At 47.7% G+C, this 72,089-nt stretch overlaps 1 protein-coding gene across 1 annotated transcript; it reads right to left on the reverse strand.

The window, feature by feature from the left end:
* Nucleotides 1-20,278: 20,278 nt before the first annotated feature.
* Nucleotides 20,279-53,904, reverse strand: LOC149455316 (pepsin A-like). Its single transcript, XM_089686468.1, has 9 exons — nt 53,852-53,904; nt 52,198-52,297; nt 49,852-49,969; nt 48,579-48,697; nt 47,628-47,824; nt 33,286-33,396; nt 31,573-31,717; nt 27,742-27,840; nt 20,279-20,494 (listed from the first exon to the last, which is right to left on the reverse strand). The coding sequence occupies exons 1-9, from the start codon at nt 53,902-53,904 to the stop codon at nt 20,357-20,359; spliced, it is 1,080 nt and encodes a 359-aa protein (XP_089542594.1). The 3' UTR covers nt 20,279-20,356.
* Nucleotides 53,905-72,089: the final 18,185 nt, after the last annotated feature.

The following is a 72,089-nucleotide window of genomic DNA, read 5'->3' on the forward strand; positions in this document are numbered from 1 at the left end:
GGTGGGGGTGGAGAGAGTAGAGAGTTGAAGGTGGAGAAGAGTCAGCGAGGATTGGAGGAGAGGGCCTTGATGAGGGTCAGGAAGTAGGCTTGTTTGGCAGTATGGAGGGAGGAGGTGTAGGTGTGGAAGGCAGATTTGTATCGGGTGAAAGCTTGTTGGGATCTGGTTTTGCGCCATAGTCGCTCCAGGGCACGACTGCGTCGTTTGAGGGTTTTGGTGTGATCAGTCTGCCAGGGCTGGAGCGGTCGGGGTCTGATGTTGCGTGTGGTTAAAGGTGCTAGTGAGTCAAGGGCTGCTGACAGCGCATTGTTGTAGGCGGTCATAGCCAAGTCAGGGCAGGACAGGGGGAGGATGCGGTCATGGAGTTGATCCTGGAAATAGAGAAACTAAAATAGAGGATTATGGATAGAAGGCACTAATTTAACCAAACAGTCCTCCACAGACCCGGTAGATTGTCATCCTATAAGAGAAGGTATTTACACATCATGCCATTACATATCAAAAAATGAGTGGATTTGACCCCTGTGCTGTGCACATTGACTCACATTTTAAGCCCCACCCACTGTCCTGATTGGCGCATTGTACAGCATGCTGCCTCATTTTATTTTGCTGGCTGCCTGCAGGCTGGTTGGGCTCAGGCCCTTGCAGGTGGAGGGTCCTGTCCAGTAGTCTTTATGGGACCCCATGATTTCCAATGACATCTCTGTCTTGTGTGCTAGGCTGGAAATCGAATTCTGCCATCTCATTATTCCTGATAAATGTGATTACAGGCTGACAATTGTTCTGGATTTATATCAGCAAGAAAAGACTGGAAGGTCGGAAGTTACTTTATCCAATAAAAAGAAGTTTTAGTTTTAGACAATCATTCTTGTAGTTGTCTATTCCCTGATGAGAACGCGGTCAGAGCGAGCCGAGCCGAGCCGAGGATTCTTCATACTCACATTAGAAGTGAAATAAGAAATCTGTACATTTGTGTTGAGGGATTCCCTGGAGATGATAATTCATTATTCTTTTCTTGACTGGATATCCCCTCATACAGGCTCTAAGGGCGAGGTGCCTTCAACTTCAAAGAAGGTTTCCAAGTTTAATAAAAGATTAATAGTCTGGAGGAGCTGAAATAAAATCCCTGAGGAGGAAGTGTTATATCACAGTCAGACCACACACAATAGAAGGTATAGGGGATGAGAGGTATGTATAGGGGATGAGAGGTATGTATAGGGGATGAGAGGTATGTATAGGGCAATAGAGGTATGTATAGGGGAAGAGAGGTATGTATAGGGGATGAGAGGTATGTATAGGGGATGAGAGGTATGTATAGAGGATGAGAGGTATGTATAGGGGAATAGAGGTATGTATAGGGGAATAGAGGTATGTATAGGGGAATAGAGGTATGTATAGAGGATGACAGGTGTGTATAGGGGAAGAGAGGTATGTATAGGGGAAGAGAGGTATGTATAGAGGATGAGAGGTATGTATAGAGGATGACAGGTATGTATAGGGGATGAGAGGTATGTATAGGGGATGAGAGGTATGTATAGAGGATGAGAGGTATGTATAGAGGATGACAGGTATGTATAGGGGAATAGAGGTATGTATAGGGGAAGAGAGGTATGTATAGGGGAAGAGAGGTATGTATAGGGGAATAGAGGTATGTATAGGGGAATATAGGTATGTATAGGGGAAGAGAGGTATGTATAGAGGGTGACAGGTGTGTATAAGGGAATAGAGGTATGTATAGGGGATGAGAGGTATGTATAGAGGATGACAGGTGTATATAGGGGAATAGAGGTATGTATAGGGGAAGAGAGGTATGTATAGAGGATGACAGGTGTGTATAGGGGAATAGAGGTATGTATAGGGGTGAGAGGTATGTATAGAGGATGACAGGTGTGTATAGGGGAATAGAGGTATGTATAGGGGAAGAGAGGTATGTAGAGGGGAATAGAGGTATGTATAGGGGAATAGAGGTATGTATATAGGATGAAAGGTATGTATAGGGGAAGAGAGGTATGTATAGGGAAATAGAGGTATGTATAGGGGAAGAGAGGTATGTATAGGGGAATAAAGGTATGTATATGGGAAGAGAGGTATGTATAGAGGATGAGGGGTATTATAGGGGACGAGAGGTATGTATAGGGGATGAGAGGTATGTATAGGGGAATAGAGGTATGTATAGGGGAATAGAGGTATGTATAGGGAAGAGAGGTATGTATAAGGGATGAGAGGTATGTATAGGGGAATGGAGGTATGTATAGGGGAAGAGAGGTATGTATAGAGGATGACGGGTGTGTATAGGGGAATAGAGGTATGTATAGGGGAATAGAGGTATGTATAGGGAAGAGAGGTATGTATAAGGGATGAGAGGTATGTATAGGGGAATAGAGGTATGTATAGAGGATGAGAGGTATGTATAGAGGATGACAGGTGTGTATAGGGGAATAGAGGTATGTATAGGGGAATAGAGGTATGTATAGGGGAAGAGAGGTATGTATAAGGGATGAGAGGTATGTATAGGGGAATGGAGGTGTATAAGGGAAGAGAGGTATGTATAGAGGATGACAGGTGTGTATAGGGGAATAGAGGTATGTATAGGGGAAGAAGTGGTATGTTATAGAGGATGACGGGTGTGTATAGGGGATAGAGGTATGTATAGGGGAAGAGAGGTATGTATAGAGGATGACAGGTGTGTTTAGGGGAATAGAGGTATGTATAGGGGATGAGAGGTATGTATAGAGGATGACAGTGTGTATAGGGGAATAGAGGTATGTATAGAGGATGAAAGGTATGTATATGGGAAGAGAGGTATGTATAGAGGATGAAAGGTATGTATAGGGGAAGAGAGGTATGTATAGGGGATGAGAGAAATGTACAGGGGAAGAGAGGTATTTATAGGGGAAGAGAGGTATGTATAGGGGAATAGAGGTATGTATAGAGGATGAAAGGTATGTATAGGGGAAGGGAGGTATGTATAGGGATGAGAGGTATGTATAGGGGATAAGAGGTATGTATAGGGGAATAAAATTATGTATAGAGGATAAGAGATATGTATAGGGGAAGAGAGGTATGTATAGGGAAAGAGAGGTATGTATAAAGGAGGAGAGGTATGTATAGGAAAGAGAGGTATGTATAGGGGATGAGAGGTATGTATAGGGGATGAGAGGTATGTATAGAGGATGAAAGGTATGTATAGGGGAAGGGAGGTATGTATAGGGGATGGGAGGTATTATAGGGGACGAGAGGTATGTATAAAGGAGAAGAGGTATGTATAGGGAAAAGATATGTAGAGGAAAAGAGAGGTATGTATAGGGGATGAGAGGATATGTTTATACGGAAGAGAGATATGTATAGGGGAAGAGAGGTTATGTATAGGGAAAGAGAGGTATGTATAGAGGGTGACAGGTGTGTATAGGGGAATAGAGGTATGTATAGGGGAATAGAGGTATGTATAGAGGATGACAGGTGTATATAGGGGAATAGAGGTATGTATAGGGGGATGAGAGGTATGTATAGAGGATGACAGGTGTATATGCCCGCCTCCAGGACTTCTCCAGGGTGTCACCCATCCTCTGGAACCTCCCTGCCCCAACCCCATCAGATTATCACCTACTCTCCTCTCCTTTAGGCGCACCCTGAAAACCCATCTCTTCAGGGAAGCCTACCCCACCCCCTGCTAACTTGCCGACCTCCTCCACTCTTCCTACCACTCCATCCCCCACAGCTATCTCCTCCTGTGCCACCACCCCCTCCCTCCTAGATTGTCAGCTCCCAGGAATCAGGGCCCTCGATCTCCTCATGTATCACATTGTATTGGTATTGTTCTGTCACATGTTCTGTCCCCCTCTGTAATGTACAGCGCTGAGCCAACTATTGGCGCTTTATAAATACTGTATAATAATAATAATATAATAATAGGGGAATAGAGGTATGTATAGGGGAAGAGAGGTATTGTATAGAGGATGACAGGTGTGTATAGGGGAAGAGAGGTATGTATAGGGGTGAGAGGTATGTATAGAGAAGGATAGGGAAAGAGTATGTATATAGGGATAAGGTATGTATAGGATGAAAGGAATGTATAGGGGAAGAGAGGTATGTGAAGAGGGGAAAGAGAGGTATGTATAGGGGAAGAGAGGTATGTATAGGGGAAGAGAGGTATGTATAGGGGAATAGAGGTATGTATATGGGAGGAGTAAGGGAGGGTATTATAGGGACGAGAGGTATGTATAGGGGATGAGAGGTATGTATAGGGGAAAGAGGTATGTATAGAGGATGACAGGTGTGTATAGGGAATAGAGGTATGTATAGGGAATAGAGGTATGTATAGGGGATTACAGGTATGTATATGGGATTAAAGGAATGATTATAGGGGATGAGAGGTATGTATAGGGGATGAGAGGTAGTATAGAGATGACAGGGTGTATAGGGGAATAGAGGTATGTATAGGGGAAGAGGGATGTATAGGGAATAGAGGTTGTATAGGGGAAGAGAGGTATGTATGGGGGAATAAAGGTATGTATATGGGAAGAGAGGTATGTATAGAGGATGAGGGGTATTATAGGGGACTAGAGGTATGTATAGGGGATGAGAGGTATGTATAGGGGAATAGAGGTATGTATAGAGGATGACAGGTGTGTATAGGGGAATAGAGGTATGTATAGGGGATGAGAGGTATGTATAGGGGAATAGAGGTATGTATAGGGGAATAGAGGTATGTATAGGGGATGAGAGGTATGTATAGGGATGAGAGGTATGTATAGAGGATGACAGGTGTGTATAGGGGAATAGAGGTATGTATAGGGGAAGAGAGGTATGTATAGGGGAATAGAGGTATGTATAGGGGAAGAGAGGTATGTATAGGGGATGAGAGGTATGTATAGGGAATGGAGGTATGTATAGGGGAAGAGAGGTATGTATAGAGGATGACGGGTGTGTATAGGGGAATAGAGGTATGTATAGGGGAAGAGAGGTATGTATAGAGGATGACAGGTGTGTATAGGGGAATAGAGGTATGTATAGGGGAATAGAGGTATGTATAGGGGAATAGAGATATGTATAGGGGATGAGAGGTATGTATAGAGGATGACAGGTGTGTATAGGGGAATAGAGGTATGTATAGGGGATGACAGGTGTGTATAGGGAATAGAGGTATGTAGAGGGGAAGAGAGGTATGTAGAGGGGAATAGAGGTATGTATAGAGGATGAAAGGTATGTATATGGGAAGAGAGGTATGTATAGAGGATGAAAGGTATGTATAGGGGAAGAGAGGTATGTATAGGGGATGAGAGATATGTACAGGGGAAGAGAGGTATTTATAGGAGAAGAGAGGTATGTATAGAGGATGAGAGGTATGTATACGGGATGAGAGGTATGTATAGGGGATGAGAGGTATGTATAGGGGAATAAAATTAATGTATAGAGGATAAGAGATATGTATAGGGGAAGAGAGGTATGGTAGTGGGAAAGAGAGGTATGTATAAAGGAGGAGAGGTATGTATAGGGAAAGAGAGGTATGTATAGGGGATGAGAGGTATGTATAGAGGATGAGAGGTATGTATAGGGGAAGGGAGGTATGTATAGGGGATGAGAGGTATTATAGGGACGAGAGGTATGTATAAAGGAGAAGAGGTATGTATAGGGAAAAAGATATGTAGAGGAAAAGAGAGGTATGTATAGGGGATGAGAGGTATGTATAGGGGAAGAGAGATATGTATAGGGGAAGAGAGGTATGTATAGGGAAAGAGAGATATGTACAGGGGATAAGGAAATGTATAGGGAATGGTATGTAGGGAATAAGGTATGTATAGGGGATGAGAAGTATGTATAGGGGATGAGAGGTATGTATAGGGGATGAGAGATATGTATAGGGGATGAGGGGTATTATAGGGGACGAGAGGTATGTATAGAGGAGAGAGGTATGTATAGGGGATGAGAAGTATGTATAGGGGATGAGAAGTATGTATAGGGAAGAGAAGTATGTATAGGGGATGAGGGGTATTATAAGGGACGAGAGGTATGTATAAAGGAGAAAGAGGTATGTATAGGGAAAGAAAGATATGTACAGGGGATAAGGAAATGTATAGGGAATGGTATGTAGGGAATAAGGTATGTATAGGGGATGAGAGGTATGTATAGGGGATGAGGGGTATTATAGGGGACGAGAGGTATGTATAGAGGATGAGAGGTATGTATAGGGAAAGAGAGATATGTACAGGGGATAAGGAAATGTATAGGGAATGGTATGTAGGGAATAAGGTATGTATAGGGGATGAGAGGTATGTATAGAGGGTGAGGGGTATGTATAGGGGATGAGAGGTATGTATAGAGGGTGAGGGGTATGTATAGGGGATGAGAGGTATGTATAGAGGGTGAGGGGTATGTATAGGGGATGAGAGGTATGTATAGAGGGTGAGGGGTATGTATAGGGGATGAGAGGTATGTATAGAGGGTGAGGGGTATGTATAGGGGATGAGAGGTATGTATAAAGGGAGAAGAGGTATGTATAGGGAAAAAGATATGTAGAGGGAAAGAGGGGTATGTATAGGGGATGAGAGATATGTATAGGGAAAGATAAATATGTATAGGGGATAAGGGAATGTATAGGGCAGCGGTTCTCAACCTGGGGGTCGCGACCCCTTTGGGGGTCGAACGACCATTTCCCAGGGGTCGCCTAAGACCATCGGAAAACACATATTTCCGATGGTCTTAGGAACCGAGACGCCGCTCCTCCGTCTCAGGCGATGTGTGGGCGGGATGATACGCTGCTCCTGTCACCTGGCCACACCTCCGGGATCGCTCAGCAGCTCCGCCTCCTCGCCGCTGATTGGCCACCGGAACTGTAGCTCAGGAGAGGCACCCAGGCGGCCAATCACCGGCGAGGAGGTGGAGCTTGGAGAGGAGGAGCCGAGCGGCAGCGCGCGGAGATCTAAGAAGATCGAGGGAGCTGCCGGAGCGAGTGAAGAGGAGAGCGGCCAGAGAAGGAAGACAGCTGACAGGTAAGTGAGAGAGCGAGCCCAGGCTGGAGCAGGGGTCAGCAAGGTAAGTAACATTGGTGTCAGTGGGAGGAATAGTGCCCCATCATTTGTGTCACTAATACCAACGATGGGGCACTATTCCTCCCCCCACTGACACCAACGATGGGGCACTATTCCTCCCCCCACTGACACCAACGATGGGGCACTATTCCTCCCCCCACTGACACCAACGATGGGGCACTATTCCTCCCCCCACTGACACCAACGATGGGGCACGATTCCTCCCCCCACTGACACCAACGATGGGGCACTATTCCTCCCCCCACTGACACCAACGATGGGGCACTATTCCTCCCCCCACTGACACCAACGATGGGGCACTATTTCCCCCCCCCCTGACCCCAATGATGGGGCACTATTCTCCCCTCCACCACACTGACATCAATGATGGGGCACTATTCCTCCCACTGACACCAATGATGGGGCACTATTCCTCCCCCCACTGACACCAACGATGGACACTATTTCCCCCCCCCCCGACCCCAATGATGGGGCACTATTCTCCCCTCCACCACACTGACATCAATGATGGGGCACTATTCCTCCCACTGACACCAATGCTGTGGCACTATTCCTCCCACTGACACCAGTGATGGGGCACTATTCCTCCCACTGATACCAACGATGGGGCACTATTCCTCCCACTGATACCAACGATGGGGCACTATTCCTCCCACTGATACCAACGATGGGGCACTATTCCTCCCACTGAAACCAACGATGGGGCACTATTCCTCCCACTGACACCAACGATGGGGCACTATTCCTCCCACTGACACCAGTGATGGGGCACTATTCTTCCCACTGACACCAGTGATGGGGCACTATTCCTCCCACTGACACCAGTGATGGGGCACTATTCCTCCCACTGACACCAGTGATGGGGCACTATTCCTCCCACTGACACCAGTGATGGGGCACTATTCCTCCCACTGACACCAGTGATGGGGCACTATTCCTCCCTCTGACACCAGTGATGGGGCACTATTCATCCCACTGACATCAGTGATGAGGCACTATTCCTCCCACTGATACCAACGATGGGGCACTATGCATCCCACTGACATCAGTGATGGGGCACTATTCCTCCCACTGATACCAACGATGGGGCACTATTCCTCCCACTGACACCAATGATGGGGCACTATTCCTCCCACTGATACCAACGATGGGGCACTATTCCTCCCACTGATACCAATGATGGGGCACTATTCATCCCACTGACATCAGTGATGGGGCACTATTCCTCCCACTGACATCAGTGATGGGGCACTATTCCTCCCACTGACACCAATGATGGGGCACTATTCCTCCCACTGATACCAATGATGGGGCACTATTCCTCCCACTGACACCGATGATGGGGCACTATTCCTCCCACTGATACCAATGATGGGGCACTATTCATCCCACTGACATCAGTGATGGGGCACTATTCCTCCCACTGACACCAATGATGTGGGCACTACTCCTCCCACTGCAAAATTACAGTTATGAAGTAGCAACGAAAATAATTTTATGGTTGGGGGTCACCACAACATGAGGAACTGTATTAAGGGGTCGCGGCATTAGAAAGGTTGAGAACCACTGGTATAGGGAAAGAGAGATATGTATAGGGGATAAGGGAATGTATAGGGGATGAGAGATATGTATAGGGAAAGAGAGATATGTATAGGGGATGAGAGGTATGTATAGGGGATGAGAGGTATGTATAGGGCAAGAGAAGTATGTATAGGGGATGAGAGGTATGTATAGGGGATGAGAGATATGTATAGGGATGAGAGGTATGTATAGGGGATGAGAGGTATGTATAGGGGATGAGAGATATGTATAGGGCAAGAGAAGTATGTATAGGGGATGAGAGATATGTATAGGGCAAGAGAAGTATGTATAGGGGATGAGAGATATGTATAGGGCAAGAGAAGTATGTATAGGGGATGAGAGATATGTATAGGGCAAGAGAAGTATGTATAGGGGATGAGAGGTATGTATAGGGGATGAGAGATATGTATAGGGGATGAGAGGTATGTATAGGGGATGAGAGATATGTATAGGGGATGAGAGGTATGTATAGGGGATGAGAGGTATGTATAGGGGATGAGAGGTATGTATAGGAAAGATAAATATGTATAGGGGATAAGGGAATGTATATGGGATGAGAGATACAGTGGGGCAAAAAAGTATTTAGTCCCCACCAATTGTGTAAGTTCCCCCACTTACAGAGATGAGAGAGGCCTGTAATTGGCATCATAGGGAGACCTCAACTATGAGAGACTATGTGTGATTTAGTGCAGTAACCAGCAATCCTCCCAGAGGAACAGCAGCTCTGGAGATCTGCCACTGAGAACTCTGCGGTGTATGGACTCTCTGTGCTGGTGTGCTGGGGCAGCCAAGTTAGGAATTAGTTTAGGGAAAAGTCTTTGTTATGGAACTCTTACACTAAGAATTTCCAGTAAAGCTTTTGAAACTTTATCATGCCTGAAGTTACTGAAAGGGGCTCAAGGTGGTAATGGCGTATGGAAGAACAGGGCCTGTAATGCACAGTGGTGACATTCCATTGCTAGGGGCAACAAGTACAAGAGAAGGATGATATGACAGTCAGATGGCGGGAGACATGTTTTAGCAGTGGTGACGGGTCTCATGTATAGTGAGGGGAGAGGTTCATAGCCTACCTCCTGAGCGGTCAGTGCCCCAGCAACCGGGAATGGACTCACATGGTGGAGACTCTAGGGACCGAGCCGCATGATACGGAAGAGAAAAGAGTTAATTATGCACGTGCAGGGGGTCCACTCTGGTGTCTGGAGGGACCCCGTACTATCACTGGGAGATGGGTGGCAGAGTCAAGCTGGACTGAAGGACACGGCTCCTTGGTGTCTCCTCCACAATGTCACATCCTGACCAGGTGTATATATCATGGGACCGGAAGGCACCTGTATACAGCACCAGGTTATGATACAGAAACACCAGGATGTACGGTTTGTTTCTAATTTAGGGTATTGCCATAATGTTGATGTCACAAGAACGTGGCCCCGCCTGGTCCCGGGCATTAGTGAGCGCTAACACTGAAGAGTCGGGAGGAAGAAGAAAAGTGAGAGAGAACAAAGGGCCCCATGAGCACCGGGCAAGTCGGTCCTGTCCACAATCAAATGTCTTGTATATTGAGACCCCTAGTATTAACAGATTCCTGGTATAACCAAATCCCCAGTATGATGAGATCCCTTGTATGATGAGATCCCTGGTATAACCAGATCCCCAGTATGATGAGACCCCTGGTATAACCTGATCCCTTGTATGATGAGACACCTTGTATGATCAAATCTCTGATATGATTAGATCCCTTTCATGACCAGATCTCTAGTATTGTGAAATCTCTTTTATTATGAGATCCCTGGTAAACCTAGATCCCTTGTATGATGAGATCCCTGATATAACCAGATCCCTTGTATGATGAGATCCCTTGTATGATCAAATCTCTGCTATGATTAGATCCCTTTTATGACCAGATCTCCAGTATGATGAGATCCCTTATATGATGAGATCCCTGATATAACCAGATCCCTTGTATGATGAGATCCCTAGTATAACCAGATCCCTTGTATGATCAAATCTTTGGTATGATTATTATTATTATACAGTATTTATAAAGCGCCAATAGTTGGCTCAGCGCTGTACATTACAGAGGGGGACAGAACATGTGACAGAACAATACCAATACAATGTGATACATGAGGGGATCGAGGGCCCTGATCCTGGGAGCTGACAATCTAGGAGGGAGGGGATGGTGGCACAGGAGGAGATAGCTGTGGGGGATGGAGTGGTAGGAAGAGTGGAGGAGATCGGTAATTAGCAGGGGGTGGGGTAGGCTTCCCTGAAGAGGTGGGTTTTCAGGGTGCGCCTAAAGGAGAGGAGAGTAGGTGATAATCTGATGGGTTTGGGCAGGGAGTTCCAGAGGATGGGTGACACCCTGAAGAAGTACTGGAGGCGGGCATGGGAGGAGGAGATCAGGGAACTAGAGAGAAGGAGGTCTTGTGAGGAGCGGAGTGTGCGTGCTGGGTGGTACTTGGATATTAGGTCGGTGATGATTAGATTCCTTTCATGGCCAGATCTCCATTATTGTCAAATCTCTGGTATGATGAGATCCCTGGTATAACCAGATCCCTTGTACGATAAGATCCCTGGTGTCACACCACGCCCACAGCGACTAGCTAACCGAGGTGCACACGTGTGCCCGTGACTTGGGGTAAGAGGGAATAAAGGGGAACTAACTCTGAATATATAAAACCGTATATAAGATCAGCCGTGATATCCTTCCACAGCCCGCACTACCTCTGCCCACCACCGGGGGGAGACTCCACTCCAATCCAGATGGCTGACCACACACTGGCAGATACAAATCTTACAGACAATCTGGTGCCCTGATTAGAGTTGAGGACCAGCTTAGTAATCACACCCTTCTAGATTCCCTCCAGCTACCTACAGCTTGAACCCCGGTGTTATCACTCTTCCACTGTCCACACACCCCCCACACCAGACACACCACAAATGGTAGCCTGCCACCACCCAGCAGTTTATCCGCAGAACGGTCACCCCACACACACAGATCTCCGTCTGGCCGATCTATTACCTTTACTATCTGCATGCAATCTGCCCACACACAGTGCAATTGCATACAGATTGCCAATGAGCTTGACCGAGCATTTAAAGGCACTAAAATACAATCCAATCTAATCCAATCTAACCTCTCTAATAAATATGAGCCCGAGCTTAAATACACAGAAGTCACTAATTCATTTTAAGATTTAATTTCCGGAAAGTGGGCGGTGCATAAAATATGTACAAAATATAAAAAGTTACAGAAATACTAAAAATACAAGAAGACACACAAATAACTATTCACTATAAAATAAAAGGGAATAAAACAGAATAAAACTTTTACCGAGATCTATCCTGCGACTGGAGCAAGCCAGAGCGTCAGCAATCCGTCAGTCAAATAGAACCGGCTCCATACAAATTACCATGTCCCAATGTCCAGGTCCTCAATTTATGAGGATATGGAGGTAGGCGGGACATTAGTCCTTGGCCAATTGACCCTGGGGGGTGTTCCTGTACCCGCCCACAGGATGTTCTGGGTGCTGACCTGCCCAAGTTCAATCGGATCAAGACCGGCTTGAATCACCCAGTCAGGGATTGGATTTCCGACACCAGCGCATCAGTCCGATCGCGGCAGTACCAATCACTGTTTGACTGTCGCAATCCAGCGCCACCTAACCATTTCCTGCATTTTCCTGACCTTCTACCTAAGCCACAAATATGGTTTTTATATGTCGATGTGACCCACAGAGTGCCCTATCAGAGGGAAGTATTTTCATCTCTCTGCAACTAATATTTTAGCTTTTATGAGAGATGAAACATTTCCTTTGATGTATGTATTTCTTTTAGAGCTCTCTAGACAGATCAGAGACCCCCTGGTGTCATGAAGCCGAAACATCTGCGTTTCTCTTTTCAGCTTCAGGAAGGTGGCCAAGTCTGATTACGTATAGGTGACAAAATCTTATTAGCACTCAGGTGTCACTTCCAGCCTGAGGAAGCTGCTCTGTCTCTTTTCAGATGTTAATTGGTGACCATCTGTCTGAGTACCTATGACTGAATATTTCTTTAATGACACGGAATGAACTAGATTTACATTGTTATATTCTCTACAGGTCATATCTTATCTACTCAAATCTGTACATTCATGTCACATGTGTGTCACACCTGGTATAACAAGATCCCTTGTAATGATGAGATCCCTGGTATAACCAGATCCCCTGTATGATGAGATCCCTGGTATAACCAGATCCCTTGTACGATGAGATCCCTGGTATAACCAGATCCCTTGAATGATGAGATCCCTGGTATAACCAGATCCCTTGAACGATGAGATCCCTGGTATAACCAGATCCCTTGTACGATGAGATCCCTGGTATAACCAGATCCCTTGTACGGTGAGATCCCTGGTATAACCAGATCCCTTGTACGGTGAGATCCCTGGTATAACCAGATCCCTTGTACGGTGAGATCCCTGGTATAACCAGATCCCTTGTACGATGAGATCCCTGGTATAACCAGATCCCTTGTACGGTGAGATCCCTGGTATAAACAGATCCCTTGTACGATGAGATCCCTGGTATAACCAGATCCCTTGTACGATGAGATCCCTGGTATAACCAGATCCCTTGTACGATGAGATCCCTGGTATAACCAGATCCCTTGTACGATGAGATCCCTGGTATAACCAGATCCATTGTACGATGAGATCCCTGGTATAACCAGATCCCTTGTACGATGAGATCCCTGGTATAACCAGATCCCTTGTACGATGAGATCCCTGGTATAACCAGATCCCTTGTACGATGAGATCCGTGGTATAACCAGATCCCTTGTACGATGAGATCCCTGGTATAACCAGATCCCTTGTACGATGAGATCCCTGGTATAACCAGATCCCTTGTACGATGAGATCCGTGGTATAACCAGATCCCTTGTACGATGAGATCCCTGGTATAACCAGATCCCTTGTACGATGAGATCCCTGGTATAACCAGATCCCTTGTACGATGAGATCCCTGGTATAACCAGATCCCTTGTACGATGAGATCCCTGGTATAACCAGATCCCTTGTACGATGAGATCCCTGGTATAACCAGATCCCTTGTACGATGAGATCCCTGGTATAACCAGATCCCTTGTACGATGAGATCCGTGGTATAACCAGATCCCTTGTACGATGAGATCCCTGGTATAACCAGATCCATTGTACGATGAGATCCCTGGTATAACCAGATCCCTTGTACGATGAGATCCGTGGTATAACCAGATCCCTTGTACGATGAGATCCGTGGTATAACCAGATCCCTTGTACGATGAGATCCCTGGTATAACCAGATCCCTTGTACGATGAGATCCCTGGTATAACCAGATCCTTTGTAGATGAGATCCCTGGTATAGTGAGGACCCCATCAGCTGTGTGAACGTTGCAGCACTTGTATCTGCACAGAATACTCCGGTTCATGAAGTGACGGCTGAGTTCCATTACGGCAGGAGACGTTCAGATTTCACTCCATGGAAGGATTATTGGGTCATCTGGAAGCTCTGAGATCCTAAAACTATTATCTCGGCTTGTCATAACACATCACAATCATTATACACTGGAAGGTTGGAAAGCTTCAATCCAGGCTGGACTCCGGCCCGATTCCTCCCCAAGGCTGCTCTAGGCAGACATTGTAACTGGAGAGGAAGGTGGAGAGCCGAGCTGGAGCTACGAAGAGTGGAAGAAACAGTCCGATTAGATATTAGAGGATGGGGAGAAGATGGAGAAATCGGGGGGAATCAGATATTAGAGGACGGGGAGAAGACAGAGATATGGGGGGGGGGGATCAGATATTAGGGGATGGGGAGAAGACAGAGATATGGGGGGGGATCAGATATTAGAGGATGGGGAGAAGACAGAGAAATCGGGGGGGGGATCAGATATTAGAGGACGGGGAGAATACAGAGATATGGGGGGGGGGGATCAGATATTAGGGGATGGGGAGAAGACAGAGATATGGGGGGGGATCAGATATTAGAGGATGGGGAGAAGACAGATATCGGGGGGAATCAGATATTAGAGGACGGGGAGAAGACAGAGATATGGGGGGGGGGGGATCAGATATTAGGGGATGGGGAGAAGACAGAGATATGGGGGGGGATCAGATATTAGGGGACGTGGAGAATACAGAGATGGGGTGGGGGGGGGGGGGGGCAGATCAGATATTAGAGGACAGGGAGAGTAAGAGAAGGAGATGGGGTGGGGGGGGGAGATATTAGAGGACGGGGAGAGTCAGAGAAGGAGATGGGGGGGGGCAGATCAGATATTAGAGGATGGGGAGAGTCAGAGTAGGAGATGGGGGGGGGGGCAGATCAGATATTAGAGGACGGGGAGAGTCAGAGAAGGAGATGGGGTGGGGCAGATCAGATATTAGAGGACGGGGAGAGTCAAAGAAGGAGATGGGGGGGGCAGATCAGGTATTAGATGACGGGGAGAGTCAAAGAAGGAGATGCGGTGGGGGGCAGATCAGATATTAGAGGACGGGGAGAGTCAAAGAAGGAGATGAGGTGGGGGGGGGGCAGATCAGATATTAGAGGACGGGGAGAGTCAGAGAAGGATATGGGGGGGGCAGATCAGATATTAGAGGACAGGGAGAGTCAGAGAAGGAGATGGGGGGGGGCAGATCAGATATTAGAGGACGGGGAGAGTCAGAAAAGGAGATGGGGGGGGGGGGCGCAGATCAGATATTAGAGGATGGGGAGAGTCAGAGAAGGAGATGGGGGGGGGCAGATCAGATATTAGAGGTCGGGGAGAGTCAGAGAAGGAGATGGGGGGGGGCAGATCAGATATTAGAGGATCTGTCCAACACAAGGATCATGGCCGAAGTCGGGACCACCAAGTCATTTCATGTGGCCCTCATCGTACCCAAAGTAGTTTTTCAGCCAAAACATGATGGAAAGTCATTCTGCCACCTCCGGCTCTCACCCTCCACTCCCCGCTCACCACTGCCACTCCTTGTCCATGATCAGCCGCCACTGATCCTCCTCTCCTCCTCTTCCATGTTCAGCCCCCACTGATCTTCCTCTCCTCCTCGTCCATGATCAGTCCCCACTGATCCTCCTCTCCTCCTCGTCCATGATTAGCCCCCACTGATCCTCCTCTCCTCCTCGTCCATGATCAGCCCCCGCTGATCCTCCTCTCCTCCTCGTCCATGATTAGATCCCACTGATCCTCCTCTCCTCCTTGTCCATGATCAGCCTCCACTGATACTCCTCTCCTCCTTATCCATTTTCAGCCTCCCACTGATCCTCCTCTCCTCCTTGTCCATGTTCAGCCTCTCACTGATCCTCCTCTCCTCCTCGTCCATGATCAGCCCCCACTGATCCTCCTCTCCTCCTCGTCCATGATCAGCCCCCACTGATCCTCCTCTCCTCCTCGTCCATTCACTACCAGAACCTCCATCACCGTTGCCATGTCATCCGCTTCCTGGCTGGTTGGATCAGCCCCCATTATGTATTTTCTTTTCTCTAAATTGTCGCACAGTATTTGCTCTCTTTTGGATTTGATAAAAAAAAAGATAATGAGTAAAGAGATCCCAAACATGTCACGCTTTACAATTGTGCATTGTTACCATTCAGAGGCGGCACTTTTACAGGTAACCAGAGTTACAGAGGAGGTCTTGTGCTGGAATCACTGTCCATGATTGGATGATGGATGATCAGATGATGGATGACGGATGATTGGATGATGGATGATCAGATGATGGATGACGGATGATTGGATGACGGATGATTGGATGATGGATGATCAGATGATGGATGACGGATGATTGGATGATGGATGATCAGACGATGGATACCTCCCTCTTAAAGGTCTCCTGGTCCCAGGTCAGGGGAATGTCTGGGTCAGGTGGGGGGACACTCACCGAGTCCATGCGGGAGGAAGGTCCCGTGGTGGTTTCGTCTGCCGGAGGACCTTGACCTGCTTGGCTCCGGGTCACCGCCTCGACGTACTTGCATCGCAGCTCCCCTAGGTCATTTCCGAGCAGAACATCCGCTGGGAGGCCGGCCATGATGCCGATCTGGCACTGTTGCTCCCCGAATCCATAGTCGAGGCGTACGGATGCCCTGGGAATATGATGTCTGGCTCCTCCTGCCAGCTCGATGGCGAATCCAGGGCCAGGGTGGATGGCTTCCGGCCGGATCACTCGAGGGTCGGCGATGGTCAAGAAGGCCCCCGTATCTCGAAACCTGGTGGCGGGGTGCCCGTCCACCCGCACGGCCTGCAGGTGGCGTTGCTTCTGGGTGGGGTATGTAGCCCCCGGGGGGTGGATACTGCAGACTCCTTGAAGGTGGTTGGCCTCTGGAGGGTCCATCCATTCGCTGGGGGGCGGGGGAAGGGGTTCTTCTGCGGGATGTAGCTCCAGGTAGTGGACCGGACGGGTGAATCGGCGGCTTCAGGAGGTTGGGCAGTTGGCTTGGAAGTGCCCTAGCTGGTTGCACCCATATCAGCGACGGTCCATGGGTAGCCCTGTGAACTGGGCTCTGGGTGGCGGGCCCGCAGGGTTGGCAGTGGTAGGTGGGGGGGCCGTTTTGACAGAGGTGGTGGCAGGATAGAGGGGTGGCCGGACAGGGGGTGGGGCCCTTGGTGGCTCAGGGGCCCGCCGTTTCCAATGTGGCTTGATGGCCAGGATCTCATCAGCCAGGGCCTTCGCGAGGGTGGTAGGGGCTCTTTCTCTTACCCATCCGCACACCTCCGCCGGGCATTGGTTGTAGAATTTCTCCTTCAGGAAGGCCTGAAGGATTTCTTCTGCGGTGCGGGCCTGTTCCCCCTCTAGCCACCTCCGACAGGACTGCGACATCTTGTGCGGATACATCCGATAGGACGGCTCCGCATGGCAGGGCAGATCACGGAAGCGCACCCGGTGCACTTCTGGGGTCACTGCATAATACTCCAACACAGTCTGTTTGACCCGGGTGTAATCCCGGCCATCCACATAATCCAGAGTGCGGTAGGCCGCAGCTGCACCCCCTTCTAGCAGACCCACGAGGTGCCGTATCCAATCCGTGCTTGGCACCTCCATGAGCTGGCACTGCTGCTCAAAGTCCTGAAAGAACCCCTCCACATCCCCGGTGGCTTCGTTGAAGGGTTTAAAGTCCTTGCGGCTGACCCGGGGAGGGGGGTAACCCGCGGCCCTGGGGCTGGAAGGGCAGCTTAGTTCATGGTGGCTTCCTTGGCTCTCTCTTTCATGCGCCCTCTGGATAGCCGTGGCGCCTGACCGCAGGAGGGCCATCTCTTCCTCCACCCGAGTCAGCCAGGGGCTCTTGGGCCCTGGGTCATGGCGTGCTGGGGTGGCTGGGGTTGTCCTGCTCTCCGCCCTTGCTGGGGCGTCCTGGGGATCAGCTTCCTCAATGGCTGCAATCAGATCCTCTTTGGCTAGGCCCCTCCAGGAAAGGGCCAGTTGCTCGGCCCTCTCCTGCAGATAGGCCACAGTCCACTTCCTGTATTCGCTGGGCCGGGCCTGTTCCCGCATCGGCTGGCTTTCACTGTCTGCCATCTCCTCAGTGTCCTGATCCCACCGCTGCCACCAGTGTGACGGAGGGTAAGCGGGACAGAACACACAAGGCAGATGGCAAACACTTAAAGCTTTATTAAAACAGACAACAGTCACTCAATGGGGAGCAGTGCAGGGAGAGAGAGTCCAAAATACTTGTAATCCATCCCTGGTGGGCAAAGTTAAAGGCTTCACAGCAATTTGTAATCCAAGAGGCAGTTCATAAGCAGTCAGATAGCACAAGGGGAGCATACACTCACGCAAAGCTGATGCGATAGTCTCAGGCAGAGCTGACAGCGTTCCAGGCAGGGCTGATGTAGCTTCTGGGATCCCCCTTCCTCCAATGGGGCTCAGGCAGAGCCGGGGGGCCACTAGAGTCCAGCTGGACCTCTCAGTGGTTGCCCAGCAGAATGGCACACCAAGAGAGACCAGCACTGGCCTCTTAAAACCCCCTGAGCAGGAAGAGAGGCAGAGGGGGGTCATTAGCAGGTGACAATGAAGAGAATGGAACTACAGTAATTTAATTTGTGGCTGTACACAGAAAGGACTGGTTGGACAGGATAAATAGTGGGGGAAATACATTAATACAAAAGTAAGGCACTATTTAGGGATGTATACACTAATTGAATTTGGGACCTTTTGTGGAGGGGCGAGTTAATTACAGCTAGGGGCCTTTGGCACACAGGAGTGAATACTAATTGGAGGAAGCTCTTCCTAAATTTGGGACCTTTTGTGGAGGGGCGAGGTAATTACAGCTAGGGGCCTTTGACACAGAGGAGTGAATACTAATTGAAGAAATCTCTTCCTATGGCCAGGAGGAATTAGGAACAAGGAACTAATATCTGGGATTGGCAGAGACCCATATCGTGACAGTAACATTATCAGCCAACTGACCAGAGATGAACGACTGGCATTTTCGGTCAGAATGCGGGATAACTGACAATACAGATTGGCTGAGAACACGGATACAAACATGTAAGCAGGCTCTTTTAGTGTTCAATGTGTTCTTCTCATGATTACCCTGGATCTGGTTATTTCACCTGGATATGTGTGTAAGAACCATCTGCTACATTGTAGGTTCTTTGCATTGTTGTCCTTGGTTGACCTGCTGGGCTGGTGGATCCTGAGAAGGAAGGGTTAACACTGCTGTTCTCAGTAGGTTACTGCCCCCTACAGGTCACACTATATAAATAGGGGCTCCCTAGTCCACCAGAAAGAGGGAGGAAGAGAGAGAGTTGAAGATGAAGCTGTTACTTGGTTGCACTGAGACCCTTTGTGGGAGCCATGTCAGACATCCAGGGGGTATAACTACCTCAGTGGTCACTACACCCGGGGTACTTTGGGAAATTTGTCAGGAATGAGGACTGCTTCTGTACTTCTTTCAACTATTTTAGTAAAAGAACTTGTTATTCAGTTCTACTGCCCAGTCTGAAGTCATTAAAGGGTGCATGCATGTACAGGGCCCATTGACGTGGAGGAGAGGATACAGTACATGGGTCTAATGAGCAGAGGAGCTGTCCTAAGGAGGTTATATTGTAGTTGCTAATGACTACCATACATCTGTCACATGCCTAAGCAACCAACCAGCCAGGAAGCGGGTGACATTGCAAGGGTGATGGAGGCTCTGGTAGTGAATGGGTGTCATGCTTGGCACCTTCCCATGTACTGGAACTCTGTCAAAGGGCATTGCAGGGGTCCTTTCTACCTGTCTAGAAGGTATTTGTGCTCCCTGGTGGTGTTCACTCTTCAGTGCACACAGATTGCTGGATAGTCAGTAAGTCGCTGTGACTAGCAGAAGTCTGGAGATATTCATGTTGTCTTTGTGGGTATCCCATGCCCCAGCCTTCTTTCCCAAGTTCCTAATAAATGCCTGAAATGTTTTAAAATGACAAACTCTAATTTCATCCACCCCAAGGAGGTCACCCTGAGAGTTGGAATGCTAGCCTACCGAGCCACTTGGGGGTCCTACACTACCCAGGGTACTACAAATGTACAGAAGGTTCACTGATGGTATGAACTCCAATGCATCCTTGAGTGTTGCTTGATCCCCAGAAGCACATGGCACTCAATACACTCACACTGCTGTCAATAAACGTGGGAGAGATTCAATGAGGGGAAGACAAAGCACAGAGTGAACTGCACCAACTTTATTCAGAAATCATGAACCGTAGTCTCACATATGAACCTTTTCGTGGAGAATACAAGTTATGACTTGATAGTAGGAGCAAATCCGACTCTGTTATTTCCCCGATCAAATGCCACAAAATATTCCCGGATGAAAATGTCACCAAGAATCCAAAGGCCAGAGGTGGACTGGAAGCCACTGCTGCAGGATCCAGAGAACTGCACACAATACAAAGAACGGTGTCAATACAGAACCTCCTACAATTCAGTGTGGAGATCATTGTGACTTTATTCATGAAAAGAACAAATACAATGTTTTATCAGTTAGATCCCAGGTGTGCCTTTGTCTTGGTTAGAATTGCTGCAACCCTGATGCCATGTAGTCATGTGTGATAGAAGGAGGATATGCAAACACAAGGATAGCCTTAGTCCTCCCCTGGAAGACCTTGGTGGAAAAGATTGACTGATGGGAGACTGAATCTGACATTTTATCTTCCATCTTTTGGGCGCCTGAATTTCCCTTTAGACTTCTGCAGACTGACACAGCCAGGAAGGTTCAGATAGATAACATTTGGTGGACTAGAACATTTATTAGAGTTTTGGGGAATTTTTCTTTAACTTCTAACCTGGAAGATTTCTACAGAGACCTCAGACATGATTAATGAAACCTGTGACCCTGATGACCACCATAGGCCAGACAGTGGTTCTTTGTTCCCAGTCTTAGCTGCATCTTTTCTAGAATCTTCTCTGTCCGGGTCACTAGCATCATCTACTGGCCATACAAACCCAATGCATGCATGTATCTGAGTTAGTGGTACAAAAATCTTAATTCAGAAGAAGATGGACAGCAGGAGAGCCATAGAATGGGAAATACAGATTAATAAAGAGGAAAAGGTTACAATCCACTTATAAAATATGGGGTGGGAGAGTTGAGTATCAGAGTACATTTATTCCAAAAGTCTTCTCAGCTAAAGAAATGCTCCTAATCATCCATGGGAAGAAGCTCTGGGTACTGCCATTAAGGACATTGGTCTGGCATACTGTGCTCCCAAATCTGGTTCACATTTCTGGGATGACTTCTCTTTCCTCACCCTGGACCTGCTGGATTGCCCTGTTGGACCCTATACACCTGGGGTAGCCCGGTAGATTCAGGCTGAGGAAAGGAAGTCATGCCCAAATGTGTCCCTGGGACCCTTGACAGAACTGGATGAAGGCAGGGTTGAGATCCTATTCACCAGCATAGCAGACCCTTTAGGCCTGGTAGGACTTTTAAGGGGAACCCTACCCCCCAATGGTGGAATCATGGGGTCCCCCCTAAAATCCTACCAGTCCCTTGATCGGAGCACAGACCTGGCAGGCCAGGAAAGGAGGGGAAAAGCATGCCGTAGGGGACAGGTGCCTCTTCCCCACAACCCTGGGCTGGAATCTCGAAGCCCCCTTTAACAAGATCCCACCCCCCTTGTGAATGAGTATGGGGTACAAAGTCCCACTACCCATCCACCAAAGAAGTGTAAACTCTGAATAAATACACGACAGTCTATGACAAGTCCTTTATTGGAAAAAAAGCCAAAAAAATGTTTCCATCGTTGTAATCCATCGTCAATCATGGCGTCCAGTGTTGTCACAACGACGAACGATTCACCGACATAAAAAAAATCCTGCTGACCCATCCGCACCCCTGAGCACTCACCGCAGATGTAAACAATTGGGCGGAGCTATTGGTGATATCACTGCTTGCCCCACCCAATTGTGCTGTGATTGGCCAAAGCATTGCACCTGACCCTAACCCATCAAACCATTGAAACCACAAAGATACTTCATCCCTCCCTTGTTATCTCTCACCGTGACCAATGACACCAATGACACCAATGACCTCTCCACAGGCGATCCCCTCCATCCATTCATCATGAATGAGGCTGCTAGGTTCATCCACCTTACCAACCCCTCAGCGTCCTCCACCCCTCTCTGCCAATCCCTCCATTGGCCTCCACTCAGTGTCCTCCACCCCTCTCTGCCAATCCCTCTACTGACCTCCACTCAGTGTCCTCCACCCCTCTCTGCCAATCCCTCCATTGGCCTCCACTCAGTTTCCTCCACCCCTCTCTGCTGATCCCTACACTGACCTCCATTCAGTGTCCTCCACCCCTCTCTGACAATCCCTCCACTGGCATCCATTCAGTGTCTTCCACCCCTCTCTGCCAATCCCTACACTGACCTCCATTCAGTGTTCTCCACCCCTCTCTGCCAATCCCTCCACTGGCCTCCATTCAGTGTCTTCCACCTCTCTCTGCCAATCACTCCACTGGCCTCCATTCAGTTTCCTCCACCCCTCTCTGCCAATCCCTCCACTGGTCTCCATTCAGTGTCTTCCACCCCTCTCTGCCAATCCCTACACTGGCCTCCATTCAGTGTCTTCCACCCCTCTCTGCCAATCCCTCCACTGGCTTCCATTCAGTGTCTTCCACCCCTCTCTGCCAATTCCTCCACTGGCCTCCATTCAGTGTCCTCCACTTCTCTCTGCTAATCCCTCCACTCACTGTCCTCCACCCCTCTATGCATATTCCTTCACTGGCCTCCACTCAGTGTCCTCCACCCCTCTCTGTCAATACCTCCAATGGCCTCCATTCAGTGTCCTTCACTCCTCTCTGCTAATCCCTCCACTGGCCTCAACTCAGTGTCCTCCACCCCTCTCTGCATATTCCTCCACTGGCCTCCACTCAGTGTCCTCCACCCCTCTCTGCCAATACCTCCAATGGCCTCCATTCAGTGTCCTCCACTCCTCTCTGCTAATCCCTCCACTGGCCTCCACTCAGTGTCCTCCACCCCTCTCTGCATATTCCTCCACTGGCCTCCACTCAGTGTCCTCCACCCCTCTCTGCCAATACCTCCAATGGCCTCCACTCATTGTCCTCCACCCCTCTCTGCCAATCCCTCCATTGGCTTCCCTTCAGTGTCCTCCACCCCTCTCTATAAATCCCTCCACTGGTCTCCATTCAGTGTCTTCTACCCCCTCTATCAATCCCTTCACTGGCTTCCCTTCAGTGTCCTCCACCCCTCTCTAGAAAATCCTGCCATTGGTCTTCGCTCAGTGTCCTCCATCCCTCTCTGCCAATACCTCCAATGGCCTCCATGGGGGGGGCACAGTCTCTATTGGGGGTGCTGCATTGTGTGAGTGCTGCGTTGATGGAGTGCTAAGAAGCAGTTGAACTAAAGCAGGAGAAGTCAAGCAGCAGGAAGACACAACAACAGCAAGAAACTCTCCTGCATGCTGGACAGACTGCAAGCAAACCCCCCCGGGAAACGTCTCTTACAAGTCTGAGTCCCACTCCGAGTACCTTTTTAATATGTCCCCTCTACTCCTCCTTTTCATATTACTTTCTTGCGTTCCCAAAATCTCATTTCTTTACCCCTCTGCTCCACCCCAAAACTTGTACATCCCCCACACTGCTACCATCTCCCTACTACTGCTCTCATCACCTCCTGCTGACCCAAACACCAGGACTGGAAGGCATGTGCGCTCGTGTACATCCCACTCCCATCTTACTTTCCTCACACTTCTTCTCCTAACCTCTGGGGATATCTCCCCAAACCCTGGTCCTCCAGCACCTCACTCACCCACTAGGCACCCTCCTACTCCAACAAACCGCCGCAACCCCCTCAACCTTATACCTGTCCCCCTCCTCCCCGCATCCACCCCTCCTCTCTCGGTTGCACTCCTGAACGCCCGATCGGTTTGCAAGAAGCTCACCGCCATCCATGACCTCTCTATCCCCCACTCCCTCAACCTCCTAGCAGTCACCGAAACCTGGATCCAAGCCACTGACTCCGCCTCCCCTGCGGCACTCTCCTATGGAGGTCTAGTCTGGTCCCATTCACCCAGACCGAGTGGCTGCAGAGGGGGTGGAGTCGGCGTGCTCTTGTCACCGCTGACCACCTTCCAGGTCCTCCCAAACCTCCCCTCCCTATCCTCCTGCTTCTAGGCCCACTGCATCCGACTCTTCTCCTCCACCCCTCTGAGGATTGAAGTAATCTATCGGCCTCCTGGACCCGTATCCCACTTCCTTGATGACTTTTCCGCCTATTTGCCCTTCTTCCTCTCCTCTGAGCTCCCCACCATCATCCTTCAATATCCCCATCAATATCAACAACCCGGCTACATCCCAACTCCTCCTCCTAACCTCTTCTTCTGCACTCACACAGTGCACACAGTCCTCCACCCACACCAATGGGAACACCCTGGACCTCGTCTTCTCCCATCTCTGCACCCCCCACAACCTCACACACACCCCTTTCCCCCTCTCTGACCACAACCTCATTACGTTCTCCATCTCCCCGTCCTATAACGCCTCCCCCCCAAACGTCCAACCATCACCAGCCATAACCTCCGCAACCTGAACCCGGCCCCCCTCCACTCTGCAGCTGATCGTCTGTACGACAGTATCCTTCCCCTGTCCTGCCCTGACCTGGCCACTACTGTGTACAACGACTCTGTCAGCTGCCTTAGACTCCCTGGCACCCCTAACCACACGTAGCATCAGACCCCGACCACTCCAACCCTGGCAGACTAACCACACTAAACATCAGACCCCGACCGCTCCAACCCTGGCAGACTGACCCCACTAAACATCAGACCCCGACCACTTCAACCCTGGCAGAATGACCACACTAAACATCAGACCCCGACCGCTCCAACCCTGGCAGACTGACCACACTAAACATCAGACCCCGACCACTTCAACCCTGGCAGAACGACCACACTAAACATCTTAAACAACGCAGTCGTGCGCTGGAACGATTATGGCGCAAAACCAGATCGCCTCGAGCGTTCTCCCTCTACAAATCCGCCTTCCTCACCTACTCCTCCTCCCTCCACGCCACCAAACAAGCCTACTTTGTAACCCTCATCAACACCTTCTCCACCTGTTCCCGCCGGCTCTTCTCCACCTTCAACTCTCTACTCTCCCCCCCCCACCCCCACCCAGTACCTCACTCACCGCTCCCCGCCCCCACCCAGTACCTCACTCACCGCCCACGAGATTGCCAATCACTTCCAAAATAAGATCGACGCAATCCGTAAGGACATCGCCAATGCTCAACCTACCTCCCCACCTAGCCTCCCTCCCACTACAACCCCTCCAACTCTCCCCTCCTCTGACCTCGCAACCGCCCTACCCCCACCACACCTAACGTCCCGGACACTATAACCTCCCCAACACTCCGCTCCTTCAGCCTTGCTACCACTGAGGAGGTCACTAAGGTCTTCTCAGAAGCCCATCTCACCACTTGCCCCCTTGACCCTGTCCCCACACAACTCCTCCGGTCACCCTCCTCCTCCATCCTATGCTCCCTCACCCACATCTTCAATCTCTCCCTCTCTACTAGTGCATTCCCCTCCCCCCTAAAGCACGCGCACATCACCCCCATACTCAAAAAACCCTCACTGGATCCCACCGACCTGAACCACCTTAGACCCATCTCCCTGCTGCCATTTACTTCCAAACTCCTTGAGCGCTTAGTCTACAATCGCCTGAGCTCCGACCTCACCGACAACAACCTCCTTGATCCACTACAGTCCGGTTTCTGTCCCCTACACTCCACTGAAATCGCCCTCCTCAAACTCTCCAACGACCTACTAACCGCCAAAGCTAATGGCCACTACTCAGTGCTCCTACTCCTTGACCTCTCTGCGGCCTTCGACACAGTCCACCACCCCCTCCTCCTTACTAAACTACACTCCCTTGGCATCAGAGACTCCGCTCTCTCCTGACTCTCCTCCTATCTATCCCAGCGCTCCTTCAGCGTTACCTATAACGCTGCCACCTCCCCCTTTCTCCCCCTCTCTGTTGGGGTCCCCCAAGGCTCTGTCCTCGGGCCCCTTCTCTTCTCCATCTACACCTCCTCCCTCGGCAAACTGATACACTCCCACGGCTTCAACTATCACCTCTATGCCGATGACACACAAATCTATCTCTCCACCACTCAACTCAACCCTTCAGTCTCCGCCCGAATCACACACCTACTGAATGACATATCAGACTGGATGTCACTCCACTTCCTCAAACTAAACCTTTCCAAAACCGAGCTCCTGATTTTCCCCCCAGCCCGTGCGCTCCCCCCACCCTCTCCATCACGACGAACAACGCCACCATCACTCCCACCCCACAAGCCAAAGTCCTAGGTGTCACTCTGGACTCAAACCTGTCCTTCCAACCCCATGTCCAATCGTTGGCAAACTCATGCAGGCTCCGCCTCTGCAACATCTCCAAAATACGTTTGTTCCTAACCCCAGACACTACTAAACTACTCGTTCACTCCCTCATCATCTCACGTCTGGACTACTGCAATTCCCTCATCACCGGCCTCCCTCATCACAGACTATCCCCGCTTCAGTCTATCCTGAACTCAGCGGCCAGACTCATCCACCTTATCAACCGCTCCACATCTGCCACCCCCTCTGTCATTCCCTCCACTGTCCTCCACCCCCCTCTGTCAATCCCTTCACTGGCCTCCACTCAGTGTCCTCCACCCCCCTCTGTCATTCCCTCTACTGGCCTCCACTCAGTGTCCTCCACCCCCCTCTGTCATTCCCTCCACTGGCCTCCACTCAGTGTCCTCCACCCCCCTCTGTCATTCCCTCCACTGGCTCCCGATTGCCCAACGCATTAAATTCAAACTCCTAACACTGACATACAAAGCCATTCATAACTCCGCCCCAAACTACCTCACCGACCTGATACCCAAATACCACCCAACCCATAATCTTTGCTCCTCACAAGACCTCCTACTTTCTAGCTCCCTGGTCTCCACCTCCCACGCCCGACTGAAGGACTTCTCCAGGACTTCCCCCATCCTCTGGAACTCACTACCCCAATCCATCAGACTGTCACCTTCCCTCCTCACCTTTAGGCGCACCCTGAAAACCCTTCTCTTCAGGGAAGCCTACCCCGCCCTCACCTAACAGCCGATCTCCTCCTCTCCTCCCACCACTCCATCCCCCACAGCCACTTCCTCCTGTACCACTCTCCCCTCCCTCCTAGATTGTAAACTGGAAAGAGCAGGGCCCTTGAATCCCTCGTGTTCTGTTTTGTTACTGTATTGTCTCATGTTCTGTCCCCACTATAATGTACAGCGCTGAGCAAACCTTCTGCCGCCATATAAATCCTGTATAATAATAATAATAATAATAATAATTCAGTGTCCTCCACTCCTCTCAGTCCACAATCAGCACCCCTCACCTCCCCTAAACTCTCCCAGTCCATAATCGGCACCCCCTCTGCTTCAGGTATTACCTTTTCTACCACCTGCCCCACCCTAATAGATTGTAAGATTTTGGGAGCAGGGCCCTCTTAGCCCTCTTGTATTTTAGCAGTACTGTCTCCCTGTATCTTGTAGAGCTCTGCGTAAACTACCTCTATAATAATCCTCATCTGACGGTGACACCATATGGACACGGTGTTGTCACTCACCTGGTTGATGTAGGCTCTGGCAGGCAGAGGGTAGTTCCTCCCATGAATGGATATGATAATGTCTGGAAGATGACTGATGGTGTCACAGTTCACATGATACTGAAGGAAAAGATTCAACATATTAGTGGCAATCCGTGCTGAATCCAGGAAAGTAATAAACATCTTCTCTGCACCATCCATGGTCATCTTCTCTGCCACCATCCATGGTCATCTTCTCTGCCACCATCCATGGTCATCTTCTCTGGTCCTGAGGAACTCCCTCTGTCTATTAATTCCTGTCATTATCCATAAATATCCCACTCTACCCCATTTAATACCCCCTCCCCTACTCTACCTCTATAGTATACCCCCTCCCCTACTCTACCCCCATTTAATACCCCCTCCCCTACTCTACCTCCATAGTATACCCCCTCCCCAACTCTACCCCCATTTAATACCCCCTCCCCCACTCTACCTTCTCTTTACACATCCCCCCACTACCCATGTCCATGATAAGCTCTCCCTGTCCTACCCCTAAATTCTTCCCTGGTCCATGATGAGCACCCCCTCTGCCTCTCCTTAATCCCCAGTCCTTAATCAATACCACCTTTGCCTCCCCTAAACCCCCAGTCCATAATTGGCACTGCCTCTGCCTCCCCTAAACCCCCAGCCCATGATCAGCACCCCTCACCTCCCCTAAACCCCCAGTCCATAATCAGCACCCCTCACTTCCCCTAAACCCCAGCCCATGATCAGCACCCCTCACCTCCCCTAAACCCCCAGTCCATAATTGGCACTGCCTCTGCCTCCCCTAAACCCCCAGCCCATGATCAGCACCCCTCACCTCCCCTAAACCCCAGTCCATGATCAGCACCCCTCACCTCCCCTAAACCCCAGTCCATGATCAGCACCCCTCACCTCCCCTAAACCCCAGCCCATGATCAACACCCCTCACCTCCCCTAAACCCCCAGTCCATAATTGGCACTGCCTTTGCCTCCCCTAAACCCCAGTCCATGATCAGCACCCCTCACCTCCCCTAAACCGCCAGTCCATAATCAGAACACTCTCTGCCTCCCCTAAACCCCCAGTACATAATTGGCACCGCCTCTGCCTTCCCTAAAACCCCAGTCCATGATCAACACCTCACACCTCCCCTAAAACCCCAGTCCATAATCAGCACCCCCTCTCCTCCCATCCATGATAAGCACCCCCTATGCTTCCCCTACACTATATCTCACAATACTTTCTCCCCATGGTCAACGTAGGGTTAGGGTTCAATCAGTTTCCTTTATGTCCACAACCGACCTCCATTTTACACCCTTTATACCCAAGGTAACTATTTCCTGCATGGGACAACACTAATAAAATACACTTAGTGGCCACCCTATCAGGTCCACCTGTCCAATGGCTTGGTAACACAAATGGCTAATCAGCCAATTACATGGCAGCAATCCAATGCATTTAGGCATCTAGATGTGGTGAAGATGACTTGCTGAAGTTCTGAATTGAGCATCAGAATGGGGAAGAAAGGGGATTTAAGTGACTTTGAACGTTGCATGGTTGTTGGTCCAGACGGGCTGGTCTGAGTATTTCTCTGGGCTGATCTCCTGGGATTTTCACACACAACCATCTCTAGAGTTTACAGAGAATGGTCCGAAAAAGAGAAAATATCCAGTGAGCGGCAGTTGTGTGGAGGAAAATTACTTGTTGAGGTCAGAGGTGAGAGGAGAATGGGCAGACTAGTTCCAGATGATAGAAAGGCAACAGTAACTCCAATAACTCCTCCTTACACCCAAGGTATGGAGAATACCATCTCTGAACGTACAACACATCTAACCTTGAAGCAGATGGGCTACAGCAGCAGAAGACCACACCGGGTGCCACTCTTGTCAGCTAAGAACAGCAAACGGAGGCTACAATTCACACAGGATCACCACAATTGGACAATAGAAGATTGGAAAAACGTTGCCTGGTCTGATGAGTCTGGATTTTAGCTGCGACATTCAGATGGTCGGGTCAGAATTTGGTGTAAACAACATGAAAGCATGGATCCATCCTGCCTTGTATCCACAGTTCAGGCTGGTGGTGGTGGTGTCATGGTGTGGTGGATCCATCCTGCCTTGTATCCACAGTTCAGGCTGGTGGTGGTGGTGTCATGGTGTGGTGGATCCATCCTGCCTTGTATCCACAGTTCAGGCTGGTGGTAGTGGTGTCATGGTGTGGTGGATCCATCCTGCCTTGTATCCACAGTTCAGGCTGGTGGTGGTGGTGTCATGGTGTGGTGGATCCATCCTGCCTTGTATCAATGGTTCAGGCTGGTGGTAGTGGTGTCATGGTGTGGTGGATCCATCCTGCCTTGTATCCACAGTTCAGGATGGTGGTGGTGGTGTCATGGTGTGGTGGATCCATCCTGCCTTGTATCAATGGTTCAGGCTGGTGGTGGTGTCATGGTGTGGGGGATCCATCCTGCCTTGTATCCACAGTTCAGGCTGGTGGTGGTGGTGTCATGGTGTGGTGGATCCATCCTGCCTTGTATCCACAGTTCAGGCTGGTGGTGGTGGTGTCATGGTGTCATGGTTTGGGGGAGATTTTCTGGGCACTAGCAAGGTGGACCTAATAAAGTGGCTGGTGAATGTATGTTGGACTGATGGTCCTGAGTGTTCATTCATGTAAGGAGAGATATGAGAAGGACGTTCATTCATGTAAGGAGAGATACGAGAAGAGTGTTCATTCATGTAAGGAGAGATAAGAGAAGGGTGTTCATTCATGTAAGGAGAGATACGAGGACGTTCATTCATGTAAGGAGAGATACGAGATGGGTGTTCATTCATGTAAGGAGAGATATGAGAAGGGTGTTCATTCACGTAAGTGGAGATACGAGAAGGGTGTTCATTCACGTAAGGAGAGATACGAGAAGGGTGTTCATTCACGTAAGGAGAGATACGAGAAGGGTGTTCATTCACGTAAGAAGAGTCACGAGAAGGGTGTTCATTCACGTAAGGAGAGATACGAGAAGGGTGTTCATTCACGTAAGGAGAGATACGAGAAGGGTGTTCATTCACGTAAGGAGAGATACGAGAAGGGTGTTCATTCACGTAAGGAGAGATACGAGAAGGGTGTTCATTCACGTAAAAGAGAGATACGAGAAGGGTGTTCATTCACGTAAGGAGAGATACGAGAAGGGTGTTCATTCACGTAAGGAGAGATACGAGAAGGGTGTTCATTCATGTAAGGAGAGATACGAGAAGGGTGTTCATTCACGTAAGGAGAGATACGAGAAGGGTGTTCATTCACGTAAGGAGAGATACCAGAAGGACATTCATTCATGTAAGGAGAGATACGAGAAGAGTGTTCATTCATGTAAGGAGAGATATGAGAAGGGTGTTCATTCATGTAGGGAGAGATACGAGAAGGGTGTTCATTCATGTAAGGAGAGATACGAGAAGGGTGTTCATTCATGTAAGGAGAGATACGAGAAGGGTGTTCATTCATGTAAGGAGAGATAAGAGAAGGGTGTTCATTCATGTAAGGAGAGATATGAGAAGGGTGTTCATTCATGTAAGGAGAGATACGAGAAGGGTGTTCATTCATGTAAGGAGAGATACGAGAAGGGTGTTCATTCATGTAAGGAGAGATAAGAGAAGGGTGTTCATTCATGTAAGGAGAGATATGAGAAGGGTGTTCATTCATGTAAGGAGAGATACGAGAAGGGTGTTCATTCATGTAAGGAGAGATACGAGAAGGGTGTTCATTCATGTAAGGAGAGATACGAGAAGGGTGTTCATTCATGTAAGGAGAGATATGAGAAGGGTGTTCATTCACGTAAGGAGAGATATATGAAGGTTAGTCACCAGTCCGTATGTGTCCGGAGTTGCTCCAATGGCTCTTTGGATCCCACTGATGGCGTCTGGATGACCAGCGATGACCGATGTCCCCGTATCCACTATAGATTGACATCCCTCTAGACAGGCCACCACCTGACCATTCATGGTAATCCTGAGAGAGAGGATTTATAGGGAGAGAAAACGGCTTATACTAATCTGTCATATCGGATCGGATTGGTTGGTACTGACCTCTGTCTATAGGAGATCGGATCGGATTGGTTGGTACTGACCTCTGTCTATAGGAGATCGGATTGGTGCGTACTGACCTCTGTCTATAGGAGATCGGATCGGATTGGTTCATACTGACCTCTGTCTATAGGAGATCGGATTGGATTGGTTTGTACTGACGTCTGTCTATAGGAGATCGGATTGGATTGGTTGGTACTGACCTCTGTCTATAGGAGATCGGATTGGTTGGTACTGACCTCTGTCTATAGGAGATCGGATTGGTTCGTACTGACCTCTGTCTATAGGAGATCGGATTGGTTCGTACTGACGTCTGTCTATAGGAGATCGGATTGGATTGGTGCGTACTGACCTCTGTCTATAGGAGATCGGATCGGATTGGTTCGTACTGACCTCTGTCTATAGGAGATCGGATTGGTTGGTACTGACCTCTGTCTATAGGAGATCGGATTGGTTCGTACTGACCTCTGTCTGTAGGAGATCGGATTGGTTTGTACTGACCTCTGTCTATAGGAGATCGGATTGGTTCGTACTGACCTCTGTCTATAGGAGATCGGATTGGTTCGTACTGACCTCTGTCTATAGGAGATCGGATCGGATTGGTTCGTACTGACCTCTGTCTACAGGAGATCGGATTGGTTCGTACTGACCTCTGTCTACAGGAGATCGGATTGGTTCGTACTGACCTCTGTCTACAGGAGATCGGATTGGTTGGTACTGACCTCTGTCTATAGGAGATCGGATTGGTTGGTACTGACCTCTGTCTATAGGAGATCGGATTGGTTCGTACTGACCTCTGTCTATAGGAGATCGGATTGGTTCGTACTGACCTCTGTCTATAGGAGATCGGATCGGATTGGTTCGTACTGACCTCTGTCTATAGGAGATCGGATTGGTTCGTACTGACCTCTGTCTACAGGAGATCGGATTGGTTCGTACTGACCTCTGTCTATAGGAGATCAGATTGGTTTGTACTGACCTCTGTCTACAGGAGATCGGATTGGTTTGTACTGACCTCTGTCTATAGGAGATCGGATTGGTTGGTACTGACCTCTGTCTATAGGAGATCGGATTGGTTCGTACTGACCTCTGTCTATAGGAGATCGGATTGGTTCGTACTGACCTCTGTCTATAGGAGATCGGATCGGATTGGTTCGTACTGACCTCTGTCTATAGGAGATCGGATCGGATTGGTTCGTACTGACCTCTGTCTACAGGAGATCGGATTGGTTTGTACTGACCTCTATCTATAGGAGATCGGATCAGATTGGTTCATACTGACCTCTGTCTATAGGAGATCGGATTGGTTCGTACTGACCTCTGTCTATAGGAGATCGGATTGGTTCGTACTGACCTCTGTCTATAGGAGATCGGATTGGTTCGTACTGACCTCTGTCTATAGGAGATCGGATTGGCTCGTATTGACCTGTCTATAGGAGATCGGATTGGCTCGTATTGACCTGTCTATTAGGGAAAGACTTGACTCAAGCTTACCTGTCTATTGTAATCTGCCAGTATTTCTGTTCTGTGACCGGCACCCAATGCAGATTTCCAGTGTACAGAGAATCATCAATTCCGCCAAATACCACAACACTTCCACTTCCACTGAAAAACAAAAAACCCAAAAGTCGTCCATTGCTTCATCATTCACTGGATGGGACTCATGGAATAATATGGGCGGAGCTAATGGAATAATATGGGCCAAGCTAATGGAATAATATGGGCGGAGTTTATGGGATAATTTGAATTGAGCTCATGGAATAATATGGGCGGAGTTTATGGGATAATTTGGATGGAGCTCATGGAATAATATGGGCGGAGTTTATGGGATAATTTGGATGGAGCTCATGAAATAATATGGGTGGAGTTTATGGGATAATTTGAATTGAGCTCATGGAATAATATGGGCGGAGTTTATGGGATAGTTTGGTTGGAGCTCATGAAATAATATGGGTGGAGTTTATGGGATAATTTGAATTGAGCTCATGGAATAATATGGGCGGAGTTTATGGGATAATTTGGCATCAGGGACACTGCTCTCTCCTGACTCTCCTCCTATCTATCCCAACGCTCCTTCATCGTTACCTATAATGCTACCACCTCCCCCTCACTCCCCCTCTCTGTTGGGGTCCCTCAAGGCTCTGTCCTCGGGCCCCTTCTCTTCTCCATCTACACCTCCTCCCTCTGCAAACTGATACACTCTCACGTCTTCAACTATCACCTCTATGCCGACGACACACAAATTTACCTCTCCACCCCCCACCTCACCCCCTCACTCTCCGCCCGTACCACCCATCTACTGAATGACATATCAGACTGGATGTCGCTCCATTTCCTCAAGTTAAACCTTTCCAAAACCGAGCTCCTAGTCTTCCCCCCCAGCCCGCGCTCCCCCCTCCACCCTCTCCATCACGACCAACAACGCCACCATCAGTCCCACCCCACAAGCCAAAGTCCTAGGTGTCACCCTGGACTCAAACCTGTCCTTCCAACCCCATGTCCAATCACTATCAAATTCATGCAGGCTCCACCTCCGCAACATCTTCAAGATACGTTCGTTCCTCACCCCAGACACCACTAAACAACTCGTTCACTCCCTTATTATCTCACGTCTGGACTACTGCAACTCCCTCCTCACCGGCCTACCCAAACAAATGCTATTCCCACTCCAGTCTATCCTGAACTCAGCGGCCAGACTCATCCACCTCACCAACCGCTCCGCTTCTGCCACCCCCTCTGTCAATCCTTTCACTGGCCTCCACTCAGTGTCCTCCACCCCCCTCTGCCAATCCTCCACTGGCCTCCATTCAGTGTCCTCCACCCCCCTCTGTCATTCCCTCCACTGGCCTCCACTCAGTGTCCTCCACCCCTCTCTGCCAATCCCTCCACTGGCCTCCACTCAGTGTCCTCCACCCCCCTCTGCCAATCCCCTCACTGGCCTCCACTCAGTGTCCTCCACCCCCCCTCTGTCATTCCCTCCACTGGCCTCCACTCAGTGTCCTCCACCCCCCTCTGTCATTCCCTCCACTGGCTCCCTATTGCCCAACGCATTAAATTCAAACTACTAACTCTGACATACAAAGCCATTCATAACTCCGCCCCAAACTACCTCACCGACCTGATACCCAAATACCACCCAACCCGTGCCCTTTGCTCCTCACAGGACCTCCTACTCTCCAGCTCCCTAGTCTCCTCCTCCCACACCCGACTGCAGGACTTCTCCAGGACTTCCCTCATCCTCTGGAACTCCCTACCCCAATCCATCAGACTGTCACCTACCCTCCTCACCTTCAGGCGCGCCCTAAAAACCCATCTCTTCAGGGAAGCCTACCCCACCCTCACCTAACAGCCGTTCTCCTCCTCTCCTCCCACCACTGCATCCCCCACAGCCACTTCCTCCTGTACCACTCTCCCCTCCCTCCTAGATTGTAAGCTCCAAGGATCAGGGCCCTCCCCCCCTCGTGTATTGTATTGTTACTGTATTGTCTCATGTTCTGTCCCCACTATAATGTACAGCGCTGAGCAAACCCCTTGGCGCTATATAAATTCTGTATAATAATAATAATCATTTGGATGGAGCTCATGGAATAAAATGGGCGGAGTTTATGGGATAATTTAGATACAGCTCATGGAATAATATGGGCGGAGTTTATGGGATAATTTAGATACAGCTCATGGAATAATATGGGCGGAGCTCATGAGATAATCTGGGTGGAGCTCATGAGATAATACTGATGGTACTGCACACTTTCACATTCTGTTCACTGTACTGGGCATTCTTTATTCCACTCTGACTTTTTTTGAGGGCTCAGTCAAATATGGTAAATTGTGCCCTGTCCCTCCACCCCGGGCACCCCCCCTCCCCCCGGGGTGTTACTGAAAAGACAAAAATGTCCCTGTGTTGATGATCACTGGACACACCACTGCTACAATGCTCCTCTCCCACCACCAGCCCCCAGTACAGAGGCCCCCCTCCTCCCACACACCCCTGTATAGAGCTTTTGGAGAGGTGCAGCATGGTGCGAAGACACAGAGTTTGGTTGCAATAAAACTCAGAACTTGTACTGAAGAGAATGCCAGACTACAAACACCCCAGCGGGAGAATGCCACCTGAGGAAAACACTTGCAATTCAGTTCAAAGGCAGAGATGCAGCAGAGAGGGGTGCACCGACAGAGTCTGTTTCAGAGAGTGATATGTGGCCTGGCCACTTTGGTCCCAGCAGGGGAGGCTTCCTTGAGGACAGTGAATCCTTAACCTGTCCCTACTCGTCAGGAGCTTTTCCTGGCCACTCAAGTCACTTTCTCTGTCATTTGGGATCTCTCGCCCTACTCTCCCTCAAGAGTTGGTTCTGGCCAGCTCAATGGATTGCTGTAGGAAAGGAGAGAAGTAGAAGCGCCTCTAAGTGCAGCAGACCACTTTAATAAATAATAAAAAGTAGGAACACTCACATGGTAGTAGAGTTATAAAAGCATGTAGGGTATTGTGGTGTAGACACACCATGTGGAACGGCTGTCACTGGTGCCCGTATCGTCCGCGTCTCAGTGGTAGGAGGTTCAGGAGGGAGACAGATGTGGAGCCGGGGGCCCCTGCTTGAGAAAGGAGCGCGCTTCCGCCAGTTGAAGCCAGCACATGCTCTGAAACGCGTCACATTGCATCTTGGTCACTGACGACATCACGCCTACACCGACGTTGCAGTTCAGCCGCTGTAAGGGACCGCCCGGCGGTACTACTAGCACTCCACTGAATAGGCGTCCCCAGCGCACGGAGTCTAAGTCCCAGGGTGCTTGTTCACCAGGGCCCCTGATGGTGGGGATGGACTTGGAGCTCCCTGAGACCAGGTCGTGACTACCGGGTGCGTCCGTCAGTGGTAGTAGTATGCGCAAGGGGCTCCCACGGGGAAGAGTCTGATGTGAGGAGGTCAGAAGACCCCACTGCACGGGATGGATGGATGGATGAGCAGGGTCAGACGGGCCGGGTCGGTAACAGAGAGGGCGGCAAGGTACAAGGCAGCGGGCATAGAATGGTCGGGTCACACGCCAGGTCAGCAACAGCAGGTCAAATCCAATAGGGGGCATTCAGGAGAGAGGTCAGGCAAAGCAAGGGTCAGAACAGGCGAAAACAGCAAGGTCAGGTACAATCCGGGTCAATAACTTACAGGGTACAGGTTCACAGGATTCAGAATGCAGGAAAGACCAGAAGGCACTGAATGACAGCTCAGGGTCGTTTAAATATCCCGCCCTGCGCTGCCATTGGTGCCCAGCGGGCGGCCGCGGCTTCTACTGCGCATGCGCGAACTCGAACGCCGCGGCCGGCCCGGAACCAGTGCTCGAGTCCCTGCGCCGGGCGGCATACTGCGCCTGCGCCGGGACCAACGCGGCGGGGATCGAGGGGATCCCTGACATTGCCCCCCCCCTACGGGCAACCTCCGGATGCCCACCCGATCTCTCCACCACGGGTGATCGCGAAAGAACCTCCGGACAAGTCTGGGTGCATGGACATTATGGGCTGGTTCCCAAGAATTGTCCTCAGGACCATAGCCCTTCCATTTGATAAGGAATTGGGTCTGGCCTCCCCTCCTTCGACACTTCAGGATTGTTTCAACCTCAAATTCTTCTTCTCCTTCGACCGTTACCGCTTCCGGGGGTCTAGATTCCCGGTCAGGGAAGGCATCTGGGACCACAGGCTTCAGAAGGGATACATGAAAGACCGGGTGGATCTTGAGCGTGTCAGGGAGGGCGAGTTCATAGGCTACTTCGTTAACCATCCGTTTAATGCAGAAGGGGCCTATGAATTTGGGTCCCAATTTCTTTGACGGGCAAAGCATCTTTAGATTGGACGTCGCCAGCCACACCTTCTCCCCAGGCCGCAATACCAGATCTCCTCTCCGTTTCCTGTTGAATGCTTTCCTGTAGTCTTCCTGAGCCCGACTGATGGCCACTTGAAGCTTCTTATTGTTCGCAGCGAAGAACGTTACCACATCTTGTGTTGCTGGTACTGGGCATTCCGACACCAAATCCGGGAGGAAGACTGGGTGAAAGCCATAGTTGGCGAAGAACGGGGACTGCCCTGTTGCTGAGTGGCAGGCGTTGTTATACGCAAATTCTGCTAAAGGAAGAAGTGGCAGCCAGTCATCTTGAGTAAACGAGGTATAGCATCTTAAATATTGCTCTAAGGTCTGATTGGTCCTTTCGGTTTGACCGTTAGTTTGAGGGTGGAACGCAGAAGAGAGAGATAATTTGATGTCCAGGGCTTTGCACAGTGCTCTCCAGAATCTGGACATGAACTGGACCCCTCGGTCCGAGACAATGTCTTCGGGGACCCCATGCAACCTGACTACCTCACGAATGAAGACTCGCGCGGTCTCGGCCGCCGAGGGGGTCTTCTTCAACGGGATGAAGTGGGCCATCTTGGACAAGCGATCCACGACTACCAGGATTGCCGTGTGGTCTCGGGATGGCAGAAGCTCGACTATAAAGTCCAGTGAGATCTTTTGCCAAGGCCGTTCAGGAATAGGTAAGGGTCGCAGCAGACCCCAAACCTTGTTTCTTGAGGGCTTGTTCTTCTGGCAGGTGACACAGGACCTGACATAGCCCTTACAATCTTTAGCCATGTCTGGCCACCAGAATGAGCGTCGGAGAAGTTCCAGGGTCTTTTCTGGGCCAAAGTGCCCCGCCATTGGGTGGTCGTGGCAATGCCCCAAGACCAGGGTTCGAGCTTCTTCCGGCACCACAATTCGATCTTCCCTCCATAGGAGTCCCCCCTTGTTCTGGAGCGGCCCTCCGCCTGGGGTAGAGAAGTTTGTGGATGCCTCCATTAGCCTGGAACGAAGGTCCGACTGAAGGACCAAGAAGTTACCCGAGGACAGGATGGTGTCAGGTACTGGGGTCTCCTTGGCGTCTTCGTACATCCGTGATAACGCATCCGGCTTAGTGTTCTTTGATCCCGGCCGGTACGTAATATGGAAGTTGAATCTTGAAAAGAATAGTGCCCATCTCGCCTGTCGCGGGCGTAGACGCTTGGCAGTTCTCAGATACTCTAAGTTCTTATGGTCAGTAAATATTAAGATGGGGTGCACCGCACCTTCCAGCAGGTACCTCCATTCCTCTAACGCCGTTTTGATCGCTAGTAGCTCACGGTCACCGATATCATAGTTCCTCTCCGCTGGGGTCAGCTTCCGTGAGAAGAACGCTACCGGGTGGAGGAGTTCCTGGTGCTGCCCGGCAATGACAGTGGTGATGGAGGGGGTTTCCTGGTTCACTACCCCCGATTTTATTCGGGAACCGTCGGCCAAATAAATATTGAACCCCTTCTGTTTCAATTGAAGGGGAATACCCTGCTGGTGAGCAAAATTAATATCCACGAAGCAGCTGCATGCCCCAGAGTCAATTATGGCCGATACTTCCACGGTCCTTTCTGGAAGCTGAAAGGAAAGGGGCACCACTAAGTATTGGGATGGACCAACATTGCCAAGGGATAAGGAAGAAGAGGTGCACTTACTCAGTTTCTGCGGGCAGGAACGCGCCATATGACCAGCTTCTCCACAATAGAGGCACAGGTTCTGGGATCGTCTGCGCAGATGTTCCTCTGGGGATAGTTTAGGCCGTGCCAGGCCGAGCTGCATGGGTTCGGGGTTGTCTCTAGGTGGCCGGTTTTGGATGACTGGCCTAGGTGTTTGACTGGGACCCTGAAATGATCCCCAGGGATTTCTGTGACCCTGGCCGGACCTCTCAAACCTGCGTTCCCGCAGTCTACGGTCAATTTTAATGGTCAGTGCTATTAGGTCCTCTAAAGTCTCAGGTACCTCCACCCGGGCGAGCTCGTCTTTCAGGCCGTCTGATAGGCCAACACGGAACTGATGCAGGAGTGCGAACTCGTTCCAGCGAGTATCCCCCATCCACCGCCTAAATTCAGATGCGTACTCCTCCGCCGCTCGGCGGCCTTGCCGGAGTGTGTACAGAGTAGCTTCAGCAGAAGCTGCCCGCTGCGGGTCATCATAAAGGATGGCCATAGCATCAAAAAAACTGTCAACCGAACCAAGGTGAGGGTCATTTTTTCCCCGTAATCGATGGGCCCAGTCTTGGGGTTCACCCTGCAGGAGGGATATGACGAACCCCACCTTCACGGATTCAGTCACGAAGGTTCGGGGTTGTAGCTCAAAATAGAGGAGGCAGGACTCGCGGAATGATCTGAACCGAGTGCGGTCCCCGTGGAAACGTTCTGGTAAGGGTACTCGGGGGTCGGCCGCCGGGAGTGGTGCGGATGCCCCAGACACCAGCACAGGGACTGCTACAGCTGGAGGTGTGGGGACCGCGGCCTGTGGGGCAGGAACGGATATAGTGCAGGCCTGGAATTGAGTTTCAATCTGCTGACATCTATCCTGCAGGGCCGATACGGCCTGTGTCAAATTGGATAGGTGCCTGCAGATCTCCTCCAGCGGCGAGGGACCTCCTCTAGACTCAGTCATGGCCTTCTGGTACTGTAAGGGACCGCCCGGCGGTACTACTAGCACTCCACTGAATAGGCGTCCCCAGCGCACGGAGTCTAAGTCCCAGGGTGCTTGTTCACCAGGGCCCCTGATGGTGGGGATGGACTTGGAGCTCCCTGAGACCAGGTCGTGACTACCGGGTGCGTCCGTCAGTGGTAGTAGTATGCGCAAGGGGCTCCCACGGGGAAGAGTCTGATGTGAGGAGGTCAGAAGACCCCACTGCACGGGATGGATGGATGGATGAGCAGGGTCAGACGGGCCGGGTCGGTAACAGAGAGGGCGGCAAGGTACAAGGCAGCGGGCATAGAATGGTCGGGTCACACGCCAGGTCAGCAACAGCAGGTCAAATCCAATAGGGGGCATTCAGGAGAGAGGTCAGGCAAAGCAAGGGTCAGAACAGGCGAAAACAGCAAGGTCAGGTTCAATCCGGGTCAATAACTTACAGGGTACAGGTTCACAGGATTCAGAATGCAGGAAAGACCAGAAGGCACTGAATGACAGCTCAGGGTCGTTTAAATATCCCGCCCTGCGCTGCCATTGGTGCCCAGCGGGTGGCCGCGGCTTCTACTGCGCATGCGCGAACTCGAACGCCGCGGCCGGCCCGGAACCAGTGCTCGAGTCCCTGCGCCGGGCGGCATACTGCGCCTGCGCCGGGACCAACGCGGCGGGGATCGAGGGGATCCCTGACAGCCGCCATCTTTAGGAGTACGTGCATGACGGCTGGCTCCACATCTGTCTCCCTCCTGAACCACGCTCCCTACCACTGAGACGTGGACGGTACAGGCACCAGTGACAGCCGTTCCACACGGTGTTTCTACACCACAATACCCTACATGCTTTTATTACTCTACTGCCATGTGAGTGTTCCTACTTTTATTATATATTAAAGTGGTCTGCTGCACTTAGAGGCGCTTCTTCTTCTCGCCTTTCCTACACAGAGTCTGCTACAGTACTGCATGGAGCTTGCCCTAAGTTCCACACGGACCCCCCTATCCAAGTCACCCGGACTACTAAATACTACTAGACTTTTCGGACTTTGGTCCAGATTTGCGCTGATTATCATTACTTCTGTTGCAAACCTTGATTTCTGTAGGAAAGTCCTGGTTTCTTTCTTGGATACACAGAATATAACTGGATAGAACATTTATAGGGAAAGTTGATCCAGGGAATATCCGATTATTGATCCAGGGAATATCCGATTGCCTCTCGGGGGATCAGGAAGGAATGTTTCCTCTGCAGGAGGAGATTGGAGCGCGCTTTGCTGGGTTTTTTGCCTTCGTCTGGATCAGCTGTGGGTGTAGGATTAGAACTTTTTTTCTATGATTGAACAGGATGGACTTTTGTCTTTTTTCAGCCAGACTAACTATGTAACTATGTGCCAAGTTTGCAAATGCGTGCCAAAACCCAGGGGCAGAGACTTATAAAGACCCTGATGACCCAGGATGGCCGCCAGGGGTCACAAGGATGCAGCATAGCCAACTGGCACTCGGCACCGCCCCATGACCGAGGAAGCCACAGAGAAACCACGTTTCCACTGCCTTCCTCTCCAGGCTGTGGTAGCACTCATATAAGCGCCACCTACAGTTTAATAAACAGAGTGCACTTGCCTACAAGCTCCTCTCCCACCCTCACTCCCCATCCCCCAGTACAAAGCCCCCCTCCTCCTACAACTCCCATTGTACAAAGGCTCCTCTCCCACCCTTATCTCCCAGTACAGAGCTCCCTCCTTCTCCTACAACCCCCCCCCCCCCACCTTGTACACAGCTACAAATCCAACCCCCCCCCCCCGTAGAGTGCTCCCTCCTCCTCCGAAAAAAAACCCCCTTGTACAGAGCTCCATTTCCACCCCACCCCCTAGTAGAGAGCTCCCTCCTCCTCTTACAACCCCCCCCCCACCTTGTACAGTGCTCCATTTCCACCCCCCCCAGTAAAGGGCTCCTCCCTCCTCCTACAACCCCCCCCCCCACACACACACACACATGCCCTGTGCAGAGCTCCTCTCTCCTCCCACATCCCCTCCCAGCACCAAGCTCCTCTCCCCCCCCATACCCTAGTCCAGAGCCCCCTAGAAAGTTCTGGAACATAGGGGTGGAGAAAGGCAAATGGGCAGCAAGAACATCTATGGTGCTGCCACGATTTCTTCAAGCCACACCCGAACACATGAGCAGGGCAGAGGAATACATTTTACCATGCAAAACAAATGGAGTACAAATCCACGTAAAACTGGTATATCATTTCTAAAAATTGTGCTGCACCAATGCGCCTGGAATTCTGATAGTATAAGATGTGACACAGGTGAATGGGTGCAAGAGAATGGTGTGCGGATGTAAAGGGTTGTCTGTGTTCGTGTACATTGCAGGAATGCACACAATATTGAGTACCACAAAAATGCCCCCTAAGGCAGGAGTAACAAATTATAATTGAAGGAGGTCCGCTTACTAAAACTTTCTTCCAGCCAAAGTCTCTCTAACATATCATAAAAATAGGCCAATCACATCCATAGATCAAGTAAAAAAGAATAACACCTCCTTACATCAGGTGTCCTCATCAGATTGGATGACCATATCCCCCCTGATGTATTATACATGGAGATCATATCCCCCCTTATGTATTATACATGGAGATCATATCCCCCCCTTATGTATTATACATGGAGATCATATCCCCCCTTATGTATTATACATGGAGATCATATCCCCCTTATGTATTATACATGGTGATCATATCCCCCCCTTATGTATTATACATGGAGATCATATCCCCCCCTTATATATTATACATGGAGATCATATCCCCCCTTATGTATTATACATGGAGATCATATCCCCCTTATGTATTATACATGGAGATCATATCCCCCTTATGTATTATACATGGAGATCATATCCCCCCTTATGTATTATACATGGAGATCATATCCCCCTTATGTATTATACATGGAGATCATATCCCCCCTTATGTATTATACATGGAGATCATATCCCCCCTTATGTATTATACATGGTGATCATATCCCCCCCTTATGTATTATACATGGAGATCATATCCCCCCCTTATGTATTATACATGGAGATCATATCCCCCCTTATGTATTATACATGGAGATCATATCCCCCCTTATGTATTATACATGGAGATCATATCCCCCCTTATGTATTATACATAGAGATCATATCCCCCCGTATGTATCATACATGGTGATCATATCCCCCCCTTATGTATTATACATGGAGATCATATCCCCCCTTATGTATTATACATGGAGATCATATCCCCCCTTATGTATTATACATGGAGATCATATCCCCCCTTATGTATTATACATGGAGATCATATCCCCCCTTATGTATTATACATGGAGATCATATCCCCCCTTATGTATTATACATGGAGATCATATCCCCCTTATGTATTATACATGGAGATCATATCCCCCCTTATGTATTATACATGGAGATCATATCCCCCCTTATGTATTATACATGGTGATCATATCCCCCCTTATGTATTATACATGGAGATCATATCCCCCCCTTATGTATTATACATGGTGATCATATCCCCCCCTTATGTATTATACATGGAGATCATATCCCCCCTTATGTATTATACATGGAGATCATATCCCCCCTTATGTATTATACATGGAGATCATATCCCCTCTTATGTATTATACATGGAGATCATATCCCCCCTTATGTATTATACATGGTGATCATATCCCCCCCTTATGTATTATACATGGAGATCATATCACCCCTTATGTATTATACATGGAGATCATATCCCCCTTATGTATTATACAAGGTGATCATATCCCCCTTATGTATTATACATGGAGATCATATCCCCCTTATGTATTATACATGGAGATCATATCCCCCTTATGTATTATACATGGAGATCATATCCCCCCTTATGTATTATACATGGAGATCATATCCCCCCTTATGTATTATACATGGAGATCATATCCCCCCTTATGTATTATACATGGAGATCATATCCCCCCTTATGTATTATACATGGAGATCATATCCCCCTTATGTATTATACATGGAGATCATATCCCCCCTTATGTATTATACATGGAGATCATATCCCCCCCTTATGTATTATACATGGAGATCATATCCCCACTTATGTATTATACATGGAGATCATATCCCCCTTATGTATTATACATGGAGATCATATCCCCCCCTTATGTATTATACATGGAGATCATATCCCCCCCTTATGTATTATACATGGAGATCATATCCCCCCCTTATGTATTATACATGGAGATCATATCCCCCCTTATGTATTATACATGGTGATCATATCCCCCCCTTATGTATTATACATGGAGATCATATCCCCCCCTTATGTATTATACATGGAGATCATATCCCCCGTTAATCTCCTCTTCTCAGTAGAGAATACATTCAGTTCCTCTAATCTTTCCTCATAGCTGATCTCCTCCATGCCTCGTATCAGTTTGGTTGCCCTTCTCTGTACTTTCTCCAGTTCCCCAATGTTCTTTTTGTGAATTGGAGTCCAAACCTTAACTGCATATTCCAGATGAGGTCTTACTAATGATTTGTACTGGGGGGGGGGGGTGTATCTCTCCCTCTGGAGTCTATACCTCGCCGTATACAAGAGAGGATTTTGCTCGCTTTAGAACCCGCAGCTTGGCATTGCATGCCATTATTAAGCTTGTGATCTACCAGATCCCCAGATCCTTCTCCACCCTTGACCCCCCCCCCCCAGTTGTACCCCCCCCCCCCAGTATGTATGATGCATGCATATTCTTAGCCCCCAAGTGCAGAACCTTACATTTGTCAATATTAAACTGATTGGCCCCATAGTTGTCCAATTAAGTGGAGAAGAGGGGTGAAGAAAAGACAACTTAAGAGAGAGGACCCAGAAGTCCTTTCTCCTCTTACATACCTGAGGGAACATTGGCCTATAGTCTCTCTTTTGGCATGTACTCTACTGAAGTCACTTTAATGGAGCTTTGCATGATAATTAGATCCACCAAAATCATCAATGCAATGGTAACCAGAACCAATATCTCCACACTGACCAGAATCACCACCACTATCTTGATGCTAACCAGAACCACCACCACCATCTCCTTTTTGAACAGAACCACAGAGCCATCTTGTTGTGGGCCTTTTGAATTATGTCTCAAAAACATGACTTTATCAAGACATAACATTATATGACAAGCAGCTCAGTATAGCCGGATGCTAAGAGTTAATTTTGTCTTGGTTGAACCCTCAAGGATTCTAGTTAAGAAATGGATAGAATGGGGGAAGTGAGACTTTTCCAAGACAATAAGACTGTTGGACTGTCAACAAGTACTATTTGTATATTGAGGTTGAGAAGAATGCATATACAAAAAAAGTCAAACAGATAGCCAGATAGGACTTCGACTTTCAAACATTTTAACAATAATGAGACGGGAACTCAACTGGTTGAAAGCTTACCCAAACCTTGCAGAGTGTGATGAACCAACAGACCTCTGAAACTATCACAATATACTATTGTCCACCAAGGGTGAAAGCATTAACAGTTGTTTACCATGATTCCAATACAAGAGCCAGGCAAACAGAGAGTTTTTCCCTACACATAGAAAATGTTGGTTCTAAAACAAAGAAGTGAAATTCAGGACATTTAAGTCTAAAAATTGACTGTATATAATTACAAAGATATACTACAAAAACATATTATAAATGAGATGTTATAGATTTTACACACCACTAAATATTCAGCAATGGGAACTATATATCACTAACTTGAGTATTGAGATGATGGGAAGTAAGATGTATTATAAACTAGCATTAGTTACATGTCTTATCAGGAAACAAACAGGATGGTATTTCAAGAAGGAATAACTGAATATACACCTATATTCCATGGTCCCTATTTAGAATATTATAGGTATGATCACTTATATCTGGAAAAAGACGTATATTTGATCCCTGAAATAACCTTAAGATTCCACCCGAGGTATGAGTCATCTCAAATACTCAAATTGTTCTATGATACATGACCGCCACCTGGCGGGCAGGTGAGAAATAGCTTATGTACACACATTTCTCAACTAGCCAATCAAGAAGCCTGGTGGGAAGGTATCTTAGAACAATGGATTAGTTGGTATAAAAGCCCTTGTACCTTTAAGAAAAAAAAAACCTCATCAAGAAAAAACTCATCAAAAGAAAAGACCTCAGCAAAAGAAAACCTGACTGAAGAAAGACCTGATTCTGAATAACTACTCTTCCATACTTTCAAACTTCCTAAAACTTTACTAAATTTCTAAACCTCTATCCTTATAACTTCCTACATTCTCCCATACTAAATATCTATCACTTGCCCTATAATATCATTTCTAAAGGCGTTCCACTGCCAGCTAAATCCACGGGAGAGTTGCCTAGTCTGAATGCCGGGTGCGGTGAGATTGTTTATTTGATTTTGTATCACCTATTTTCTCTGTTGTGTGGAATCATAAAATTACCTTAGTGTATCACAACAATATTGGGTAGTTAGATATATGTAGAGAGATCCTGTTTTACTGTTAAAAATTGTTTGTTGCCATATTATAATTTTTTTTTTTCCATATTTCATAATTTATTGAATATTAATAATCAGAGTATAATATATCAAGGGCTAGCTTCTTGCAATCCTATGGCCACGGCTTGTGAGAATATAACCTTTGAGATACTCGAAATTATTAATTATTAATAAATTTAATAAATAATCAGATCATTTAAAAATTGTGATATTGATGTAATTAGTTAGAAACCTTATTATTGTGTCTTACATTGGTAGGATATATTTTTGATTGTGTGTACCAATATTCATTTATCACCAGTCTTTTGCGTTTTGTGTTAATATATATATAATTTTTGTACATAAATAAATTTTTATATTTATCTATTATAAGGCAAATTTTGTGTGTATGGTACGAAATCATATTGGCTAAAAGAATTCAAGGTATAATAATAAGTGGTGATCAAATTATCAAGGTGTCCAAATTATTGGTTTACTAAATATTTGCCGTATTTTAACGGCTGGAGGCACTGTAATATTTCATCTAAGGGAAAGGGACACGCCCTTTATAAATAATATATATCCTTACATAAACCACCACAATCTGAACTCTGACCAGAACTACCACCATCTCCATGTTGATTTTGCCAGTCAGGCTAACACAATACTTGGAACAGATTCAGATTTTGGTTCATCAAAGGCCATGTGATTACTTTAAACATCTAATGGGTGAGTTTCACCCACTAAAAAAATTCATTGCCCAAAAGTCCTTTTTGGTTTTGAAGAACAGACTGTGACCCTTGCACTTACCTGCTGAGATAAACAGAGAAGATATCTTCTGGAATTAATTCTTCACTCCACATGTTATCGAACACAGGAGGTGTCCCAGACACTGAAAGACTGGGATACCCCAACCCCAAGATTCCATCAAAGTGGGAGTAGAAGAGGAAAATGGACTCTGTCTCAGTTAGAACCAGAGCTTGTTTCTGAACTGCAATATTTGCCACCTTGTAGAGGAGAGAAAGTGTTAGATGTGATATGTCAGAAATGGTAAAACACAGAATCTGGAACACTCACAGCAGATGACTGTGTATAAATAATACCCTGGTCAGAGGGACAAACAACCATCATGAAATGGTCCACCTAGAACTGGCCACACAACCAGACTTCACGTAACCCCCTAAGGCTGACCTTGCAACATTCACTACACCTGAATACTGAACAATAATGGTGCTGTCCTGTCCACATGCTTCACAAGAGGCAGAAGAACGTGGTGTCTGTATCTCACAGAGGGCTGAAGGGTTAGGATAAACTGTTTAAAATGCTGTTATCAGTTTCCAGAATTATAATGAGAGAGCCATTGCCATAGGGCATTGTCTGCTACAGGAAAAAGGAAAAAAGAGACTTCTCTAAATATCTCTTATAGTCTTCAATGTGCCCAGAGAAAGGGTACTAGACCCACACACCATCCTCCTTGTATGCTCAAGACCCCACCAACACACAGAGGGGTTCCTGGTACTGATACCAACAATAATACTCACTCTATTAATACAACAGACTTTGCCATGAAAATCTCTACCTGCAGATAATCATCTACTGATGATGCTTCATCTAGCACACACGGCAGGAAGCCTGGAGACCAAAATGGTCAAAGCATGGAAGAAGAAGGATCCCAAAGAGGACCTTTGCCCCTATTGCTTTATATCATTGTGAAGGTTCAGCGCTCATAACCCATAAAGTGTTACATTTAGATGCTCCTACCTGCACCGTGTCGTATGCCAGATCACCACTTATACTGCCTGTGCCATAGGAGATGGAGACTGTCTGACTGGAAGGTTGAAAGCTGGAGGAAATGTGAGGATTAAACCTATGATGATTTGCTGGAGGGAAAAAGACAAAACATTTATATACACAGCTTGTCATCAGCGCAATTTATTGCAGTATGACGGGTCACTTACCATAACAAATGACTTATTTTTAAAAAAGAACAATGGCTTTAGTTTAGCGAACTGAAACTTTTAGAAATATATATGTAGCTCCCTCCTAAAGTAGAGTAGGCTGCTAGGTAACTGTAGTTCAGCTCCTCTTTAATCAGTGGATTGCTTTGGTCTGCTCAGTGTCTCAAGGCTGATGCTCTTGATTGCTTCCCCTGTATTCTATAGGATTCTAGAATTATAGTGGGAGAAGGACAGAGGAGGCAGCCTGAATATTTATGGGTCTCCAGCCAATCTCTGGGGGGGGTGCCCAGAAGGTGGCGGAAAAGCTCATAAATAGACTGAGGCCTGGGGCAGAAGAGCAGAGTTCCAGGGTCCAGTCCTGCAGAAGGAGACTTCTTTGTAGGGGCTCTGCCCTGGGGAAAATGTCTGGAAGGATCTGTCCGGAAAACACTGAGGTAGGTTTAGCTGAGGTGGCTATTTGGAAGCTTATGTCCAGGGATCAAGTTGGGACTAGAGAGAGCCAGGAGGAGGTTGGTGGGAAGGAGTTCAGCTGTCCTTAGGTGGTGTGAGTCTACATCTCCCTCACTAGGAAGAGCCTGGAGGATATCTGCAGGTGACAACTAATGATCCTGTGGCTGAGTGGATAAGCAACCCCATTGCTAAGGAGTCAGTAACTGTGTGTAGCTTTTAGAGTCTGGATGAACTACTAGTCACTATCAACATAGGGATCCTGAGGGACTTTCACTCTTTTGTGTACTGTTCAGCTTAGGAGTCCTCTAGTTGTCCAGGTCTACAGTGTTTTGGGGGGTATCCCATCCTCTCCCTATTCCAGTTCATTGTTCTCAATATAAATCCTAAAAGAATGCCTAGACTATTTTTGAGCCAGTAGAAGAATGAAGATGCTGTGTACCTGGCTGTGTTTGCACTAAGTGGAGGAAATAGGACTGTATTCACCTACGGGGGTGCACTACATATAGTTTATACACATCACAGACTGACTGGCATGGCAAGCAGAAGAAGAAACCAGCAAATGTCCCCAGAAGATAAAGGAACCCCCCACCTACATTTCCATATCTGGTGTCACCAGACAGACTTACTGCAAGCTGCACTGGAGCAGGAGACAGAGGGCACCCACAGATTGGCAGATCCCGTGTCAAACACAACCGAGAAGTCTTGGGGTGGAGTTCCAATGGAAATGGTGCCAAAGTATTCATTCTGTTGATCAGAGAAAAAGAGAGAATGATACAAAGAATATCATGAGTCAAACATTGGATTATTTTCATGTCTGTTATCCTGTAAATCAGCGGTTCTCAACCTGGGGGTCGAACGACCATTTCCCAGGGGTCGCCTAAGACCATCTGAAAACACATATTTCCGATGGTCTTAGGAACCGAGACGCCGCTCCTCCGTCTCAGGCGATGTGTGGGCGGGATGATACGCTGCTCCTGTCACCTGGCCACACCTCCGGGATCGCTCAGCAGCTCCGCCTCCTCGCCGCTGATTGGCCACCGGAACTGTAGCTCAGGAGAGGCACCCAGGCGGCCAATCACCGGCGAGGAGGTGGAGCTTGGAGAGGAGGAGCCGAGCGGCAGCGCGCGGAGATCTAAGAAGATCGAGGGAGCTGCCGGAGCGAGTGAAGAGGAGAGCGGCCAGAGAAGGAAGACAGCTGACAGGTAAGTGAGAGAGCGAGCCCAGGCTGGAGCAGGGGTCAGCAAGGTAAGTATCATTGGTGTCAGTGGGAGGAATAGTGCCCCATCATTTGTGTCACTAATACCAACGATGGGGCACTATTCCTCCCCCCACTGACACCAACGATGGGGCACTATTCCTCCCCCCACTGACACCAACGATGGGGCACTATTCCTCCCCCCACTGACACCAACAATGGGGCACTATTCCTCCCCCCACTGACACCAACGATGGGGCACTATTCCTCCCCCCACTGACACCAACGATGGGGCACTATTCCTCCCCCCACTGACACCAACGATGGGGCACTATTCCTCCCCCCACTGACACCAACGATGGGGCACTATTTCCCCCCCCCTGACCCCAATGATGGGGCACTATTCTCCCCTCCACCACACTGACATCAATGATGGGGCACTATTCCTCCCACTGACACCAATGATGGGGCACTATTCATCCCCCCACTGACACCAACGATGGGACACTATTTCCCCCTCCCCCGACCCCAATGATGGGGCACTATTCTCCCCTCCACCACACTGACATCAATGATGGGGCACTATTCCTCCCACTGACACCAATGATGGGGCACTATTCCTCCCACTGACACCAATGATGTGGCACTATTCCTCCCACTGACATCAATGATGGGGCACTATTCCTCCCACTGACACCAACGATGGGGCACTATTCCTCCCACTGACACCAACGATGGGGCACTATTCCTCCCACTGACACCAACGATGGGGCACTATTCCTCCCACTGACACCAACGATGGGGCACTATTCCTCCCACTGACACCAACGATGGGGCACTATTCCTCCCACTGACACCAGTGATGGGGCACTATTCCTCCCACTGACACCAGTGATGGGGCACTATTCCTCCCACTGACACCAGTGATGGGGCACTATTCCTCCCACTGATACCAACGATGGGGCACTATGCATCCCACTGACATCAGTGATGGGGCACTATTCCTCCCACTGATACCAACGATGGGGCACTATTCCTCCCACTGACACCAATGATGGGGCACTATTCCCCCCACTGATACCAATGATGGGGCACTATTCCTCCCACTGACACCAATGATGGGACACTATTCCTCCCACTGACACCAATGATGGGGCACTATTCCTCCCACTGACACCAATGATGGGGCACTATTCCCCCCACTGATACCAATGATGGGGCACTATTCATCCCACTGACATCAGTGATGGGGCACTATTCCTCCCACTGACATCAGTGATGGGGCACTACTCCTTCCACTGACACCAATGATGTGGCACTATTCCTCCCACTGACACCGATGATGGGGCACTATTCCTCCCACTGATACCAATGATGGGGCACTATTCCTCCCACTGACACCGATGATGGGGCACTATTCCTCCCACTGACATCAATGATGGGGCACTACTCCTTCCACTGACACCAATGATGGGGCACTACTCCTCCCACTGACATCAATGATGGGGCACTACTCCTTCCACTGACACCAATGATGGGGCACTACTCCTCCCACTGCAAAATTACAGTTATGAAGTAGCAACGAAAATAATTTTATGGTTGGGGGTCACCACAACATGAGGAACTGTATTAAGGGGTCGCGGCATTAGAAAGGTTGAGAACCACTGCTGTAAATATGCGAATAATGGAGAATGGGTTGTCAGGTTCCTCATTGTCCTCCAGGAAACCTGTTATTAGTTCCAAATGGATGGACACAAAAGGTAAACCCACCACTCACATCCATATAGTTCACCAAAGGCTCCCTGGCTGCGAAATATTGGAGAAGTCCATGTTCCTGCAATGTCCTCCTGATGGATTTCATTCTGGTCAGAGGGACCCTGAAATGGAGAGAAGGAGATCCACTTCAAGAGAAAGCAGAGAGAACCAGATATTATTGTGTTAATGGTCTTTACAATGCCAACATTAGAGTGTAAGCTCCTCTGGCACAGAGACTGATGGGACTGTGGGGGAGGGGACATTAGAGTGTAAGCTCCTCTGGCACAGAGACTGATGGGACTGTGGGGGAGGGGACATTAGAGTGTAAGCTCCTCTGCTACAGAGACTGATGGGACTGTGGGGGAGGGGACATTAGAGTGTAAGCTCCTCTGGTACAGAGACTGATGGGACTGTGGGGGAGGGGACTTTAGAGCGTAAGCTCCTCTGGCACAGAGACTGATGGGACTGTGGGGGAGGGGACATTAGAGCGTAAGCTCCTCTGGCACAGAGACTGATGTGACTGTGGGGGAGGGGACATTAGAGTGTCAGCTCCTCTGGTACAGAGACTGATGTGACTGTGGGGGAGGGGACATTAGAGTGTAAGCTCCTCTGGCACAGAGACTGATGGGACTGTGGGGGAGGGGACATTAGAGTGTAAGCTCCTCTGGCACAGAGACTGATGGGACTGTGGGGGAGGGGACATTAGAGTGTAAGCTCCTCTGCTACAGAGACTGATGGGACTGTGGGGGAGGGGACATTAGAGTGTAAGCTCCTCTGGTACAGAGACTGATGGGACTGTGGGGGAGGGGACCTTAGAGCGTAAGCTCCTCTGGCACAGAGACTGATGGGACTGTGGGGGAGGGGACATTAGAGCGTAAGCTCCTCTGGTACAGAGACTGATGTGACTGTGGGGGAGGGGACATTAGAGCGTAAGCTCCTCTGGTACAGAGACTGATGGGACTGTGGGGGAGGGGACATTAGAGTGTAAGCTCCTCTGGTACAGAGACTGATGTGACTGTGGGGGAGGGGACATTAGAGCGTAAGCTCCTCTGGTACAGAGACTGATGTGACTGTGGGGGAGGGGACATTAGAGCGTCAGCTCCTCTGGTACAGAGACTGATGTGACTGTGGGGGAGGGGACATTAGAGCGTAAGCTCCTCTGGTACAGAGACTGATGTGACTGTGGGGGAGGGGACATTAGAGTGTAAGCTCCTCTGGTACAGAGACTGATGTGACTGTGGGGGAGGGGACATTAGAGTGTCAGCTCCTCTGGTACAGAGACTGATGTGACTGTGGGGGAGGGGACATTAGAGCGTCAGCTCCTCTGGTACAGAGACTGATGTGACTGTGGGGGAGGGGACATTAGAGCGTAAGCTCCTCTGGTACAGAGACTGATGTGACTGCCTCAGTGATCTCTGTACAGCGCTGCGGTATATGTCAGAGCTATATAAATGTATAATAATAGTGTGTTGGGGGTTTGGGAGTGCCAGCTCCTCTGTATAATCCTGCTGTACACATCATATTGATATAGAAAGCCTGTATATATTGAGAAGCGTGTTCTGATCCAATGTTCCAGTGTGAGCCTATAAATACAATTCTAATAATGATTTGATGAATGCATTCTAAAGACTAGAGAGCTGATAATCAGAACAGGTTCTGGAACTTGTAGTACTTACCTGACCACAGCCTGAGACAGAGCGGCAGTTAGAAGAAGTAGAAGTAATCTCATGGTGTCTGGTGTGTGAGATGGAAGAATGAGGTGGGTGACGACCTTGGCTGCAGGTTATAAATGTTCTTGTTTGCTGTACGCTGGGTACATAGACTCACCCTTTCTCTGCTCTTACCTGAAAATGTTTGTAATGATCCTTCTAATTCCAATAACGATAAAACAAAATTGATCGAGATTGATCTGTGATGTGATAATAATTGTGTGTAGGGGGATGGGGGGTGATTATCACATGATACAAAGATCTTCAACACTTGGACAATACCCCATTATTAGGGATGATGAATCCACCAGGGTTTGATTCATGTGGGGGGGGGGGGACAAGCTCAACATTGAATCTGCTATTGAAGTCAGTGCAGCCTATGGGGGTGGATCTTTGGAGGATAGATGGAGAACCCCACATATAGGGGATGGAGGAGCTCAGCTATAGGGGATGGAGGAGCTCAGTTATGGGGGATAGAGGAGCTCAGTTATGGGGGATGGAGGAGCTCAGTTAAGGGGGATGGAGGAGCTCAGTTATGGGGGATAGAGGAGCTCAGTTATGGGGGATAGAGGAGCTCAGCTATAGGGGATGGAGGAGCTCAGTTATAGGGGATGGAGGAGCTCAGTTATGGGGGATAGAGGAGCTCAGTTATGGGGGATGGAGGAGCTCAGTTAAGGGGGATGGAGGAGCTCAGTTATGGGGGATAGAGGAGCTCAGTTATGGGGGATGGAGGAGCTCAGTTATGGGGGATAGAGGAGCTCAGCTATAGGGGATAGAGGAGCTCAGTTATAGGGGATGGAGGAGCTCAGTTATGGGGGATAGAGGAGCTCAGTTATGGGGGATGGAGGAGATCAGTTATGGGGGATGAAGGAACACAGTTATGGGGGATGGAGGAGCTCAGTTATGAGGGATGGAGGAGCTCAGCTATAGGGGATGGAGGAGCTCAGTTATGGGGGATAGAGGAGCTCAGTTATGGGGGATAGAGGAGCTCAGTTATGGGGGATAGAGGAGCTCAGCTATAGGGGATGGAGGAGCTCAGTTATAGGGGATGGAGGAGCTCAGTTATGGGGGATAGAGGAGCTCAGCTATAGGGGATAGAGGAGCTCAGTTATGGGGGATGGAGGAGCTCAGTTATGGGGGATGGAGGAGCTCAGTTAAGGGGGATGGAGGAGCTCAGTTATGGGGGATGGAGGAGCTCAGTTATGAGGGATGGAGGAGCTCAGCTATGGGGGATGGAGGAGCTCAGTTATGGGGGATACAGGAGCTCAGTTATGGGGGATAGAGGAGCTCAGCTATGGGGGATGGAGGCGCTCAGTTATGGGGGATAGAGGAGCTCAGTTATGGGGGATATAGGAACACAGCTATGGTAGATGGAGGAGCTCAGTTATGGGGGATAGAGGAGCTCAGCTATGGGGGATGGAGGAGTTCAGTTATGGGGATGGAGGACCTCAGTTATAGGGGATATAGGAACTCAGTTATGGCAGATGGAGGAGCTCAGTTATGGGGAATGGAGGAGCTCAGTTATGGGAGATGAAGGAATTCAGCTATGGGGGATGCAGGAGCTCAGCTATGGGGTATGGAGGAGCTCAGCTATGGGGGATGGAGGAGCTCAGCTATGGGGTATGGAGGAGCTCAGCTATGGGGGATGGAGGAGCTCAGCTATGGGGTATGGAGGAGCTCAGCTATGAGGGATGGAGGAGCTCAGCTAGGTCCTGATGAGCACACGGGCCACAATTTGAGTTTAGAAGAAAGGAAGTTCAACCTTATATTGAGGAAGGGGTTCTTTACTGGTAGAGCAGTAAAATGTGATGCTCCCTCCCCTGGAAGTGGTACTGCCTGAGGAAAAATCTTTTTGCTGTCTTCTTCAGGGGGCAGAATACACAGGAATATGAACTTGCCCCAAAGCCCCAGTCAGAAACTATAACTATGCCTCTGTTCACCTAAACTAAAACTATAGACAAAACTTTTTTTAAAGTTTGTATAGAGTAATGCAGGCCATAGACGGGTCGAAAACCTGCCGTTTTTTAAAAAAAAAAGAAGAAAAATCGGTCGTTCAATCGGCCGACGTTACCACCAACGGTAAGACAAATCTGCCGATTTTCGTCCCGTCTACAGCCGGCATTTAATTACTTCTGTCCCTGCAGAGAGTCCGCTATTATATTTGACATGAAAAAGTATTGCAGTTGCAACAATGCATCTATTTGTATCCATTTTGGATACAGATGTTTTTATTCGGATACAAATAGATACATTGTTGCAACTGCAATACTTTTTCATGTCAAATATAATAGCGGACTGGAATTCTGCTTCTTTTTCTTCTTCTTGCAGGTCACGGCTCATGCGCAGATTTTTTCATCGGTAAAAAGATCGGCCGATTTGCCCATCATTGCCGGGAAAATCGGCCGATCAGCGAAATCGGCCGATTTTTTTCCAACTTCACAGATAAAGAAAATGTTCCAAAATCCCGAAAAACGGCCGACCAATTAACCCACTAACGGTGTGAAAATTGGCTGATTTTTGACCCGTCTATGGCCTGCATAAGAGAGGATTGGTTACAATTCCTGTCATTGGGGGGATTTCCCTTCCTCAAAGTACATCTCTCCAAATTGAGGGAATTCCTGGTTGTTCTAGTGTCCCCATTGGAAGATTTCTCATCTATTCCTATACTGGTGACAACCCAAAATTTGGGATTTTCTTTCACTCTTGATGATAATGGTAAACAGGACAAATGGAGAAAGTCAATGTCCCTAATGGGGAGTGCAGACAGCAATAAAAAACCTGACAGAGGTTCTAATCCTTCACTCTATCCGACACTAAAATAAAGGTTTTGCCTTCAATTATACTTTGAGGTGAGCAGGCCTACTGGCACTTGTTGCCCCAGATCTTGGTACACAATTCTATAGTTTCTGGCCTTCTGTAGGTGACAACGTAGATGAGATCTTCAGGAGGATAATATAACAGGGCAGAGTAATAGATCTGATGGATTCATTGTGTAGAAATCAGTGGATACGTCCCGGCAAATCCTCCTGAAGGTGATCTTCCACAGGCTCCTTATCTGCCCACATTAGCAGCACTGGCACCAGTTATTGGGAACAAGATAAGACTTCTGTCCACAATTAAATATTTATTATATTGATATAATCTGAGGACTTCCAAGGACATGGACGTTATTCAATATTAGCTGCAGGTAAAGAACAATGAGGAATTGCCTCACTCATCCAGAAATCCCATCTGATCCTGACTCGGGATGAACTGAACGTTCAGACTGAACATTCGCTGTTTGGTTGTTCAGATAGGATGAATAATGGAAGGATGTTTGGTAGGAATTCCTCCCACTGAACATCTTCCTGGTCAGGTTCTAAATTGGCCAATGTTGGTTCATAGAATGTACAGCATTCCCAGCATTCCATTGTTAGTGTGATTTTGGATGTAGTGCAAGTAACACATGGCTGACATCCCTTTTTATACCACACGTGACCAACCTGTAGACATCCTATGAGGAAGTGAGCTGTAACCTGGATAAAGGAAGGTCGGTGGATGTGGTGTATCTAGACCTGGTTAAAGGAAGGCCGGTGGATGTGGTGTATCTAGACCTGGATAAAGGAAGGCCAGTGGATGTGGTGTATCTAGACCTAGATAATGGAAGGCCAATGGATTTGATGTATCTAGACCTGGATAAAGGAAGGCCGGTGGATGTGGTGTATCTAGACCTGGATAAAGGCAGGCCGGTGGATGTGGTGTGTCTAGACCTGAATAATGGAAGGCCGGTGGATGTGGTGTATCTAGACCTGGATAAAGGAAGGCCGATGGATGTGGTGTATCTAGACCTGGATAATGGAAGGCCGGTGGATGTGGTGTATCTAGACCTGGATAAAGGAAGTCTAATGGATGTGGTGTATCTAGACCTGGATAAAGGCAGGCCGGTGGATGTGGTGTATCTAGACCTGAATAATGGAAGGCCGGTGGATGTGGTGTATCTAGACCTGGATAAAGGAAGGCCGATGGATGTGGTGTATCTAGACCTGGATAATGGAAGGCCGGTGGATGTGGTGTATCTAGACCTGGATAATGGAAGGCCGGTGGATGTGGTGTATCTAGACCTGGATAAAGGAAGTCTAATGGATGTGGTGTATCTAGACCTGGATAATGGAAGGCCAATGGATTTGATGTATCTAGACCTGGATAAAGGAAGGCCAGTGGATGTGGTGTATCTAGACCTAGATAATGGAAGGCCAATGGATTTGATGTATCTAGACCTGGATAAAGGAAGGCCGGTGGATGTGGTGTATCTAGACCTGGATAAAGGCAGGCCGGTGGATGTGGTGTGTCTAGACCTGAATAATGGAAGGCCGGTGGATGTGGTGTATCTAGACCTGGATAAAGGAAGGCCGATGGATGTGGTGTATCTAGACCTGGATAATGGAAGGCCGGTGGATGTGGTGTATCTAGACCTGGATAAAGGAAGGCCGGTAGATGTGGTGTATCTAGACCTGGATAAAGGAAGTCCAATGGATGTGATGTATCTAGACCTGGATAAAGGAAGGCCGGTGGATGTGGTGTATCTAGACCTGGATAAAGGAAGGCCGGTAGAAGTGATGTATCTAGACCTGGATAAAGGAAGGCCGGTAGATGTGATGTATCTAGACCTGGATAAAGGAAAGCCGATGGATGTGGTGTATCTAGACCTGGATAAAGGAAGGCTGGTGGATGTGCTGTATCTAGACCTGGATAAATGAAGGCCGGTGGATGTGGTGTATCTAGACCTGGATAAAGAAAGGCTGGTGGATGTGGTGTATCTAGACCTGGATAAAGGAAGGCCGGTAGATGTGATGTATCTAGACCTGGATAAAGGAAAGCCGATGGATGTGGTGTATCTAGACCTGGATAAAGGAAGGCCGGTGGATGTCGTGTATCTAGACCTGGATAAAGGAAGGCCAGTGGATGTGGTGTATCTAGACCTAGATAATGGAAGGCCGATGGATTTGATGTATCTAGACCTGGATAAAGGAAGGCCAGTGGATGTGGTGTATCTAGACCTGGATAAAGGCAGGCCGGTGGATGTGGTGTATCTAGACCTGAATCATGGAAGGCCGATGGATTTTGTGTATCTAGACCTGGATAAAGAAAGGCCAGTGGATGTGGTGTATCTAGACCTCGATAAAGGAAGGCCAGTGGATGTGGTGTATCTAGACCGTGATATAGGAAGGCCAGTGGATGTGGTGTATGTAGACCTGGATAAAGGAAGGCCGGTGGATGTGGTGTTTCTAGACCTAGATAAATTAAGGCCGGTGTATGTGGTGTATCTAGACCTAGATAAAGGAAGGCCGGTGGATGTGGTGTATCTAGACCTGGATAATGGAAGGCCAGTGGATGTGGTGTATCTAGACCTGGATAATGGAAGGCCAGTGGTTGAGGAATTATTGCAAACATTAAACTTATCTTCTCTGGAGAAGAGATGCTGGAGAGGAGATATGATAGTGATATACAAATACCTCCATGGTGATCCCAGCATTGGGAGGAAATGATTCAGTCTCAGGTCACTCAAGAAGACATGAGAACACTCAATGTAGTTGGACAAGAAGCCTCAAAATGTGTAAGGGGCTTTTTAGTGTTAGAGTTGTAAGGATGTGGAACTCCCTTCCACAATTGGTGGTTTCAGAAGGAAATTATTATTATACAGGATTTATGGCGCCAACAGTGTCCTCAGCGCTTTACAATATATAATGGGAAATACAGCAACAATACAGTTCAATACAAGAGGGGTAGGAGGGCCTGATCCTGGGAGCTTACAATATAAGAGGGAGGGACTAGTGGTACAAAAGGTAATAACTGTGGGAGGGGGGGGGATGTGGCTAATTTAAAAAACCTCTTAGATGGGCATCTTATTGAACGCAATATACAGGGATATTGGAAGTGCTATAAACAAAAGACACACACAAACACACACACACACCAACACAGGTTAAACTGGATGGACTGGTGTCATTTCTTAACTATAGTAGAAAACACATGCTGCCACCTCAAGGTGGTGAGTGGTCAGTGCACCAGACTGCAGTGTCCTCCCAGCACCAGAGAAAACATGCACACATCACCCCCATACTTATAAAGCCCTCCCTGGACCCCAATGACCCGAACAACCTCAGACCCATCTCCCTGCTCCCATTTACATCCAAACTCCTCGAGCGCCTCGTCTACACCCGCCTATGCTCTCACCTCAACGACAACAGCCTCCTCGATCCCCTACAGTCTGGCTTCCGTCCCTTACACTCCACCGAAACTGCCTTACTCAAACTCTCCAACGACCTGCTAACCGCCAAAGCTGATGGCCACTATTCAGTGCTCCTACTCCTTGACCTCTCTGCGGCCTTCCACACAGTCCACCACCCCCTCCTCAAAAAAAAACGACACTCCCTCAGCCTCAGAGACTCTGCTCTCTCCTGGCTCTCATCCTACCTGTCACAGCGCTCCTTCAGCGTTACCTATATTGCTACCACCTCCCCCTCACTCCCCCTCACTGTTGGGGTCCCTCAAGGCTCTGTCCTCGGGCCCCTTCTCTTCTCCATCTACACCTCCTCCCTTGGCCAACTCCACTCATCCTACCACTCTATCCCCCACAGCTATCTCCTCCTGTACCATCATCCCCTCCCTCCTAGATTGTAAGCTCCAAGGATCAGGGCCCTCGATCCCCTCATGTATCACATTGTATTGGTATTGTTCTGTCACATGTTCTGTCCCCCTCTGTAATGTACAGCGCTGAGCAAACTATCGGTGCTTTATAAATACTGTATAATAATAATAATAATAAAAGAAAGCCAGCAACTTAATCTTCCATAATTAATACATTTATTCATCCAGATGTGATACAGAATAACACAGGTCTTACACGTTTCTGCGTGTTGCCCCAGTCATGGCTATGTCATGGCTCCACGCTGAAATGTCAGGTATTATTATGTACCACATCTGGATTATTAAACATATTCATTGGGGAAGATTGAGCTTCCGGCTTTCTTTTATCTGCAGGACTGGTATCTCTATTCAGCCTTACCAACTATGTAAATATCAATTCTAACCAAAAGGTGACAACATTGTAATGGTAACATTCGGTGTTATAACAATGGGGGAGTCATAGGAGATCCAATCACAAGGCGGGAGCAAAGTGGCGGGAATATATAACAGTGTAAAAAACCCCTACACTGCTTGCCTATACCAGTAATCATATGAAAACACTCCAATAAAGAACATCAGAGAAGGAAATGTTTTCCAATGGATTGCTGAATTTCATGTCTGATATACTGTTCAGGTATATAAGGAATAAACAAATAGATCAACTCCTCAAAGTGCAACAAGATATGGAACATAAAAGTGCCCCTCAATTATTGTGCAAAAGTCCACAAAAACTAAAGTGCTGAATAATAAAGTGCTGAGTAATAGAGTGCTGAGTAACAAAGTGCTGAGTAACAAAGTGCTGAGTAACAGAGTGCTGAGTAACAAAGTGCTGAGTAACAAAGTGCTGAGTAACAAAGTGCTGAGTAACAAAGTGCTGAATTATAAAGTGCTGAATAATAAAGTGCTGAGTAACAAAGTGCTGAGTAACAAAGTGCTTAGTAATAAAGTGCTGAGTAACAAAGTGCTGAGTAACAAAGTGCTGAATTATAAAGTGCTGAATAATAAAGTGCTGAGTAATAGAGTGCTGAGTAACAAAGTGCTGAGTAACAAAGTGCTGAGTAACAAAGTGCTGAATTATAAAGTGCTGAATAATAAAGTGCTGAGTAATAGAGTGCTGAGTAACAAAGTGCTGAGTAACAAAGTGCTGAGTAATAGAGTGCTGAATAATAGAGTGCTGAATAATAAAGTGCTGAGTAATAGAGTGCTGAGTAACAAAGTGCTGAGTAATAGAGTGCTGAGTAATAGAGTGCTGAATAATAAAGTGCTGAATAATAGAGTTGTAACGGACATGTAAAATTTGAGTGGAAATATGGAATCAGCCATAACAGGTAAGTAGATTAGATGAGGCCACGCCCTCTCATTACAAAGGTGTGTGCAGGAACAGTCTGTTCATTAAGGATGTATATTGAGCCCCTGGGCAGTAGGGAAATGAATAGAAGGTACAAACAATTGGTCTGGGGTCAGATGTGTATGTATACACAATTACTCCATAGGCCTTACAGACCCAATCATCATTTAGCATCAATTAACGTTAATTAGCCTAAAGCCCCGCCTCCTGGAGGTGATACCTTTGTGTTAATGAGATGATCACCTGCTGGGAAAACCTGTTTAGGGACTTGTTACACTAGACAGGACGGCTAGGTTTATGTATTCATAAAAGGGGGATGTTTAATCTCTTATAAAAGATGAAATATTAGTTGGAGAGATGGAAATGCTTCCTGTGCGCAGGGCCTGCTGTGCGCTGCATCTGCATATAAGAATCATATTTGTGGCTTGGGGAGGAAGCCAGGGAAATGCATGGAATGATTAGATGACGCGGGGGTGCGACAGTCGGATGGTGTTTGGTACTGTTGCAATCGGCTGACGCGCTGGTGTCAGAAATCCAATCCCCGACTTGGTGTTCAGGCCAGTCTTGGCCCAATTGAACTTGGGCAGGTCCATACACAGTACCTCTTGTGGGCAGGTCAGGACCACCTCCCCCAGAGTCAATTGGCCAAAGACTAATGTCCCGTCCATGTCCTAATCGCAATAAATTGAGTACACGGACATTTGGACAGGGTGATCCGTACGGAGCTGGTTCGATCGACCAATGGATTGCTAAGTTTCTGGCTCGCTCCAGCCGCAGGGTAAAGTGTTATTCTGCCTTTTTATTCCCTTTTATTTTATAGTAATTAGTCATTTGTGTGTCTTCTTATATCTTTTGTATTTCTGTAACTTTTTATCTATTGTACATATTTTATGCCCCGCCCACTTTGGGAAATTAAATCTTAAAATTAATTAGTGAACTTCTGTGTATTTAAGCTCGGGCTCATATCTCCGGAGAGACTAGATCGGAGAGATTAGATTGTATTGCATTTTAGTGCCTTTAAAACGCTCAGTTAAGATCATTGCCAATCTGTATGCAATTGCACTGTGAGTGGACAGATTGCGTGCAGATTGTAAAAGGTAACAGATCGGCCAGACAGAGATCTGTGTGTGTGTGGTGTCTCAACAGACCGTTCTGCGGATAAACTGTTGGGTGGTGGCAGGCTACCTTTGTGGTGTGTCTGGTGTGGGAGGTGTGTGGACAGTGGAAGGGTTATCAACACCGAGGTTCAAGCTAGGATAGCTGAAGGGACCTTAGAAGGGTGTGATTACTAAGCTGGTCCTCAACTCTAATCAGGGCACCAGGTTGTATGTAAGATCGTATCTGCCAGTGTGTGGTCGACCAGCTGGATTGGAGTGGAGTCTCCATCTGGTGGTGGCCAGAGGTAGTGCGGGCTGTGAAAAGGTATCAGGGCTGATCTTATATACGGTTTTAGATATTTAAGTGTAAATCCCCTTTATTATCCCCTCTTTACCACCCTGACGCGTGCATCTCGGTTAGCTAGTCGCTGTGGGCGTGGCGTGTGGTGGACAGGTGACAGGGTGATCATTGACAGATCCTTGACAAGAGTGTTGAGTAATAAAGTGCTGAGTAATAAAGTGCTGAATAATAGAGTGCTGAATAATAAAGTGCTGAGTAATAGAGTGCTGAGTAATAAAGTGGTGAATAATAAACTGCTGAATAATAAATTGCTGAGTAATAGAGTGCTGAATAATAAAGTGCTGAATAATAGAGTGCTGAATAATATAGTGCTGAATAATAAAGTGCTGAATAATAAAGTGCTGAGTAATAGAGTGCTGAATGATAAAGTGCTGAATAATAAAGATCTGAATAACAGAGTGGTGAATAATAAAGTGCTGAGTGATAAAGTGCTGAATAATAAAGTGCTGAATAATAGAATGCTGAATAATAAAGTGCTGAATATTAACGTGGTGAATAATAAAGTGCTGAATAATAAAGTGGTGAATAATAAAGTGCTGAATAATAGAATGCTGAATAATAAAGTGCTGAATAATGCAGTGCTGAATAATAAATTGCTGAATAATAGAGCACTGAGTAATAAAGTGCTGAATAATAAAGTGGTGAGTAATAAAGTGCTGAACAATAAAGTGGTGAATAATTAAGTGGTGAATAATAAAGTGCTGAGTAATAGAGTGCTGAATAATAAAGTGCTGAATAATAAAGTGCTGAGTAATAGAGTGCTGAGTAATAAAGTGATGAATAATAAAGTGCTGAATAATAGAAAGCTGAATAATAAATTGATGAATAATAAAGTGATGAATAATAAAGTGGTGAATAATAAAGTGCAGAATAATAGAGTTCTAAGTAATAAAGTGCTGAGTAATAAAGTGGTGAATAATAAAGTGCTGAATAATAGAGTGCTGAGTAATAAAGTGCTGAGTAATAAAGTGGTGAATAATAAAGTGCTGAATAAGAGAGTGCCGAGTAATAAAGTGGTGAATAATAGAATGCTGAATAATAAAGTGGTGAATAATAAAGTGCTGAATAATAGAATGCTGAATAATAAAGTGGTGAATAATAAAGTGCTGAATAATAAAGTGCTGAATAATAGAGTACTGAATAATAAAGTGCTGAATAATAGAGTGCTGAGTAATAAAGTGGTGAATAATAAAGTGCTGAATAATAAAGTGCTGAATAATAAAGTACTAAAGTGCATACACAAAGTCTCTGTTTCATCAATAAAAATGCTGCAGGTGCCACTCTGTGCTTAACACATGTAATAGAAGTGCTCTCAGGGTTCCTCTCAGTGCTGCACGACACACACCTGTGGTAATGGACCTTTTTAATAAAACAAAAGTTCTGACAGCGCTTGGTTTAGGTATCATGTGCCAGTAGCCCCCCCCCCCCAAAATGTCCCCCATGTTGTCATGTTACAATGTATTTCCCCCCCCGAAATGTCCCCCATGTTATCATGTTGCAATGTATCCCCCCCCAAAATGTCCCCCATGTTGTCATATTACAATGTATTCCCCCCGAAATGTCCCCCATGTTATCATGTTACAATGTATTCCCCCCCCCCGAAATGTCACCCATGTTATCATGTTACAATGTATTCCCCCCCCCCGAAATGTCACCCATGTTATCATGTTACAATGTATCCCCCCCCCAAAATGTCCCCCATGTTGTCATGTTACAATGTATTCCCCCCCCCCGAAATGTCACCCATGTTATCATGTTACAATGTATTCCCCCCCCCGAAATGTCACCCATGTTATCATGTTACAATGTATCCCCCCCCCCAAAATGTCCCCCATGTTGTCATGTTACAATGTATTTATTGGGATTGGATGTGATGGACCGACACAAAGTGGCACATAATTGTGAAGTGGAAGGAAAATGAGAAATGGTTTCCAACATTTGTGACCAATAAATCTGTGAAAAGTGTGGCGGCATTTGTATTCGGCCCCCTGGAGTCCATACTTTGTAGGACCCCGTTTGGCTGCAATTCCAGCTGCAAGTCTTTTTGGGGATGTCTCTACCAGCTTTGCACATCTAGAGAGGGACATTTCTGCCCATTTTTCTATGCAGAATCCCTCAAGCTGTCAGATTGGATGGAGAGCGTCTGGGAACAGCAATTTTCAGGTCTGGCCACATATTCTCCATTGGATTTAGGTCTGGACTGTGACTGGGCCATTCTAACATGTGAATATGCTTTGATCTGAACCATTTCATTGTAGCTCTGGCTGGATGTTTCGGGTTGTTGTCCTGCTGGAAGGGGAACCTCCGCCCCGGTCTCAAGTCTTTTGCAGACTCTGACAGGTTTGTATGTATATAGTAACACAGGGGGGTCATACCAGGAACATCCACAAGAAGGCAGCAGAGTGTTGGTAATATGTGTATAGTAACACAGAGGAGTCATACCAGGATCATCCACAAGGAGGCAGCAGAGTGTCGGTAAAATGTGTATAGTAACACAGAGGAGTCATACCAGGATCATCCACAAGGAGGCAGCAGAGTGTCGGTAATATTATACGTATAGTAACACAGGGCGGGTCATACCAGGATCATCCACAAGGAGGCAGCAGAGTGTCGGTAATATGTGTATAGTAACACAGAGGAGTCATACCAGGATCATCCACAAGGAGGCAGCAGAGTGTCGGTAATATTATATGTATAGTAACACAGGGGGGTCATACCAGGATCATCTACAAGGAGGCAGCAGAGTGTTGGTAATATTATGTGTATAGTAATACAGGGGAGTCATACCAGGATCATCCACAAGGAGGCAGCAGAGTGTCGGTAATATTATGTGTATAGTAACACAGGGGAGTCATACCAGGATCATCCACAAGGAGGCAGCAGAGTGTCGGTAATATGTGTATAGTAACACAGAGGAGTCATACCAGGATCATCCACAAGGAGGCAGCAGAGTGTCGGTAATATGTGTATAGTAACACAGAGGAGTCATACCAGGATCATCCACAAGGAGGCAGCAGAGTGTCGGTAATATTATATGTATAGTAACACAGAGGAGTCATACCAGGATCATCCACAAGGAGGCAGCAGAGTGTCGGTAATATTATGTGTATAGTAACACAGGGCGGGTCATACCAGGATCATCCACAAGGAGGCAGCAGAGTGTCGGTAATATGTGTATAGTAACACAGGGCAGGTCATACCAGGATCATCCACAAGGAGGCAGCAGAGTGTCGGTAATATGTGTATAGTAACACAGAGGAGTCATACCAGGATCATCCACAAGGAGGCAGCAGAGTGTCGGTAATATTATGTGCATAGTAACACAGGGCGGGTCATGCCAGGATCATCCACAAGGAGGCAGAAGAGTGTCGGTGTGACGGGAGTAACTTTTGGGGGTGGGGGGACCTCTGTATCATCTCCCCAAATCATTATGTTTAACCCACCCTGTGCCTGTTTCAGGGTACATGTGAATGTCCCAGTATTGTGCATTTGTGTGTTGTCCTTTGTTCTCGGCCACATGGCTGTCCATTGTCTGTTTGCCATGTGCTACCCCCCCATTGTCCTGTGTCTTCCTGTCCAGCCAACTATTATGGGATGTACTGTTTGTGTATTGGTGTGGGGGTTGGTCAATGTCCTTTGCCATGTGCTTCATCCCATTGTTCTGTGTCTGGTTGGATGGGGAGGGGTGATGATGTATTTCCTGTTCTTGGTTGTTTCCCCGCCCTCTGTATATATCCTGTGTTTTGTGTTAAAATAAAAAGAGTTGGCTTTCTGTATTAAGAAGAGCCGGGTGCTGTCTATTTCCTGAGGGATTTCAAGGCTGTGGTCCGTGGATGGTGTTCGGACAGGGGAAGCTGTGGTATAACGGAAAAACTCAGTGCGGTCTGGGTTCCGGTTCCGTTACAGTCGGTAATATGTGTATAGTAACACAGAGGAGTCATACCAGGATAATCCACAAGGAGGCAGCAGAGTGTCGGTAATATGCGTATAGTAACACAGGGGGAGTCATACCAGGATCATCCACAAGGAGGCAGCAGAGTGTCTGTAATGTTATGGTTGTCATACCAGGATCGTCCACAAGGAGGCATCAGAGTGTCTGTAATGTTATGGTTGTCATACCAGGATCATCCACAAGGAGGCAGCAGAGTGTGGGTAATATTATGAGTGTCATACCTGGATCATCCACAAGGAGGCAGCAGAGTGTGGGTAATATTATGAGTGTCATACGTAGATCATCCACAAGGAGGCAGCAGAGTGTCAGTAATATTATGAGTGTCATACTTAGATCATCCACAAGGAGGCAGTAGAGTGTCAGTAATATTATGGGTGTCATACCAGGATCATCCACAAGGAGGCAGCAGAGTGTGGGTAATATTATGAGTGTCATACTTAGATCATCCACAAGGAGGCAGTAGAGTGTCAGTAATATTATGGGTGTCATACCAGGATCATCCACAAGGAGGCAGCAGAGTGTCGGTAATATTATGAGTGTCATACTTAGATCATCCACAAGGAGGCAGTAGAGTGTCAGTAATATTATGGGTGTCATACCAGGATCGTCCACAAGGAGGCAGCAGAGTGTCTGTAATGTTATGGTTGTCATACCAGGATCATCCACAAGGAGGCAGCAGAGTGTGGGTAATATTATGAGTGTCATACTTAGATCACCCACAAGGAGGCAGCAGAGTGTCGGTAATATTATGAGTGTCATACCAGGATCATCCACAAGGAGGCAGCAGAGTGTCGGTAATATTATGAGTGTCATACTTAGATCATCCACAAGGAGGCAGCAGAGTGTCAGTAATATTATGGGTGTCATACCAGGATCATCCACAAGGAGGCAGCAGAGTGTCGGTAATATTATGAGTGTCATACTTAGATCATCCACAAGGAGGCAGCAGAGTGTCAGTAATATTATGGGTGTCATACCAGGATCATCCACAAGGTAACAGTAGAGTGTTGGTAATGTTATGGGTGTCATACCAGGATCATCCACAAGGAGGCAGCAGAGTGTGGGTAATATTATGAGTGTCATACTTAGATCGTCCACAAGGAGGCAGCAGACTGTCAGTAATATTATGGGTGTCATACCAGGATCATCCACAAGGAGGCAGAAGAGTGTCTGTAATATTATGGGTGTCATACCAGGATCATCCACAAGGAGGCAGAAGAGTGTCTGTAATATTATGGGTGTCATACCAGGATCATCCACAAGGTAACAGTAGAGTGTTGGTAATGTTATGGGTGTCATACCAGGATCATCCACAAGGAGGCAGCAGAGTGTGGGTAATATTATGAGTGTCATACTTAGATCGTCCACAAGGAGGCAGCAGACTGTCAGTAATATTATGGGTGTCATACCAGGATCATCCACAAGGAGGCAAAGCGGTTTTATTATGTTAATTCCTCTTGAGTAATACTTATTCTGGCCACAGGGCGGCAGCATTGTGTTAATTGTAAATACTACTGCGCATGCCCATGCCGTCATTCTGGTCCTCAGTAAGATGGCGGCTAAAGCGGACATGTCTCAGTGTACAAATCTTCACGATTTTATTTCCATATTTAAAATATACAACAAAGAGTTCCTCAACAATAGGCGAACGACACGTCCATAGATCTCACTTTTTCCAGCTCCGGGGTCGCCGTGTGAAGGATCGCATCTGTTTCCCAAAAATTTAAAATGGAGTCCAAGTTCAAAGCACGTTAATTATCTAATAACAATGGTGAGGGGCGGAGCCTAGTAACATTTTCCCGCCCTGTAATTGTAAATGCAGTTTTCTATGTATTTCTCTCAGCGCTCCGTCTCTCCGATAACCTCTGTAGTTTATATTATCCAATACAGCTCCGGAACCTGGAGAGAGACTGTAAGAGGAGAATGTCTGTGATGGCGGCCATATTTTTGAAGACTGTACAAAATGGCAGCTGCTCTCCCAGGATACAAAACTTTTCTGTCTGCCGTGATCGCCATTTTCTCGAAGTTCTAAACAATTTCCACTACATAATGGCGCCAGACTGAGCATGCGCTGTACGTCATTACTAGGTTGCCATCTGCTGGCCGTTCCTGGAAGCGCTCAGCATGATATTCTATACCAGAATATTACAGGTACTTTGTCGCCGCCTTGTGGATTGATCTGTTAGCACATGATATGACATTATTGCACTGCCATCTGCTGGCTGATCCTGGAAGCGCTCACATTGATTTTTCTATAAACAGAATATAACCGGTACTCTGCTGCCGCCTTGTGGATGGATGTGGTAGTACTTTGTATTTCTAAGCACTCTACATGTCAGGACTGCGCTGCTATCTGCTGGCTGAGTCTGGTATGACTACCAGAGGTCTGACAATATTATTCCTCCTGATACAATCAGGCCAGGAGGAGTTATCTGCACAGTTTCCTTATTCTCTGCAGTGGAAACAGAACTGATATGTGGAGGAGGTTGATTCTCAGGATCTGTCTATTGCCGCCGCCATCTTTTTTACGACCACTGACTGTTTTTTCCTTTCATGGATGGCGCCTCGGGCATGTGCAGTAGTATGTATAGTATTACCCTTGATAGTATGTCCAGTCACACATATCAGGCAGCCATTGTGCTGAGGATACTACAGAAAATGATATACTCAGGATCCCCTTGCTGAGTTGTTTGGTCCCGCCCCTCCCTTCTGGTTGGCTGGTCTCTAGTCTTTGATTTATCGTTCGGTTATAGTTACCTAATAAATTATTATTATTATTATTACATCGAGTTTATATAGCGCCAAAGGGTTTTCTCAGCGCTGTACAATGGGGGGGGCAATACATGGCACAGTACAACGATAACAAACAACGTACGAGGGGTAAGAGGGCCCTACTCTTTCGAGCTTACAATCTAGGAGATAATAGATTGATATAGATTGCCAAATCAGGAGAGGGGATACATGATTATATGCCAGCCAATCAGAAGGTAGGGGGTGGATCCTCAGAACCACACTCCTTTTAACAGAATTGTAAGAGAATAATATCTTTGATGGCAGACATAATATTGAAGACCAGGCCATTTTCTCCTCCCCATAATGGCAGCTGATCTGGGCACGTGCAGTACATAAAAAAGAAATGTACGCCGCAACGACCATTTTATTTCCCATAAACAATGGCGGCAGACTGGACATGCTCCATATATCCTGAAATGTGGTGACATCTAATGGCTGAACCTTTGAATCACCCATGTTGATTTTTCTATGCACAGACTATTACTGGTACTTTCCCGCCACCTTGTGGATGGATGTGGTAATACATCGTATTTCTAAGCACACAATATGAAAACTGCCATCTGCTGGCTGAGCCTGGTATGACTCCCACCGAATGTCTGACACAGAAAATTATTGCGCCCAATACAATTGGGTCGAGAAAGAGGAAGAGGCTACACAGATTCCTAATTTTTTAAAGGTGAATCAGAAATGGATATGTGAAGAAAGCTATTCTTCAGGATATGTGTACAGCAGCTGCCATCTTGTTGAAGACCACTTCATGGTTTCTCCTTACAAAGATGGCAGGACATGCGCACAAGTATGTATAGTATATTTGTTTTCTCTTTACTTGAATGTCAATTCAGACATGTATTTCAGACTGCCATTGTGTTAAGGTAACTACAGAGAATTATATAATGTATATCATTGTATAGTAACACAGGGGGAGTCATACCAGGATCATCCACAAGGTGACAGCAGAGTGTCAGTAATATTAAGTGTATAGTAACATGGGGGGTCATACCAGGATCATCCACAAGGTGACAGCAGAGTGTCGATAATATTTTGTGTATAGTAACCCAGGGAGATCATACCAGGATCATCCACAAGGAGACAGCAGAGTGTTGGTAATTTTTTGTGTACAGTAACACAGGGGGATTCCTACCAGGATCATCCACGAGGAGGCAGCAGAGTGTTGTTAATATTTTGTGTATAGTAACCCAGGGAGATCATACCGGGATCATCCACAAGGAGATAGCAGAGTGTCAGTAATATTATGTGTACAGTAGCACAGGGGGGTCATACCAGGATCATCCACAAGGAGGCACCAGAGCGTCGGTAATATGTTGTGAATAGTAACCCAGGGAGATCATAGCGGGATCATCCACAAGGAGACAGCAGAGTGTTGGTAATATTACGTGTATAGTAACACAGGGGGAGTCATACCAGGATCATGCACAAGGTGGCAGCAGAGTGTCGGTAATATTATGGGAGTCATACCAGGATCATGCACAAGGTGGCAGAAGAGTGTTGGTAATATTATGGGTGTCATACCAGGATCATCCACAAGGAGGCAGAAGAGTGTCAGTAATATTATGGGTGTCATACCAGGATCATCCACAAGGAAGCAGAAGAGTGTCAGTAATATTATGTATGTAGTAACACAGGGGGGTCATACCAGGATCATCCACAAAGAGGCAGCAGTGTTGGTAATATTATGGGTGTCATACCAGGACTATCCACAAGGAGGCAGAAGAGTGTCAGTAATATTATGTGTGTAGTAACACAGGGGGGTCATACCAGGATCATCCACAAGGAGGCAGGAGAGTGTCAGTAATATTATGTGTGTAGTAACACAGGGGGGTCATACCAGGATCACCCACAAGGAGGCAGAAGAGTGTCAGTAATATTATGGGTGTCATACCAGGATCATCCACAAGGAGGCAGAAGAGTGTCAGTAATATTTTGTATGTAGTAACACAGGGGGGTCATACCAGGATCATCCACAAAGA

This window comes from Staurois parvus, unplaced genomic scaffold (genome assembly GCF_062004578.1).
Source record: "Staurois parvus isolate SC_StPar_1 unplaced genomic scaffold, SC_StPar_1.0 ptg000398l, whole genome shotgun sequence".
Lineage (NCBI taxonomy): Eukaryota > Metazoa > Chordata > Amphibia > Anura > Ranidae > Staurois > Staurois parvus.

Coding starts and splice junctions, on each gene's coding strand:
- LOC149455316 (XM_089686468.1), bottom strand. CDS start 53,904: ATGAGATTACTTCTACTTCTTCTAACTGCCGCTCTGTCTCAGGCTGTG. Junction 48,698..49,851: donor CTGCTCCAGTGCAGCTTGCA/GTAAGTCTGTCT, acceptor TTTTCCCTCCAG/CAAATCATCATAGGTTTAAT. Junction 33,397..47,627: donor TTCTCTGTTTATCTCAGCAG/GTAAGTGCAAGG, acceptor TTTGTTTTTCAG/TGGAAGTGGAAGTGTTGTGG.